Here is a 72,089-nt window from a genome sequence, read left to right as displayed (position 1 = left end):
TCCTAGACCAATAGTTTCAAAACCACTGTGTTACAGAATTACTCTGGATTTCGTTCTCTGCCCGTTTCTGACATAAGTCTGTTTGCTGTAGGTCAGTTTACTGAGCAGTTACACCAAAGCACCTCAGGAAAACCCCTCCCCGTCTAACAGTATCAGATTTTTTTTATTTAAAAACATTTCTACCCCACATTTCCCCCCTAAAAAGAGGCCACCCATGTGTTGGGCTTGACTGGGTTTAGGTCCATCTCACGCAGACTCAGGGCCCAATCCTATCCAATTTTCCAGTGCTGATGTAGTTGTGCCAGCAGGGTGTGCACTGCATTCTGTGGTGGAGGGGCAGTCACTGGGGCCTTCTCAAGGTCCATGTTCCCATGTTCCCTTATTACAGGGCTGCATTGTGGCTACACTGGAGCTAGAAAGTTGGATAGGATTGGGCCCTCACTCTTCAGGTTTTTCAGGGCTACTTTCCATGTTACAAAATACAGCCAGATGTCTGTGTTTCTGCAGTAACCGTGGGCCCAATCTTATCCAACTTTCCAGCACCAGTGTAGCCGTAATGCAGTCCCGAGGTAAGGGAACAAATGTTCCCATACCTTGAGGAAGCCTCTGTGACTGCCTCCCCACCACAGGATGCAGTGCATGCCCCATTGGTACAGCTACACTGGCACTGGAAAATTGGATAGGATTGGTCCCCTAGTTGCAGGTTTTTCAGAAAGTACATATTTGCATGTGTGTACACAAACACCTAGCATCTCAGCCAGTCCACACTCCCAGGACTATGTTTGTGTTTTCCAATTTGCAAATGCCCTTCAAGTGCAACCTTAAAGCTTGATCCCAAGAGCCCCAAACTTGTCTGTCATCACTACCTGTTGCCATTTCTTAGGCTACAATTACTGCAGAGAAAATCAGATATTGGCCCCAACTGAAAACAATATTCCTCTGTTTTAACATATCCACCAAATAGCCATAATTCTTTCCTTTCCTTAAAATTCCTAGTGGGATCTCCTTCAACACAATAATTGGTATTCCATCCACTGTGACTTTTATATAAATTGACATAATAATTGACATAAATTGACAGAGTAACTTGTAATTATTTTTTGTATATCCGCCTGTTCTGTATAGATTTTATCTGCCTCCTTCACTTTTGAAATTATTCTTTCTCCTTCCTTGGTTTATGAGTCAACCATTTTCCTGGTTTATTGATATTCAATAAGATATCAATATTCAAAATATCTTTATTTGGCAAATTTCAATTTAGCTTCCATTTGATTCACTGTCATAATTGACAACTGATTCTGTAAATCTTTTATTTATTGTACTACTTTTAACACCCAGAGTTTTCACCAGTTCTTATACTATCAATATTAATGGTATATGAAAACATGGGGTCCTATCCTTACTGTGACAAATCAAACACCCCACAATCTCAAATTCCTTCCTTATCCATAAAAAAGTCTTATATAATTATTGACAGGTAAACAAATGATTGCAAGTATGATACTGGGGAAGTAAAAATGCAATTATTTTATTAATGTGTATAAACATAACCTTACACATAACCAAACAGAAGCTGATAATCTACTGATAATTTGAATATCCCCAGAAATATTCTCAAATGTTTTCTTTATTTCACCCAACTTCTTTGTACCTGAATTTCCTCAAAATAATTAAACAATTAGGAAATTGTCATCAGTTCAAGCTAACATCATAAGAAATAATATATTAAGGGCACAGTCCTAACCAGGTCCTAACCAGAAGTAAGTCCTATTTTGTTCAGTGGGGCTTACTCTCAGGAAAGTGTAGTTAGGATTGCAGCCTAAGCATGAGATATTGTACCAATCATGCTAAGCATGATATCCTCCTCATATCTTGCTGAACTCAAATTCCGCCTGATGATGCAGTCATATGTAAATTATAAATCATAGACCAAATTAAGTTTGGCACAGGTGAAAGAAAGCCTGTTGGTCTAAAGATACAGACTTCTGTCTCAGTGCCCAAATGTCTGAAGCTGGTCTTGAATGCAGCTCTATAGCTGAAAGATTGCTACATCTGCACACATCCCCCAGTCTCTTCTGAAAACGATGATAGTGTCAGGGGATTTAATTCAACTATAATTACTTATCCACGCTGTATCCAGCTTTTTAATCTAAAAATTGTTAGTCGTGAAGAAAACAACAAGCAAATCAGAAAAACATTTTAAACACAAAAATATAAGGACACAGCACGAGGCAAAGCAGGATAAATGACAGAAGCTGTTTTTCCTCAGAGGACAAAGGGTCATGAGGCTGGATAGGCCCTCTGAGGTGAAAGCGGGAAGGCAAAATCCCCACAAAATCTGAGTTTCTCCTCAGGGCTCTCTTCCAAGTCGTCTAACAGACTTGGACTAACGGGCATTCCAGACCAGGTGTGATCTGCTCTGCTGAGAGGAAGGTTTGCATACCGTCAAGCCCCTGCTGGGCATATGAGTGAGGCCTGAGAGGCCAGCCTCCTGAAGCCTCTGACCCTAGAAGGAGACGTGTTCAAAACAGAAGCTCCTCCATCTTGTTTGAGGGCTAGACCGTGACAACAACAAGTGGAGGAGTGGAGTTGTATATTCCTTTTTCAGAGCTTCCTTTAGTCTGAGCCACCTAAAAAGAGAGGCTAGTAAAAACTTTAAGCCTATTTCTTCTTGATTATTAAATTCTGCCCAGCTCTACAAACACAGAGCTTATAGGTTTACCCTACAAATCCATGACTGGAAAGATTAATATATATAACTATTATATATATAATATATATTATATAATATATAGATATAGCTATACTCTCTGTGTGTGTATATACATATATACATATATACATACACACACACACACACACACACACACACACACACACACAAACACATGCCTGCTTTATGTGCTTTATGCGTGTGTGCGTATGTATGTATATGTATATGTATGTATACATACACACACACAGTATATATACAGGTACATAAAGCCTCAGGCAACTCATTAAATCATTTGCTTTCCTAACCATTTAAGAAGACAATTCTAAAATTCCAACATGACAACTGACAAACACAGTTTACATAATTATTTTGTTTTAGGGAAGATAAACTGTACTGTTTCCAGAAGTGGGCTTTGAGGCTGATCCCCCCCCCCCAAAAAAAATAAGAACACATATTGAAAGATCACACACCAGGTGTAACATCCCACAAAATGAACACCCCACTTTACAGGCTTCCACTTGTCTATTGAATTTCATTGTCCTCTCTTTTTCATCAGATTCTTTCTCAGAGATTTAAGTGAATGCCTTCTGATAAACTTTTCACATCAATCTCTGACTAGTTAACATACTGTAAAATAACAATATGACCTGCTGTGGAATGCACCTAGTCATTTATCAGTGCCTTTCACTAATGCTGATCCTTCTGGTAAATCTCAGCCTTAAACACAACATTCATCCTTATAACAAAGAGTATCTATTCTTGCAAAAGAAAAGGATGTGAAAGGGCCAAATTACAAATTACATGGAGTTCTCTGTAACAATTTCTCTCTCTTTTTAAGCAGACTTGGAGGCAGCAATCAACAGTGGAGGAGACACAAACACAGAGGAACCTGTATCTTTTCTGGGGTGTCCAGGAGGGGAGTGAATCTGAAAGCAGCTGGGCAGTGATTTGAACAGAAAACACAGCTGGCAGGAAGGGAATGAGGACCCATTGCCTGCTGGCCTTTCTTTTGTTCCTGACTACAGCCTCCAAAAATGCCTGCTTTATGTTAAAAAAAAAAAAATGGCAGGGAAAGTTACTTGGAACTGCATGTAACATGTAGTTTGGCCTCTGAACTAGTTGCAGAGTGAGAACCCCTCACACACACACACACACACACACACACACAGAGCTATCAAGCAGGGACATATGTGAGGTAGGTGGGGAGGCACTACCTGCCCTCCCCCCATCCCAGAATGCCTCCCTCCCGCCTCCTCCCTGCTCACCCTTGGTCTTGCGTCGGCCAAGCTCAGCTGATACAAGACTTGGAGCCTCTGTCAGCGAAGAAAATTATTCCAGCCTCCACAGACTGGCGCACCTCCATGGGCCGGCCTAGCCGACTTACGAGGAGCCGCAAACATGCCTTATGGCAAGTGCAGCTCAGGATTGTGCTGTAAGTCTCTTTAGACAAATTCTAGTAAGAACATTTAAATAAAATTAAAGGTCATAAAAAAATTTACTCTTGGGATGGGAAGACTGAAGTTTCATAAATCAAAAAGGAAGGCCTGGCAAAGGTCAACATTCAACTAATTTATTAGTTAGCAACAAGGTTGGAAGCAAACATGTGAAAGGAGTCCAGAAGGAAGTGTTTTATGAGAAAACAGACTCAGAGCCCAATCCTGAGCTCGGTGCTCGAGGTTTACCGCCGGGCCAATGCCCATGCTAGCCCCGGCGCTGGGCTAGCACTGGGTGAGTGCTCATCCGCTGCTCGGTGGTCTCATGGTCCGCCGAGCCATGGCACGGTAAGCGGGGGTGGGCAGGGAGAAGGCGTTCCAGGGAGGGGGGAGGCGTGGGTAGGGCAGAGTGAAGACGGACGGGAGGTGTAACAAGGAGGCGGGACGGAGGGGAGGTGGAGGGCAGGTGGGAGGCGTGCTGAGGGGAGGGAATGGGGAGGCAGGAGGTGGGTCCGGTGGAGCTCAGCTGCACCAGATCCTGACCATTTGTATATGGCTCGGCACCCTACACAAACATCTTTACTGCCGACGTTTTGGTCGGCAGTAAAGTAAGTATCCCCATTGCGGGGCTGCTTCCCTTACCTGGGGGAAGGGGATGAAAGTTCCCTTCTCCTGAGGCACCGCATGCTGCAGGCTGAGGTGCACAGGATGCAGTGGCAGCCATTTTCGGCGCCGCTACAGCTGTGCGCCCCTGGCAGCTCGGGATCAGGCTGCCCGAGGTCTAAGCCATTGGAGGTCATGATTCCTAATAAAAAGCAATTGGAAGCTAGATGTGACGGAAGCTCATGAATTATAAGGTGCAACTACAAGATAGAAATAGCAGATCTACTGAATACCAGGAATATGAACATGCACACCTGATGTTAAAGGCCAGGTGGAACACAGAAGATGTACTGAAATCTTCCATTTGAAGAAGTAATCTTGATGAGGTAAATAGTGGCTTCAACATGAACACACACAAACTAGTATGGAACACAATCTAGAATTCATACAGGCATGACATTTTATTAGACCTGATAAAGATCATGTCTGCATAGAGATGATGAATAAAAAATATATTTTATTCTACAGTGCATAAGGTCTTCAGGGCCCAATCATATCCAACTTTCTAGTCCCAATGCAGCTCCAAGATAAAGGAACATTTGTTCCCTTATCTTGAGGAGGCCTCCATAACTACCCTCCCCGTTTTTGGATGCAGTGCACAACCGATTGGCACATCTGCATTGGTGCTAGAAAGTTGGATAGGATTGGGCCCTCAGTATGATTTCAACTAATATGGATACTTCCTCTTGTCTTTTGCATCACCTGTCTTATTAAATAGGATGAATTAGTTCTCTGAAGTCTTGTATGTCTCAAGTCACATAATCAACACTGCATGACCAGTGGTATCTTACAGTCTAAAAATATGATCTAATAAGAAATACTATACAGCATATCTTACTAGGAAAGAAAGCCAGGTCATCAAAGGACAAGATGGCTGGACACCATCAAGGCTGACATTGATTAGAACATAGAGCAACTGAAAGAAATGGTTCAAGATCGAAAACTTTGGTGCCACTTAGTCCATAGGATCACTGAAGTTGGACCTGACTGAATACGGCTTGAAGACGAAGAGATATCTTACTAGATCATAACTTTAGGGCACAATCCTAACCAGGTCTACTCAGAAGTAAGTTCTATTTTGTTCAATTGGGCTCACTCTCAGGAAAGTGTGGTTAGGATTGCAGCCTTAGAGCCCGATCCTGTGGTCTGCGGCGCGGCTCCACACCAGGCTCCCACCAGAGCTAGCCCAGCGCCAGCTGTAGCTGGGCTGGCGCGTGGTGGGTGCCCGGGTTCCGCAGCTCGGCGGTCTTCAAAATCTTCCAAAATCTCTGGAATGCCACTTTGTCCTGATCAGGCTCTCTTTTTTCCCCCTTTCATAAGGCAACGGTGCAAGTCAAGATGTAGCTTTTTTTAGCTAGGTCTAGGATTTGCATCTCAACATGTCTGTAATTTAAGTTTAACTTGTGCTTTCATCTGATTTTTTAAAAAAACATGTATAAGTTATCTGTTTGTTTTACAGAATACATGAGGCCAGAGACCTTAGGGGATTGGGTGCCTTTAGGAAAAAAATGATAATGTTGTTAATCAAAAGGAAAACTATTTGTTACATTTGCAATGGTCTGCAAAGCATAACCATGATGTCTTAAGGGACTTTGGCATGTTAGTGCAGCTGTGAATAAAGGCAGAAGATTGTGCTGAAATGAATAGTTTCCTTTAAACTGGATTAATGTCTTGGTATTCCTTCCAACATGTACATACCTATTTATTTTTCAGAATTACTTATTACATCTCCCACGCCACCCAATTTGCTCTAGATCATCATTTTCTACAAAAAATAGTGTTGGGGGAGGGGGAGCTTGGATATGGATTTCTATTGTTCTAAAAAAAACCACACAAAATACACACTTACAAATCTCCAAAATAAAGTTCTGGCACAATTTTTCTTGTACATGCTTATTTCTTATTGAAAACAGTAAGAGGCTTTAGCCAAGATTTCACTCTTACTTTTTGCTTTAGGCAGTAGTGTTGCCAACTGTCACGAAGTGTATAAACAGTTCGTAAACTATATGGGTTCTTTTGTTAGGCTGCTGTAAGGACATAATTGTCTTATTTCTCGTCCTTAAAACGCCCCGTGAAAATATATCTTGGATCACAAACCTTGTTCAAGAAGGGCAGCAAATAAAAAAAATTAAGCTTCATTTTATGAAAGCCCACATTAAGTTTTTAAACTAATGTCATCTGACCCCAGTAAGTTTGTTAAGCTTTAATACAATTGATCAAGGTTCAAATTTTAACTGCTGGAGATAGTTGTGCCCACAGCGAAGAGAAAGCAGGGAATAGAGCCATATACTTCAGACTGGAATGAATAAAAGCCACAAGTTTATTGCAGCTGTACTTATATCAAAACAGTTTGGCACCCCCAAGACAGGGCCCGGGCATGCTATTTGCAGAGGGATAACCCAGCTCACAGGCTAGTTATCCTAACCCCCGGTGCTGTAGCTTCCATTTTTTCCCCAGCTGCATGACCATTTTGATGCTTTTAGCTCTTATGGACCTCTCTTTTGAGGATTGAAAATGACCTTTCACACACTTACCTCTTAAAAATCCAGGTTCTGGCCTAATCCAAAGTGACACTCCAGAGTAAATTGCAACAATGAGTAGCAAAAACATCCACACTTGCTACCAGCCAACCAAATTCCACATGGTTCTGTGTCCAGACAATTGGTAGAATATAAAGGTTCTCTTCTTTCAACAGAAGGAGCTTCTACTGGAGGAAGGAATCTTTCCAAAGGAGAAAGATTCCTTCTGTTGAAAGAAGGAAAGATTCAAGTCAATGAAATGAGTTACTCTAGGATTTCCTAATCTCTCTATAGTTAACATTGCAGAGGTGCTGAGAGCTGAGACAGCCATTTCAGTTTTTGACAGCCCAATCCTATCTGGGCCTGCCACTAATAGAACTTGCTTTTGGTCAACAAATGGCCCGGACTACTGATGCTACAGCCGTAGTAATGGCATGCGCAACAAAGCCACCAGTGCGAATGGTTGGTGAACATGCACACATGCCACACAAGTACCCAACCACCATTGGTGCCAGTGATTTGGCAACAGGCTGGGCAATGAACAAGGAGGAGAAGGGTCATAGCTGGCTGAGTATATAGGGGGAAGGCAGAGGTGAATATTGGCAACAGCAGCTGCACCAGTATCCATGCCCCCTTCCAAGCAATTTCCATGAATTCTTATTGCTCCTTTGACAAAGGGTGGGGAAATCAGAATGAGGCCCAATCCTATCCAACTTCCAGTGGTGATTCTGCTGCAATGCAGCTAGGAACATAAGAACAGCCCCACTGGATCAGGCCATAGGCCCATCTAGTCCAGCTTCCTATATCTCACAGCGGCCCAGCACACCAGATAACAAGAGACCTGCATCCTGGTGCCCTCCCTTGCATTGGCATTCTGACATAGCCCATTTCTAAAATCAGGAGGTTGCACATACACATCATGGCTTGTAACCCATAATGGATTTTTCCTCCAGAAACTTGTCCAATCCCCTTTTAAAGGCATCCAGGCCAGATGCCGTCACCACATCCTGTGGCAAGGAGTTCCACAGACTGACCACACGCTAAGTAAAGAAACATTTTCTTTTGTCTGTCCTAACCCTCCCAACACTCAATTTTAGTGGATGTCCTCTGGTTCTGGTGTTATGTGAGAGTGTAAAGAGCATCTCTCTATCCACTTTGTCCTTCCCATGCATAATTTTGTATGTCTCAATCATGTCCCCCCCTCAGGCGTCTCTTTTCTAGGCTGAAGAGGCCCAAACGCCGTAGCCTTTCCTCATTCCTGGCCCCGGCCCAGTAATCATCTTAGTCACTCTCTTTTGCACCTTTTCCATTTCCAATTAGTTGGCAACCTTCAGTCTCGAAAGACTATGGTATCGCGCTCTGAAAGGTGGTTCTGGAACAGCGTCTAGTGTGGCTGAAAAGGCCGATTCGGGAGTGACAATCCCTTCCACACTGGGAGCAAGTGCAGTCTGTCCCTGGCCTGTCTCCCTGGCTATGGGCCTTCCTTCTTTGCCTCTTTGCCTCAGACTGTTGGCCAAGTGTCTCTTCAAACTGGGAAAGGCCATGTTGCACAGCCTGCCTCCAAGCGGGCCGCTCAGAGGTCAGGGTTTCCCACTTGTTGAGGTCCACTCCTAAGGCCTTCAGATCCCTCTTGCAGATGTCCTTGTATCACATTTCCATTTCCACTATGTCCTTTCCACTTCCATTTCCACTATGTCCTTTTTGAGATGTGGGAACCAGAACTGGAACCCCTGGACAGGGGTTAGTAACCCCTGCTAACTGGTTAAGAGGCACTTTTTCAAGTGGGTGCTCCTCTTTTATTTAGAAGGGGGAGAGTAACTGGCCCACCTCACCCCAGCAGTGCCTTTTCTAGTGGCTGTCTGCTGGTGTTGCATCTTTTTAGATTGTGAGCCCTTTTGGGGCAGGGAGCCATTAGATATTTGATTTTCTCTGTAAACCGCTTTGTGAACTTTTTGTTGAAAAGCGGTATATAAATACTGTTGTTGTTGTTGTTGTTGGACACAATACTCCAGATATGGCCTTACCATCGATTTGTACAACAGCATTATAATATTAGCCATTTTGTTCTCAATACCCTTTCTAATGATCCCAAGCATAGAATTGGCCTTCTTCACTGCCGCCGCACATTGGGTCGACACTTTCATCGACCTGTCCACCACCACCCCAAGATCTCTCTCCTGATCTGTCACAGACAGCTCAGAACCCATCAACCTATATGTGAAGTTTTGATTTTTTGCCCCAATGTGCAAGACGTTAACACTTACTGACATTGAAGCGCATCTGCCATTTTGCTGCCCATTCTGCCAGTTTGGAGAGATCCTTCTGGAGCTCCTCACAATCACTTCTGTTCTTCACCACTCGGAAAAGTTTGGTGTTGTCTGCAAACTTAGCCACCTCACTGCTCACCCCTGTCTCCAGGTCATTTATGAAGAGGTTGAAGAGCACCAGTCCCAGGACAGATCCTTGGGGCACACCACTTTTCACCTCTCTCCATTGTGAAAATTGCCCATTGACACCCACTCTCTGTTTCCTGGCCTTCAGCCAGGTCTCAATCCACGAGAGGACCTGCCCTCGAATTCCCTGACTGTGGAGTTTTTTCAGTAGCCTTTGGTGAAGGACCGTGTCAAACTCCTTCTGAAAGTCCAGATATATAATGTCCACAGGTTCTCCCGCATCCACATGCCTGTTGACCTTTTCAAAGAATTCTATAAGGTTCGTGAGGCAAGACTTACCCTTACAGAAGCCATGCTGATTCTCCCTCAGCAAGGCCTGTTCGTCTATGTGTTTTGAGATTCTATCTCTGATGAGACATTCCTCATCAAATGTTCCCTGAAGGGAACAGCAAATGTTCCCTTACCTTGAAGAAGCCTCCATGAGCACCCTCTCATGCACTGCAGGATTGGTACTGGAAAGTTGGATAGGATTGGGCCCTAAACCTATCAGATCATGATGACGTTCCAAAATATTACACCTAAGCAACCTCATTGCTAACAATATTGTTAACAGCAACTGACGAGTATTTCAGTTGTAGACCGCGCCATAAAGGCTTTGTTGGCTGCCTCATCAATCTCAGTGGACAGTTTCCATACACATTTTTTGTACACAAAACACTGTTTATCTTTGCACTACACTTGTGTCCCCATCATGACTTGACATATTGCACTCTCCATGCTAATCTGCTTTTGATTTGCAAGGCAAGTGCCAATAGTTAATTATAAAGCAAGGCTTCTGTGACTCAACCATTTTGCATTTATAGGCTCTTGATGCAGTCCAGAGCAGGAGACTAAACCTTATTTAATTTAACCAACACATATTTGGTTAAAGTACCATCAAAAGAGTGACTGGAATCCCTCCAAGTCAGCTGGGAAAGTCACTTTGAAGAAGGCGTTTATTAGCAACATTCTCCATGGTCACAACAGGTGGCCAAGAAAGGTCTGGGAAAAATCAGCTGCTGCTTATTATAGTCAAAAGTAGTCATTCTCCACAGAGTAAAGTGTCAATAAATAGTGTTGATACCAGGATTTGAAACTGGGGAGCAGGAAACGAAGCAAAATGAGCCTATTTCTAATCATAATGAAGATATCCCATTTGAAATGACCCTTACATTTCAATCATTATAAAAATATTTCTAAACTGGACAAGCAGTGTGCCTACCAACCAGCAGGTGAATCTTTGGAGGTGAAAGCATTGTTTGCTCCTATATTGATGTTTGAGCCTGTTTCACTTTTATCTCATTCCTTCTCCAAGGAGCTCAGGATATCATTTATAACACCACCCTTTATCTTTACAACTCTCTGACTTAGGATGTGCTGACAGTTGGTGACTGAGCCACCATCACCCAGTAAGCTTTGTGGCTCAGCAGGGACATAAATCCAAGACTTGGGGGTGGTGGTAACATCATTGGTAATGAGAAACACCTTATCAGAACTCCTCTTTCCCGGGTTTGTCTTCTATTCTAAAATGTGACAATATATCTTCAGCAGAACCTTTCAATGATTTGTCTGAATAAAGACAAGTCTAAGAAGGGGAAATTCTCTATAAATGATTTAAAAGCTTACTTCTTTCCCCCAGTTCCAAGGGATTCAGCCTCCCTGGTGGCAAGCCCATGTTGAGATAGCAATAATGGTGGCCACCAGGGCCTCTGAGAGGAATTTTATTAGAGGGTACAAAGTTTCTTTTGGGTCCCTTCCCAAAGAGGGAGGGGTGAAACAGAGTAGGGGGTGACAATGGGGATGGACAGAATGGGGGCAAAACAGGCAGGGGAAAAGTGGCAACAACTGGAATAGTCTTTGGAGCCCAGGTCTACCAGTTTTCACAATGTGAAGCTTAGCTGCTTGCCTGGCATTGGCAGCTAGATATGGAAAACCAAACACACTCCTAAGTCTCCCTAAAATCTTTCAAATATAGAAAATCATCACAGGAAATTAGTATCATTCTTTTTGGGTTCACACTAGAATGGAAAATGTCTTGTATGCACCAAGATTTACTTTTGCAGCAGCTGCAGTCCCTGAGCTCCTCTACACTCCTTCATGGTTAGCAGATTCATAAGCCAAACCTGTGGCAGGTCGGTTTCCTCCCACTGTTAAAGAATGTGTGCGTTCCTGGGCCTGATGTGTATGGCTTGTGGCTGTAGTCACCACTATGTGCCCACGGTAACGCCCCTGGCACCCTGCATGGGCAATGAGTCTGGATGAGATTGGAAAATGTAAGAATCCAGGAAATTTCTGGGCCCCCTTCTTTGGCTTCTGGGCTCCCTTTCTGACCCTAGGCCCAGGTACAAATTACCCCCTTTACCTCCCTCTCCTAGGCCCTGGTGGCCACTGAAAGCAACTGGAACTACCAAAGGTGACCATTAAGGTTGATCTGAAAAGAATTCCATCAGCTATTTGTACTGGTCTAATGTGATTTATGCTAAAGTCTCCTTTCTATTCCCAATAATTTGGGCCCCAAAGTGTCCATGGTCATACTTTAAAGGAGAACTTTCTAAACTGAATATTTTATCTATTTAAATTGTATTGGTTTTTCTATTATTTTCTATTGGCTTTTCTATTATTACAACAGGAACAACTCAGTGCAACTCCAATTTTTGTCCCAGAAATTACACATCATCTGTCCATGCTTTTGTACTCCCCCTCACCTTGAAGATGTTTGTACAACCCTTGAACTCTCATTGCAAAGAAACCTGACAATAGAAGACACTAAAAAAAGAGAGAAGAAAAAGAAGTAGTAGGAAGGGGGGGGGGCAAGGTGATATATTTATTGCTATGAAATGCATCAGCCAGGGGCATATAAATCCAGGAATGAAACCCAGATGCCTAAGTATGTTTCACCTGTGTGTCTTATATTAAACAAGACATTTTCTTTTCTTGCCAGACCTAATATCGCCTTGGTCCTCTATGTATCAGGTTGTTGAGGCTTTCCATCCTCACAGAATGAGGTGCTTATCCACCATGACAGTGTTTGGACAGAGGTAATGTCTGTGGCTAAGGTTCAAAATAGATGCAACTAATATTTATTTACAGTTGGGGTTCTCAGACTTTACAGGAGAGCTAGAACCTTAAGGGGAAGGGGGGCGGCAGCAATAGCACTTCCAGAATTGTACCGCCGTGGTGAAAAGGGGTTTTTCCACGTACCTGGGGGTTGTGCTGACCCTCTAGTCTAGAGGGTGCGGGGGCATGGTCCCCTCTGTGGGCCTCCCAGTACCCCAGAATGGCTCCCTGAAGTAATTGCATCCACTTCTGGTTTAGCGATGAAAACCAGGAGTGGGTCGTGATCTTGTCAGGGAGCTGTTCTAAGCTATGAGGAGATCCTCAGAGCCCCCACATCCTCTAAAGGGCTAGCGCAACCCCCAAATACGTGGAAAAACCCCTTTTTGCGGTGATGTAGTAATCCCGGAAGTCAGTCAGCAGCAACTCTGGATTTGCATCAAACCAGAACAAGGTGGCCTTTCAGGTCCATGCAACAAGGCATGAAGATCATGTGAGGATTTCCCTGTTAGAAAAGAGTTATAGCAGTGTTTCTCAAATTGTGGGTCAGGACTGTTATGATATATGCCCCAGGCCTATAGAAATTTACAGGCTGGATAGGGCAAGGCTAGGCCCTGATGTCTTGGCCTGCATACATGCAGTGTAGCATTGCTGCATCATGAGATTGACTGATGCAACAGGGCATAGCAGGGATGATGCAATACCCTGCAATACCATGTCACAAGACTATGAGTTACACTGTCACCAGATCGTAGCCCACTTCCCATTGGTCAGTGCCAGTATATATTGCAGCTTGTGCAAGCTCCTATGTGGGAGATGTTACGTGGAGCGTCTACGGGAAGCTACGTCAGTGGAGTTGGTGATCTGAGATTGTGGAAAGTGCTATCTTTGCTGTTTGCTTTGCTGTGCTGCCTCAGCACTGTAAATATTGTACAATCTTCAGTAAAAGGACATCTGGTGGTGGAGCACTGCTGTGTCTATGCCTCATTATTTCCCGGGAGTATCTGCCTGACCTTGGGTCTCTGGAGCAGCGGTGCCTTCTGTGTACTCAACACTAGATGGGTCACTAGACCCACTAGATGGGTCGCAAGCCAATTTCAGGTGGGTCCCCATTTATTTCAATATTTTATTTTTAATATATCAGACTTGATGCTACCATGGTATGTGACTGCATTTGGGGATGTGTTACAGACCTGTACTTTTAACAAGCTACTATATATATTATTTTAACAATGATAATCAATGGGACTTACTCCTGGGTAAGTGTGGGTAGGATTGTGGGTAGAAAAAATTTTCTTGCTGGATGGTGTCACTTCCAGTCATGACATCACTTCTGGTGGGTCCTAACAGATTCCCATTCTAGAAAGTGGGTCCCGGTCCTAAATGTGTGAGAACCACTGTGTTAGAGGGATAGTCAAAGTCAGAGGCAAATGCATGAAAACAAAGATGGGATGTGGTGTGTGAGGTTTTTTGCTTTAACAATGTTCTTGCACCTCAGAAATATTTCCATCATTTTAGGTTGTTAGGTCACCCACCTCAGGAGTAGCTTGACTTCTGTAAATGTGGATCAGCTGGACTATGGCTCAGGTTGTGTTCACAGATCTGGGGATACAAGAGGGAATCAATCATTTTGTATTGATTTTTTTGTTTTGTGTTCACTTAAAGACAGGAGAATCACCACCCGGACACACCCTTGGCTCCCACCAAGAAAGTATCTAAGTTCTCCCTCCCCCAAAGTTCTTTGCTGAAAGTGCTGGAGGTGAAAAAAAATTCAGACAAGCACTATCATATACTTACCTATGTCATTACTTTCCTGGCCTTTGTGTTTTAACTAACTCCAAACAGACCCTGAAGCACTCTTTCAAGTACAACCAGCAAAACTGAAAAATCTTCCCAAGAGGCCCCAAGGAATTAATATTTTTTTTAAAGTGAATACATACTAATTGTCTTAATTAAATGCAACAACAAAATGCTGTTTATAATGTTGCAAATGCAGTCTTTAATTAGCAGTAACAAGATCAGCAGGCATGCTAATGAAAATGGCATCTAACACAACTATCACCATTTTGGGATGTGCAAATAAATGCCCAGCAGAATAGATGTGTTTCAATTCCCTGGGAAGAAAGAATATGTCTCCATAAAATTGTAACTGTAAGACAGGGGTGCTAATTTCATGCAAAGCTAAAACAAGCTGTATTTTCTTTAATTCTGACATTTAGTTCCAAGACTAAAGAAAGATTTTAAAAACAACCACATTTTTTACATTTTAGATATGGCATGAAACTACCATAGTTTCAGTCTTCAGCTGAGAGCCATTTTAGAGCCCAATCCTGAGCTCCTTAGCACTGGTGGTATGAGTGTACATCTGGCACTGGGTGTCACAAATGTTTACAGCATGTTTACGGCACCCTCCATGTAGGGACCACTGGTGCCAGTCCAGTACCAGACAGATGCCATTTGGAGCAAGGGAAGAGCTCCAGGCTGCGGTAAGGTTTGTTGGGGCAGGGGGGAGGTGTTCCAGGGCAGGGCAGGGTAGGGAAGGGGGAGGGGGAGGCGAGTGGACAAACCAGGGTGGGAGGGTGTGTAAGATTTCCCTGAAATCCCTGTATTATTATTATTTCCCTGCAAGATTTCTGGAAGAAGGAAGACTGGAATTCCAAACCTAACAATACAAAGATGAGCAAATAGTAATCTGGAACAAATTTTCCTAAAATATTTGTAGACACTCATGTGTGTAAAGAAAGAAGAGGTGACCAATGGCATTGGTATATGGTAATTTTATTAATAAATCTATCTGAGATACTTACAAAAGAGAAATTTCACCTGCCATTTCACTTTAGCCTCCACTCTTAAAGATACAGTCGTAATGGAAATGCCCAAGATCCCTAGATGAGATAGGGTGTGGTGTCAACAGTGGCCCCTTGCTCTGGCAGGCAAGCATGGGGTTAAAACCTAAGCTTTGAGCAGTGGATGTGCTGCACAGCTGCAACCACAAGAGGCAGCCAGGTCATGACAGGGGTAAAAGCAGTACCTGAAGTAGTGAGAGTGTGTGGGTGTAGGAGGAAAGCCTGGAGGAAGGAGAGAATGAAACTGATGGATTAATGGACTGGCTGATGGACTAACTGACTAATGGACAGATGGGTGAATGGGCTTCTGAAGGTTACTGGAATAGGGACTGCTGGAGACACTGGAGAATGGTGTATGGCTGCCATACCCAAAACCTGTTAAGGACCAAGGTATTGCTGTGGTGGCTGGAGAAGCTGCTGGCAGGGGAGGGGAATAAGGGGGACCTCTGCAGGTTGAACAGGTGAGCTGCCCTGGTGGTGGGGTCCAGCAGTGTAGAACTAAGGCCATTGTTGGGGATCTAATTAGCTTAAAGTGGGTGTAGGTTCTCTAGGCAAAGCTTGGGCTGGGAATTTAGCAAAACAATAGATTTCAACCTTTGCAGTCACTTAGAAAACTTGTGATCTGTGAGGGGGAAAAGTGATTATACTGCAAGCCAGACTTTTTTCCATAATAATACCACTATCTCCTATTGCTACTGTGGTTCTACACAAATTGCATTTCAAAGCAAGAGAGGGAGGAACAGAAACACAGTTAGTATCAAACTGCTTCTTATATTACTAGCCCATCTGTTTTCAATGGTTTGCTTCTGGCAACTTCATATCATGAAGCCTGAATTATACCATAATTTCAAACAGCCCAATCCTATTCAAGGCCTGCACCAGCAGAATGTGCTTTGTGGCTGACCTGTTGCAGCTGCTGGGGCTAATCCTGGTGAAAGGGGACAAATATCCCCTTACCCAAAGACACCTCCAACAGCTGAAAATCCCTTGCAGGATGTAGCGTAGCCCACACCAGCACTGCTGCATTGCTGCACAGGGATTTACTTGGGATTGTGCTGAAAAATAATAATTTGCTGACACTCAACATGAACTTCCAAACTCTTAGAGAAAATTAAAACAAGTTACTTTCACTGTTGCACGATGTGGCTTCAGTGCAATGCGTCCTGATTTCAGTTACTACTTGGAACAAAAAAATGTTTCTCATATTCTCCAGGCAATCCTTTTTCATGTTGTCATCTTAGCTATTGCAAATGTTCCAACTGATTATGCATAATTGTGTGTTTTTTTATGAGGATACTATTCCAGGATCCAGCTTTAGGTTCTGGATGAAAGCAACATCACTTATGCTATTGGAGTCACTATCTTGTTCTAACGCCAGGTCTTTCTCCAGATTTACAGCTGAGCAAAGGAATGTTGGTTGACATCATAGCAGAACAAGGAACAAAGCTGGTTTTTGGGATCTAAATTCCATTCAAGTTTCTTGAACTATTCATTCTGGAGGAGTAATTCCCTAAGAAAGGGATTATCTGAATATGGTTTGAATGTGAAACTTAAATGCTTCCTTCATGTTTCCCAAAGACTATGACTATACTTCCCTCCCATCTTGCACTAAACACACACAACATTTTTCCTTGCTCTCTCTCCCCCCTCCCCCCAGCTTGTACCTAAGTTCCACAGGGGAAATGTTGCATGCACCTCTTAGCAAGAAAACATGCAGAGAAATGCAGAAGAAATTACCGGTACCTCTAAGACCAAAGAGCCCATCGCTGGTCCTCTCAACAAGGCAACTTGTTTAAACCAATCCCATAATATTAGAGCTTTTGCTCAAAAGGACATATTTTCTATGAAAGACTCAATTGTTTTATGCTAAGCAGTACACAAGGATGAAGTATCTCTACCTTAAAATATCCCTATCCTGTGCTTTGTTCAGAGGATATTTTAGGTAACATCCTCAGAATACAGAGTTTTGATAAGAAAAAGCACAGGCAGGTGCATGCATACTATGATTTTGAAAAATCTTGCAAGCATAGGCTGCAAGCATCACAGAGAGCCATGGTATAGTATCACAAAAATGATGAACAATCAGGAGAGAAGCAGCTACAACAGACCTTAGACATAGAACCTTGCACAATGCAAGAAGGGCCTTCAACTTCAGCAGGAGAAACTGCAGCAACCCATCCCAGGTCTCAGTCTGACTGGGGACAGAGAAGATGTGGATGATGTGGAGACACCAGAAAGAAGATGAAGACAATGAAATGAGCAGCATAAGCCAGAGACGGGGGAGGAAGAAAGATACTAACCTTTCTAGGGGCCAGTGATACCAAGAGAACAGGTCAGAGCAACAACAGGTCTACAGCAACAACCCATCTGTGGATATTTTGGTCATGATGCAGTGTGCTCAAGTCAGAGTGAGGAACATGTGACAAAAGTATTCAAGGAACACCTGCTATGGTCCTAATAGTCTGTGTCTCCTACCACCCTGAGGGCCCAATCCTATCCAACTTTCCAGCATTGGTGCTACCATAAAGTTCCCTTACCTTGAGGAAGCCTCTGTGACTGTCCCTCCACCACAGGATACAGTGCATGCCCCATTGACATGGCTGCACCAGCATTGGAAAATTGGATAGGATTGGGCCCTGAGGCACTGCTTCCTTAGGAAAAGAATGGAATTGTTAATCTACATGTTACAAAAATTCAGTTTTCCCCTTTAAAAAAAAAAAAAAACTTCACCCAATTGTTATGACAGTAAATTTGGGTTCTTTGTTGAATTCTTTGTTGTACTTTTTGGCAGTTGAATTACAAGATTTCTTTAAGCAATTTAAGCATAAATATATTTTCTTTAGAATGTGCTTTTTCTCTCTTTTTGCAATCATGATAAACAAATGTTGTGCAAAAAATTTCAATAATTATAAATGAACAAAATGCTATGGTTCTTCTCATGCTGAGTTATTAATTAAACCATTGATTACTTAGGAAAAATACTATTTTGAATGGCTTTACCGAATTGGTTTCAAATAAAACTAAGAGCCTGGGCTGGCCTGCTAGTGGAAAGAGCGTTTTGCCAGTGCCAACTGCCTTACAGCTGCTGTGAAACACACTCTGGCAGCCCCCTGGACCTACCAAAGCAGATACATTGGTGGTATGACAGGGTGGGGAAGGGTGGAACAAGGCAGCAACAAGACAGAGGACAGGGAGGCAACTCTGGAATATGAAATGTCCTGTAAAACAAGTAATGCTGTTTAAGTGCAAGTACCAAGTGTTGATAACTAATGTAAATAATGTTTGTATAGCTTCAAAAAGGCAGACAAGCGAGCAAAACACCAAAGGAAATGGTGTAGAAATGTAAGTGCTTGAGCAACTGTTGTTGAATCAAGTATTTCACCATGTAACAATCCCAATTATACTAGGACAACAACAGTTCCACTCTTATCAAAATGCATTTCATAAAATAAAAGTGGAAGAAAAAACAATCTTATGCTAGCACTGCCACCTTGTGGTAGCCCATGCCAAAACTACTACAAAAATCCCTTGCTAACTGAAATGACAAATTTAGCTATGAATAAGCTGCAATAAACAGCATTTCTACAATACACAATCAACTTTCAGATAAATCATTCCTTCTAAACAAAAGCAACTGCCTCCAAAATGAAGAAGTTCATTCAACATAGTTTATATTTTTTAAATAAAAATAATATGGAATCCATCACATTTCCCACTTGTATTTTCAACTTTGTGGGGGGGGGGGGGACCCGGAAGTAAAGTATTAATCTATTATAATTACAAAATATTTCCTTATGTATATATAGTCTTAACAATTTAAAGTTCACATTTCATAGTACCTGCCTGTTGGAGCTGCTCTTGAAAGGATATGAAGAATGCCAAGCCCTCCCCACTAGGTTTCTCTGAGGCACAGTGTGCAGGGCACTGGTCAGCAAGTATACATGATCATGGCTTTTCTCCAAAAACCAAACAGGCCATTATCTATTTTTGAACATCAATTATTTCCCCCAAGGGGAAGTGCACCATGCCTGGAAATACTGCAATACCAGGTTGATGCATGGAGAGGACAGAACAAGCTCCTGTTTCATCTCCAAGCTCCAAAAACTTAGTGAATACAAAAGTTCTCAAATAGGGAACATGTCAGATATTATGCTGATAAGAACAGATTTTTTTTAGTTAGAGCACATTTACAAAGAACAACCAAGTAGAAAATACAAGGCCCCTAAACACGGTTATGTACATTGGGAGAATATTGGTGATCACAAGCACAGAGCAATCGAGCATATTATGCAAGTCCATTTCAGGGGGTTACATGTAGTGGGTTTAGAGTCCATAAGTCACTAAGCCCAAGGCTAGAGAGCGGGACATGCCCAGTCTCACTTTGCACACGGCCAGCTGTGCCTGGCCAGGCTTCTTCTGCCGATGACAGCCTCCGGTTCTGGGTCCAGGGGGTCCTCCGTGAGTGGTCTCCGCTGTCATTGCTGGCATGTCTGGCTTCTGGATGGGTTTGTTCTAGGCATGCACTATAGCAGTGGGGCACAAATTAGAGCACAAGGTAGCATACAGGCAATAAGTCATGTTAGGGGTGAAGGGAAAGAGAATAAAGCAGAAAGACGGCATATGTCAGTCCTTCTCCGACAGCATGTGCAGTAGTGTTGCTCAAGTGGCATATAGTTCAAGGCTGGAGGTGAGCAAGGCCCACCCCCTTGCTGCATGGGGCAGGTGGTGAGTCCCTGCTGGTGCCTCCAGGCTGAACACTCTCTTGACTGGCTCAGGGGCTTTGGGGGGGGGTCCACCTGCAACACGGGTTGCCTCAAGAGCTCCTAAACAGCTGGTGGGCTGTTGCTCATCTTTTGTGGGAGAGAGCGGCTTGTGGCTCACCCCTTGCATGGAGTGGGGTGAGCTATGGGTGGCTCCCCGCCACTGGGTCAGGAGTGCGAGCTGTGGGTGGCTTCCCTCCAGTGGGTCAGGAGGATGAGCCATAGTGGCCTCCCTCCACTGTGTCAGGAGGGCAGGCCGGCAGGCCGAGTGCCTAGTGGCCTCTCCCCTCTTGGGTTAGGGGAGCAGACCGGTTGTGGTTCCTCCATCCTCGAGCTTGGGGGATGAATCAGTTCCTCATACTGGTGGTGTTCTGAGATATGTTCAATGGAAATGTCTTGGGACCACCGGATGGTGTCAGACACTATCAGATTGCACATGAGCTTCGCATAGCATTTGCCCACACCACAAGCTCTCAGCACGGGCTCATTCTTGGGGTCACAACCACGAAGGGCCTGGAAGGCATGGACCAGGAAGGCATGGACAGAGATGTCATACCCTCTCTGCCTCAGAGTATCTGCCAGGGGTGTGTACTTCTGGTGCTTGCATTCCCTGGCTTCTGTCATGGTTTCTCTCCTGTTCTCAACGGGGATGGTGACATCAACCATGGTGATCCACTACTTGTCTTCGTCACAGATGTCGGGTCTCAGCTGACTCCCTGTGTCAGCCACTGTTTGGTTCAAGGAGATTGTCCCTTTCAAGGCAGGGATGGGTTGGTGAGGAGTTTATTTGACTGATTATTTGACTAAAAGAAGAGCTCCAGAAGGATCTCTTCCATTGGAAGAATGGGCAGCAAAATGGCACATGTACATCCTTGTAAGTGTGAAGTAATGTACATTGTGGCAAAAAAAGCTTCATATATAAGCTAATGGGTTCTGAACTGCCTGTGATGGATCAGAAGACCTTGGGGTGCTGGTTGACAGCTCAATGAAAGTGCTGACCCAGTGTGCGGCAGTAATAAAGAAGGCCAACTCCATGTTCAGGATCATTTTAAAAAAATTGAGAATGAAAGGGACAACAGTATAATGACATGGTACAAAGACAAAACACTGACCTCCAAAAAGCATACAGGCTGTCGCATTCTGCATAATTGCAGTTTCCAAACTATCTTCAAGGGAAATGTAAAGTGCACATACAGCACTTTACTACAGTCTATTCCTTATGTCACTGTGGCCAGGTCCACAAGATTCAAATACGGTGCACCAGCCAAAGCTAGACAAAGTTGTCCCTGGCCACTGCCACCACCTGGGACTCCAGCTGCTGTGAATCCAGGCAAATCCCCAGAGCTGCAGACCTACTCCTTCAGAGGGAGGGCAACCCCATTCAGAGCAGGAGAATACTGTCTAGCACTTGCATCATGCCTTGTTTTGTTAATGGATGAAAGTTAAATTCACCTACATATCCACTACAGCCATGTAGCTCACAACCTCACACAAGCTCTTGTGGAATTATCTCATATAAAATGGGGTGGCCAGACCTTGACTTGTGACATATAATGTGTGGCATTATATAACATATAATGTGTGGCTCTTGGAAATATGTTGGCTGAGCTCATTTTTGCATCACAATTAACATAAAAGGTAAATAACAGCCCAATCCGGAGCTGTCTGGTGCGTGGGGCTGCCACAGCACCAAAACTGGCTGACAGCATCCTGAGCACAACTGGTTAGCCGCCAGTGGCTTCTTGAAGGAAGGGGACATTTGTTCCCTTCCTCCAGGTAAGGGAAGTAGCCCTGCAATGGGGTTACTCAATTCTGCGGTGGCTCTTTAGCCAGTGCAGAATCAAGGAGTCCCGTGTCAGACTGCACGGCCCAACACGGGGCTCTGAATCCAACGAAGCTGAGCTCAGCTGATCCCACCCCCTCCCTCTCTTGCCATATCTTCCCCCACCCCCCACCCACCCTAGAACACCTCCTCCCCACCTCACCACACACTCCCACATACCTCTCCACAGCCAGGCAATTTGCAAGGAGTGGTGAGCCAGCACACACCGCATAGGATTAGACCTTGAGACATTTTCAAGCTTTATACTATTTAGAGTATAAACTGAGAGTCCACTGGATTAAAATTAGTTTAATATTTGTTATATTTAAGTATTTAAATGTGTTTTAAATATTGTGGCTCTCAAACCTCTCTCTTTTATAAATATAAATATAATTGTATTTTAAAACACCAAAAATTAACAAATAGAAACTAAAAAAGTTGGAAATAAAAATGAAAATAAAAACAGGTATTGAAAGTTATATGGCCAGTGCACAGTTCTAAATCTACATTTCTTTGTTCTTATACAAAATCATGTAACGTATCAGGTATCATATCTTAAATGGTCTATTACAACGCAATCCTATCTTGTGCTGGAGCAGGCAGGCCAGAAGGCCGGCGCTGTATCCAGCGCAAGTTAGGGCCCTAAATTGGTTCAGCCAGAGGTAAGGGGAAACTCTTCCCCTTACCCCTGGGTAAACCACCACAGCCTCTATGAGTTTCCTTGTGCCACTTCCTAAGGTGCTCCGCATTGCTCGGGAATGGGGGTTGGGATCCGGCATAACAGCCAGATCCCGGCCCCGCCTCCCCTTCCCACCCCACCCCTGTGACTGCCCTCCACCTACCCCAGAACACCTCCCTCCCATCTCCTCCCTGCCCTCCCTAGAGCCTTGCATTGGCCAACGCAAGGCTGCCTCTGCAAGTTGGCGCAGAGGCTGGATCCATGCACCAGCCCAGCCGACTCTAGAGAAGGTGCAAAATTGCCTTACAGCACATTTGCAACCCCCCTGGGCTGGCGCAAGAGACTTGTGCTGGCCCAAGGGCACCTCAGGATTGCGCCCTTAGTTATTCTAAATTATATTTTCAAGAATGGAAAAAAAAATTATCTGTATATGTGGCTCTCAAGCACCTGAAGTATATTGTATGTGGTACTTACGTGAAGCAAGTTTCAGCCTAGAAAAGAGACGCTTGAGGGGGGACATGATTGAGACATACAAAATTATGCAGGGGATGGACAGAGTGGATAGGGAGATGCTCTTTACACTCTCACATAATACCAGAACCAGGGGACATCCACTAAAATTGAGTGTTGGGCGGGTTAGGACAGACAAAAGAAAATATTTCTTTATTCAGCGCGTGGTCGGTCTGTGGAACTCCTTGCCACAGGATGTGGTGCTGGCGTCTAGCCTAGACGCCTTTAAAAGGGGATTGGACGAGTTTCTGGAGGAAAAATCCATTATGGGGTACAAGCCATGATGTGTATGCGCAACCTCCTGATTTTAGGAATGGGTTAAGTCAGAATGCCAGATGTAGGGGAGAGCACCAGGATGAGGTCTCTTGTTATCTGGTGTGCTCCCTGGGGCATTTGGTGGGCCGCTGTGAGATACAGGAAGCTGGACTAGATGGGCCTATGGCCTGATCCAGTGGGGCTGTTCTTATGTTCTTATGTTCTTATGGCTATCCCTGGTATATACACTTGATTTTAAAAGCCATTGCTTGCAGGCTGATTCAAGTTTAAACCCAGCCCCTTTTGTCATTTAGGAAAAGATCCACACACACCCCGTACAAATGATGCCACAGTACAATTCCTTAACCCAGGACAGAAGCACCATCCTCTCCACCTATCTTCCCCATGGCTTGGGGCGTGTTTTTGGGTGATATTTTTTTTCCAAAATTTCTTCATTAAAATAGCAAATCATGTGTTTTTATTCTAAGGGCACATTTTATTAATTTATAATTATAATTGTTTTAAAAATGTATTAGGTAGGTGATGTACTGTCAGCAAATGCATCCACAGTAACATTTCTAAGTGGAAAAGTCATCTATTTTAATTTCTGGAAAGTACGACTTAAACACTAAAATGTGGTGTTTTGCGTCTTTATTCAGATATTTTCACACCCAAAAGGCAGTGTTTTGTTGTTTTTTTTGGAGTTTTTGGGTGGGGTGAACCCTATATCCATGCTATATCACTCAGAAAACCAGGGACGTGCAGTCAGTGGTGAGGCAGAGCTTCCCCGCCAGAGTACTTTAAAAGTGCCACAGCTGTGGGAGCTGCCCAAGCACTCACAACCCAGATGTGGGATGGGTGGTGAGGCAGAGCCTCTGCATCAGGGAGGTGTGGTGTGTGGGGAGACAGATGAGGCAGAACCTGCCCACCTAGAATGTGCAGTGGGTGGGGGGCAGGTGAGGCAGAGCCTCCCCACCAGAGTCCTTTGAAAAGCGCTGCCGCAGTGTGAGGCACCCAAACACCCACAACCCATGCGCTCTGTGCTCCCTCCTTCCTTGCTCTGTTAGGTGCCTCACACTAGCACCGCTTTTCAGGTGGGGAGGCTCACCTGCCCCCCCACCCACTGCACACCCCAGGTGGGGAGGCTCTGCCTCACCTGCCTCCCCACCCACCCTATGTCCCTGATGGGGAGACTCTACCTCCCTACCCACTGCACATCCCAGGTGGGGAGGCTCTACCTCGCCTGCCTCCCCACTCAGCGCATCCCTGAATGAGACCCACTACTGAAGCCTAGCTTCGGCACATGCGCAGTGGCGTGGCGGGATTCAGACACTAAGCTCCAGGCAGAAACACTTACGAGTCTTCCCTCCCCCCTGTGGCGCATGCGCAAATGAGGACCTTGCTCCCGGTGCGCCTGCGCAGTGAAGACCTGGGCTGAGAGACGACGTGAGCGGTTTGCGCTCTCGCGAGACTTGAAGGAGCTGGGCTGAGGTTTGAACCGGGTGGCGGGAAGGCTGAGGGGCTTTGTTCTCCGCCAGGCGCCTCCCCCGCCTCCCGATGGCGAAGCAGCAGAGCCGGGAGCAGGGCATCACCCTGCGGGGCAGCGCCGAGATCGTGGCCGAGTTCTTCCGTGAGTGGCGGGGCGGGGGTCTGAAGAGGCGCCGGGCCCGAGCAGGCGGCGCTTCGCGGTTCTGCTCCCCTCCAGGCCGCTACAGCACCCGCGACGCAGGGGCAGGTCCCGCCCCGGAGAAGCTGCCGTGCCGGCCGTGGGAACGCAGAGGCGGTGGGGAGGCAGGACCCGGTCCACGGAGGAGCGCCGCAGCTGCCTGCAGAGGAGGCTCTCCTGCCCCTGAGAACGCCTGCAGCTCCTCCGGGTGCGCGGGCGGGCAGCTGCGGCGCTTCTCCCCCACGGCCAGCGGCGGTCCGACCTCACCTGCACCCGCCTCGCCCCCACACCTGTACCTGCACCCGCCTTGCCCCCTGCACCCACACCCGCCTTGCACCCACACCTGTACCTGCACCCGCCTCGCCTCCTGCACCCACACCCGCCTTACCCCCCACACCTGTACCTGCACCCGCCTCACCCCCACACCTGTACCCGCCTCGCCCCCTGCACCCACACCCACCTCACACCTGCACCTGCCTTGCCTCCTGCACCCTCACCTGCCTCACCCCCACACCTGTGCCTGCACTCGCCTCACCCACCACATTTTCTCCCGCACCTGTGTCACCCACACCCGCCTCGCCTCCCACACCTCACAGTGATGTTGCTTATGTAGGCTGAGCACCCCAGCAGCATCCAGCGAAAGGCATCCTGCTTCTTCCTGGTGGACCTTCTCATTCTGAAGTAGTTGTTGTTGTCGTCATTAATATTTATATACTACTTTTTAGCCAAAAAAAAAAAGTAATACACAAAGAGGTTTGCGCGGCAAAACAAATCAATAAATGGCTCCCTGTTCCCCAAGGGCTTGCAGTCTAAAAGGAGAACAAGAGACACCATGCCAGCGTGAGGAGGGACAGTTGCTCTTGCCCTGCTAAATATGAGAACGCACCCCTTGGAAAGGTGCCTCTGCCAATTTAGGCTGCAGTGCTAGACACTTGTAGGAAGCCCCATGGAACTCAATGGCATTTCTGAGTAGATCTGCATAAGATCTCACTGTTAAGCGTTCCACATTTTGGAAGCTGTTTTTAGATACTGGACACAGTAGTTAAGAAGGGAACTTCCATGTTCTGGGAGGGTGTATATTTTGATTATGGTATGTTTGGGTTAAGGCAGCATTTCTCATTGTTTGTCTCTCTCTGTACCACTACACATAGTCTACCTATTGGAAGTCAGGAAGGTGCGGTAAGTGGGGAGGCAGAGCCTTCCCACTGGAGTCCTTTGCAGCGGTGGCACTTTGTGAAGGACTCCAGTGGGGAGGCTCTGCCTCCCCACCCACCGCACATCCCAATTGGAAATGCCACCAGAAGTAACTGGTGATGATGCCATCATCAGTAACTTCCAGGTTGCGTGGCCAGATGCGATAAACACCAGTAAGAGGCTCAGATTTTCTGATGTCCCAACTTAAGGCAGCTGTTTTGGCACTTCTGCACAGGTGCAGTCTGGGCTTGTGCAATAGCACTGTTCAAATTTCTGGACAAATGTCCATAATGGAACGAAGAAGTAAGTTCAAGACTTGTATACTTTTACCACAGTTGTGATGTTCCAAGAAGGAAGTAGCTGTACTCCTAAAATAAAACTACTTGTGTGATTATTAAAGGCATTGAAATTGTGATGTGTTCAGTTTAGTACTTCAGATTCAGATATTCTGAAATAGTGTTTCTCCTTAAAATAAGCATTGTAATACAACATAATGCCTATGTAACAATGTCTATCACTTGTTGATGATTACAAGAAATGTATTATGGGCTGCTATTACCGTCTTGCTTATTGAGTGGTTCTAGGAGCTGGCCTACACCCTCCCCCTTAAATGCATGTTGTGCCTGTGTAGTCATTTGTAGACTTGAATTGTCAGTTATGAAAATATGCACATGCTGTGCTTATAACCAAAAATAACTGATGAAAATAACAAAAGATTGGTAGGATGAAGTATTCGTCTGTGTTGTAATTAGCCTTTGATTTTTCTCTTTTAGTGTATGGCATTAACAGTATCTTGTATCAACGTGGGATCTATCCTGTTGAAACTTTTACGCATGTTCAGAAATATGGACTTACTATGCTTGTAACTGCAGACTCTGAACTGAAAAACTATTTGAACAATGTAGTGGGACAGCTTAAAGGTATTTGAGATTGAACTGTAATCAGTTGATTGTGGGAAAATGGCTTGCCTCAACTACTACATTTCATTTATATTAATTCAATTTGCCATTTAAATGTTCAATGATGGATCTTTTATAGTATGATATCACATTAACGTGTTACCAGGAATGACCAACCTGGTGGTTCATGAACTGAATTGAGCCTTGAGAACAATTCTTATTGTCCCAGTTCTAATTTAACTACCTAGTTTCACTTGGGAAAGAAAACTATCAAAAGGTTCAACATTGAAATATTGCATCTGTTTCCTACAACACCAAAGACAGGTCTACCCAATGTCCCAACTATGCCTGAAGGCATATGCATAGTTCAAAAAATACATTTGTCATTGGTGAATGCTGTTTCCCAATCAGGAAAGAGAAGGGTCTGTGCAAATGCAAATAGTGGCTTAGCTAATAAACCAAGCAAAGCCAAAAAAGTGACTCCTAGTTCATATGTGCCATACTACAAGTTTGTTAGAAGGGACCTATTGATATAGCACATGCAGGAGTCCTCTTATGAGGCAAAAAAAGCACAGCATTAAGAAAGCAAAACTTGATAATACCTGATGTATAAAATCAAGCCGCTTCATTTATGCACAGGGAAGCTGTTTGGAAGTTCTCTTACTTTAGAGTTCTAGAATTTTGCATAGGATTAACTTGTACATTCAACTAAATTATGTAAATAACTAGATTAAGACTCTGGAAAGCCAATCAAATGTTGGTTTGGATGACTGAATTGACAGTTAACATGGTAAAGATCCCCACCTCAACTTTGGAACTTTTAGAAAACTCTTTTTCTCTTTTTTTTAAGAATGGCTCTATGAATGCCTAGTTCAGCGGTTAGTAGTGGTGATTTCCAGTAAAGAGACAAGTGAAGTTCTTGAAAGATGGCAGTTTGACATTGAATGTGACAAAAGTGCAAAGAATGAAACGTAAGTGCAATCAAAGCTTCAGCTAAGGGCATTTTTGTAAATAAATGTACAAAAAAAATGACTCATCTGCTGGTTGTCTCAGGCAAACAGCTCAGTCATTGTTCACAGGCTTCACTTTAGATTAGTATTAACTAGCTTTAGCCTTCATGCATTCATTTTAACTTACTGAAATTTAGAAACTGTTATACGGTGTGATAGTTCTTCAGAACACCTAACATAAATGAATTAAAAAACGAAACAACCCCACATTCATCCATCATCTCAACTCTTTAAAACAAGTTATGATCACCTAAAATAATAAGACCATTCAGAACAGCATAACATAACATAGGAGTAGTTTAAACTTGTGTTCCCAAAAGAAACCCCCAGGAAAAAGATCTGATCTACATGATGTAAGCAGTTCAAAGGTGAAAAGTAACAATGGCCAAATACAGGTGTGCGCCACTTAATGAGGGGATATGTTCTCCGATCCCCGTTATGCGATTACTTCATTAAGTGAACATTCAGTCCAATCTATTGCCTTTGTTGTGTAAACAAATACTCCCTGACAGACACTAGCTGGCTGCACAGGCTACTGGCGATAGATTGCCTCTTCTTTGCATTAAGAGCCTCTCTGTTGTGTAAACAGACACTCTACTGCAGGCTATGGGAGATGCGATTGCCTCATTAAGAGCATCTTTATTGTGCTTTGACCACTGTCATATGCAATCTGTCGTTACGCGAACGGTTATTAAGCACACATTCCTGTATATAAACTATATAATGAAGAGACAGCTGCTATCTGATAGTGTGTATAGTGATTGAGCTCTGGCATGTATTGTGTTAATAATTGCTCAGAAAGTTACCCTTCAATTATAAAATGTTTTGCTAAAATAATCAAATGTTAACAGTCATGTGGGACCCTTAAGATTAACACTTGTCCTATGAACTTGCATAGACTTGAGCCTGTGTCAGCCAGATGCAATCAGTGTATACTCCATTTGCCTTGTACTTCCCTTCTATGCTGACATGTTTTTCTTGATATTCTAGTGCACCAAGAGAAAAGTCGCAGAAAGCTATTCAGGATGAAATTAAATCAGTTATCAGACAAATAACAGCCACAGTGACATTTCTTCCTTTGTTAGAAACTACTTGTAAGTATCTTGTCAATTCTAATTATTTGTAAAGGGTTGAAATAGTACTACGACCTAAATCGTGGTGAACATCTTTATTCTTCAAGCAAACACATAGATCCATAAACCAGTATATGTCATCCCATCTCAATATCATAGAGCTGGAAAAAAATTTTTTTAAGGAAACGAAATTACCGGTATCAGTAGTTGAGGCTTATACATGAAATTAATTAGCAATAGTTTCAGGACAGTGAAGATTTTCTCACTCACCTCATTGCAGAGAGAAGATGGCATGTCCTGAAACAAGTTTTATTTAAATACATAATTGCTGATTCAAGCTTAAGCCTAAAGGCAGCACATGAGGCACAAGCGTAATCTCTGGTATAAAGTGACATATGTATTCGGTTTGCCCCACTTTTCTCCCTGAATAGGCAGTTAAAGTGGCTTTTAAATATCCAAGCTGTTTTTCTTGGTTGCAATGACTGGTTCTTACTGACATTAAAAGTAAAGTGTTTATTCAACTTCTGGTTACCTGACATTCTAGACCAGGGCTGCCCAAACCCTGGCCCCTGGACCAGTTGTTGCCCACGGGGGCCCCCAATCTGGCCCCCCAGGGAGCCCCCCATCTCCAATGGGCACTTGACCCGCTGGAGACCTGCCAGAGCCCTCGCCTCTTGCGGGAGAATTCTGCAGAAGCCCTGTCCATCCAGCACACACACCGGTTGGGGAGGCCAGGGCTGAGGCCGCACATGGAGGGGGTGATTAATCGGGCCACTTGAATGTGCTGCTTTCTCTCCCCCCTTCGCGTGTGAGATCCTTATTGTGGATTAATTTACTCCTGGGGGTGTGTGTGGGTCAGTGAGTGGCTCCTGCAAGTCAGAAACATCCCCCTTCCCATTTCTCTCTGTTGCTTGTGAGATCCTTATTCTGGGTTAACTTCTGTGTCCTGCTGTATTTGGGTGTGTGCCTTCTGCAATCCACAAATGGTGGAACTCTGTTGTTTCTGAGATACTTAGTTCTGTGCATTTTTGTAAAGTGCTGGGCGGGAGTTGGTGAAAAACTTTTCCTCATGTGTTTCTACCTTGCTGTGATGAGTTTCTGCCTAGAAATATTTTTCCTCATGTGTCCCTGCCTTGCTAAGATGTGTCTGTGCCTAGAAATGTTTGTATTATAAATAAGCTTAGTAGAATTCATTCTTTCATATAAGTTTAATCTTTAATGTATTCATTTATGTAAATACAGTCAAGTTTGAAATATAAATTTTTTCCCCGGCCCCTGACACAGTGTCAGAGAGCTGATGTGGTCCTCCTGCCAAAATGTTTGGACACCCCTGTTCTAGACTGTACTGTAGATAGTCCTAGAAAGTGTGGTGAAGGCTGCAATCCTATGAACCATTTCTTGGAAGTAAGCCCCATTGAGCTGAGTTGGACTTGCTCATAGTTAAGCATGCATGGAATTGGGCTAACAAAGTCCCCAGTTTAGAACATGTCTTGACCATAGTGAAATTATGTAAAGTACTTTTAACAGGGTATTAACATAAATACTAAGTATATACTAATTATCCTTGATAATAAATTGGTACTTGTATATGTAAGAAGTATAGAACTTACAAATGCCACTACAGGAAATAATTGAGACTGAAATGCAGTAACATGTATGTTTGTTTTCTTCATATAGGTGCATTTGATTTACTAATTTTCACAGACAAAGACTCAACAGTTCCAGACCAATGGGAAGAGTCAGGCCCACAGTTCATTTCTAATTCTGAAGAAGTCCGTCTTCGTTCTTTCACAACTACTATCCACAAAGTCAACAGTGTTGTGGCCTACAAGAAGGACTCTCTTCCTTGACTGGGCAAATAACACCGCTGTTCTTGTCATCTTAGTTTCCCTAGTCAACAGTCATTATATTCTCTCATAATCAATAACAGCAAAAATGCACATATATTCCACAGTTTGCAATCAGGGTGTCACCCCTTTATACAGTGAAGACAATTTTATCCTAACCTAAATTGCAAGATATGCTATGAAAACACCTAATTCTTCAACCAGGATTATAGAATGACATTTCATCTGTTTAAAACACCATTCTGATTTTGGAATACCAGGTGTATTATCTTGACTTGAAGCATGATATTGAAAAGATGCTTTGCTAAGAATCCTGAAAGTGTAGCTTTTGACATGCAACTGAATTTTTTCTTTCGGGTTTTTATATAATATAGAAGCTCTAATATGAATGTCATGTCTTTTTAAATGTTTGTATTTTCTTGTAGAATAAAGATTTAAAGTTCATAAGTATAGTATATTAAAATTCAGTTTTTAATTGTGTTGAATTTTTAGTGAAGTGCTGCTAATAAATATCTGCACATTTCTACCTGTCAAAACTGATATGTAAAACGTTGACAAGAATGTGTCTTGTGTAGATTAAAAAAGGTCGTAGTACTATTTCAACCCTTTACAAATAATTAGAATTGACAAGATACTTACAAGTAGTTTCTAACAAAGGAAGAAATGTCACTGTGGCTGTTATTTGTCTGATAACTGTTCCTGCTCTACCCTCAGTCTTTCCCTAAAAACCTGATATTTAATTTTGCTCTTTGACTTTCAGATGCTCATTTACACTTTCAGTGCTGCATAGCTTAAGTTCCCTTGCATGCTTACAAGAACTAATGCAGCTTACTGCTGTTGATTAGATACCTAGTACTATACATAAATTCTGTAATTGGGCTACTTTTAATTATTGCTGCCAGCCTGTTAGAAGCTGTTCTTTGATATAAGAATATATGCATAAGTAACCTCTACAGTGGCAAAAAAAAACCCAAATCCAGTGTCTTATAATACAGATATTGTTATTGCCATTGGAGTACAGGTAACTTCCCTTCTCTCTTTACTTTTAAGTAGCCCAACTAGGACTGAAGTTATGTCTAAACCTGTATCTACTGCTACATGTATAGTGAATTAGTGTTGCTAGCATTGGGTATGGCCTTGGCATGCATTTTAAACTCTTAGTTATGAAGCCTAAGGCTTATTTTATCATTAAGCATGAGAAGGCAAACTACTCTTTGAGAATGGTGGTCACTACGTGGAAAACTATAATTCATGAACTTTTAAAGTTCAACTATATTAACTTCTACAGATCAAGTGACTATACAGGTCCAGCCTATTTATACATGGATTTGACTCAACAGGAATGGCCCCTGCAAATGAGAAGGAATGTGCTGATCCCTGGAGAAGGGAAAAAATGCATCCCCTTAAAATCAGTTTCAAAAACTGAACAGTCCTTTAACAATAGCCTCCTTAATGAGAGGGGGGGGGCAGCTGGCTGACAATCCATCAATCCTCTCTTCAGGCAACCCCTCCCTTTCCCCTGAGCACACTGGCTGCAAAAGTGCAGCTTTTAGTGTTCTGTATTGTGCTTTAAATACCATTAACTATAGAAATACATTTCAAATTGGTATCTTAAGAGTCTCATTGTTGAGCCTAGACAATTGTTACTTAAAGTGGGAGGGGGTGGAGGAAGACAACTCTGGTTTATACCCATAGCCTAGGCAGAAAGCAAAGGCTCTAGTTATTCCTGTCCTGCTAGACAGTTGCAATACATTCTTACAGGTATACCACTATACAAAAGGATTACTACAGCCCAGGGGTGTCCAAACTTTTTGGCAGGAGGGCCACATCATCTCTCTGACACTGTGTTGGGGATTGGGGAAAAAATAATTTACATTTCAAATTTGAATAAATTTAGATAAATGAATATATGAGAGATGGAAATTATATGAATGAATGAAGGTCTTGCAATAGCTCAAGGCCTATAAAAGGCCTTGCCTTTTACAAAGCAAGGCTGGCCTTTCCTTTGCTGCTGCATCACACATGTGAAACAGCAGGCAGTGGAGGGAGCCCTTGTCCCACAGCTCACAGGAGGTTGAAAGCTGGCTGTCACGCTGAGAGCAGTTGCGTGAGGCCAGCACAGGCTCCAGCAAGTCTATGGAGGACCAGAGGCTCATTGGAGACTCGGGGCTCCCTGAGGGCCAGATTGGGATCCCTCAAGGGCCACAAGTGGCCCCAGGGCTGGAATATGGGCACCCCTGCTACAGCCCATCAATACATATATGGTACACTATAAAGCTTTTTGCCATTTGTGAGTTATATTTTACTAAATAGTTAGCAACTTTCCTCCCTACAATAAAGAAAAAAATACTATCCAGCAGCACTCAAAAAATCATCCAGACTAATAGTGAAACTGAAAAGACTTAAATGGCATGTTTAATTAGAACATACCAGGAAAGAAAGCAAACAGCTAAACTGTTTATCATTATCCCACACTATATAGCCTTGATTTAATTATACTAAGACTGAGTCAGGTTTTTTATTTACACTTAATTCCACATAAGGATGTATTTTATGAAAGCCCCTTTCCCTCATTCTTCAAATTAAAAACTAATGGTCACCTTCTCATAAGTGAATCGCACTCACACTAACAAGAGCCTCCTTTTCTCTGATGAATAGCTTAAAATGTGTTACAGGCAGACATTCATTGCAAAGCAAAGCCTTAGAAGTATCTATCTACACGCTTGGATCCAGGTCTGTGCTTGTAAATACACATAAAACCCACAACAAGCAATTTTATTTTTTTTATTTCAATCTCCTTACATACAAATATAGAAGTGGGCTGCCCTCTGAAGAGATTAAATGTTGGTTAAACCCCAGTTAGCTTAACATTCAAAGGAGAGAAGAGAGAAACCAGATGCATGCATGCCATTCCTGCCCAAGGATTTCACTGTTCAGGTGATGTTACAATTCTTACTACTGCTCTGTTTCCTTAATATACACATTTGGAGTCAATCAACTGAGATGCCTAAAGTATCTCCACTTTAGTTACAAAAGCAATCACTGAAACTCCACACAAGCAATATCCCTCCTAAGGGGGTTGTGCCACTGTAGCAGCAGTTTCCAGACACTCAGCAATGACATCCTACATCATTGCCAGACTTCTGGGAACATTCAAGCTGCTAGTCTTTGAGTTGCATAGCCATGTAGCTTACAGAAAACTGCACACAAGTAGCACTGGTTTGGAAAGTATTTGTGTTGTCTTTGTAGGTCACGAAGGACAAGTATGCACATTTGAGGCATCACAAATTTCAGGTGTTGGGTGTCCATAGTTTCCATTCCATGAAAACAATTTGACCATAGTATTTAAGTCTCCTCTTGGATACCTTCCAATTCATTTAAGGAGATCTATTTGCTCTATCAGCAGTGTTTCTCATCTCACAAAGATAGAGAAGTTAATGTCATACTGCATGGCCCCAGGTGTCTTCTGAAGGTGTACATCATGGAGTACAAATAACCTTCCTGAACATCTTCAAAATGTTCACAAAGTCCTTTCTGAAAGAGAGTAATAAATATATATTTAAACACTTTATTAAGAATTCCTAGAATTTTGTTTTGTGCCTAATGAAGAACTCTGGGTACACCAAAAAAAACAACAAAAAAACACAGAAGACATCTTAAGACAGTGCAATCCCAAATATACTGGATAGCGTCCCAGTTTATGTGATGCAGTGTCATGAGCATAAACCACCTCCCCCACTATACCCCTCCCTTTCTAATCCCCCACTGCTGAGGGTCAGGAAGCCTTAGAAACAGAATAAAATGCAATACAAAGGGCAACTACCCCCATCTTCCAGTTATTTCTTTCCTTGCACCACATCCTATGCTGCTGCTGAGGACTCCAACCCTCAGATGCAGTTATATGGGAAGCTCAGGGAACTTTGGGAGGGAGGGAAGAGGAAGGAGACTTCCACACACACATTTCATGACAAAAATTAAAATTTGGTCACAGTGTTAAATAAAGTAACACAAGTTCAATACAACTGCAATGTGGTGCCTTTGCTAGGGGGTGTGAGGGTAAAGAAAATGCTAGATGCAGGAAGGTGGCAGCAAGATGCAAGTATTTTGTGGTCTTGTGTATGCTTCCTGAGGCATCTGGTGAGCCACTGTGAGATATAGAAAACTAGACCAGATAGGCCCTGGGTCTGATCCAGCAGGGATGTTCTTACCATAAACTGTAAATCCTACTCTCTGCTTGGAATTAAGATTACTTTAAAACAGGATCCCCAAGCTTTCTGCTGCCAGAGCTACTTCACTGTCTTGCTCTTATGGGAGACAGGAACAGGACAATTATAGAAAATAGATACATTCTGTACATAATGCAGAATTTTCACAATAGGCGAAAAATATGTGCAATATTTGCTCTGGAGCAAATTCTCAGCAAAAGCAAAACACAATAGTTCATCCAGTAGGAGAAAGTGAATGAAAGAGAGAAGGGGGGGACAATCACACATAATTATGTCACTAGGCTGGTTAAAATGTGTTGATGGGCTGGTCACCCATGAGCCACAGTTTGGGGACTCATACTTTGAATTAATGTGACTTATGTCATGAAAGCAAAACTTATCGGCAATGTACATCTAAAGTTTATTACCACTGTTTGAGGGAGGCTTTATGGATTTATATAAAATATGCTCCATCGCAAAGTAAATATGTATCTCTGCTGTAGATACAATATGAGATGAGTAAACCAGAAAAGAACCGGTCTGAAACATGAAGATACTTGATTCATCTAGTCCAGGATTGTCTACACTGACAACAGCAGTGCTTCTCAGAGGACTCTTTGGTCCACTACTTGAAATTCTTTCAACTGGAGATGCCAGAGAATGAACCCAACATGATCTTCATGTGCTCTACACACTGAACCATGGCTGCTTCTTATGCTTTAATTAGATGACTGTTCCCTCATCACCTTACAATTCCACAGTCTCATGAAAGAACGAATACAGTCAGGTCGCATCTTATGTGAGGGTTAAATCTGGAGTAAACATGTAAGGGGAAAACTGCATATTGTTGAAACTACCTTAAATCCAAAAATACAACTGTCTCTTTAAGAGGTAAAAATCACACTACAAAAGGCACATGGGAACTGAGACAACTAAGCAAACAGCAGATTTGCTCCCCCATCTCATAATCATTCCGAGGGACATACACAGTGAATGGAATGACAGCCCTATTTAAACTATTTTCTTTTGTTTTTTGTGGTTGTTGCCAAATGTATATACTTGCATTTGCACAAATACAATATACATATAATACAAGTTGACTGTATTCCTTAAGAATCTACTTTTGTAGACTTTGGCAAGCCTTCAGAAGAAATCCATCAGCACGGGACAGCATAAATTAAAACGGGGCCCATTTCTGAGTTCCACAAACACTAATAATACACACAACACACACCCAGGTCTAGTTCAAATGACGTATGAGCTCATTGATCCCATTGCCTCGAAATCCAGGATCACCAATCTCCTTACGGAAGCCCACTTTATTACGTGCAGCATGGCGCGCCACTGACAGGTGGAATGGCCACAAGAAGTTATTGATTTCATTAAAGTGCTTCCCAGTTGAATAGATTTCATGAATAAGGTCTTCCAGACAGATGATACCATAATTTCCTAAGGAAGAAAAAGCACTGTGAAGTTCAATGGTGTCAGTCATCTTTGTCATTACTGTTTACTAGATCATATAATGCGTTCCCAAAGTGTCCTCCACTCCCCAACCTCCAATTTCACCAGGTCTTACCCAGGTGCTCTTCTATCAGAACATTGTCAGTCAAAGCAAGCTTTTTCTTATTGATCTTTGCATGGCCTCGTTTCAGGATCAACTCTCGAACAGATTTCAAATTGGGATAGCTGCATAAATACAAAATTGGTAGCGATATAACTAGAGAATTAAAAATGTAACATACAGAACTGGCAGCTTACTCTGTTAAATAATAGGAAATTGTATTGCAAAATTTTAATTCCCCTACATATGCATGAACTTCAAGGAAAGTCACCAACAGCAGAGACAAAACAGTTAAGATGAGAGGAAGAGTAAAATGTGGAGTAGTGACAGCAAACTGAGACTCAGATAAATCTGATGAAAATTGTTGACGTAATTTTAAGACATGGGTAGTCACATGGGTGAAACTGCATGTAATGGTACCCTAGTCTATACTGGCTAAGCTGAAACTACACCCAGCAAAAGCTGGCCTGTTTTGGCTAGACTTCAGGTTGATTTACGTACGGTCCTCATACAGCAGCAACAAGAATGCTTGGTAGATGGATTCTCCCTCACTGGAGCTCTTCAAGCAGAGGCTCAACTAGCACCTGCTGGAGATGCTCTAGGACAGTGTTTCTCAAACTGTGGGTTGGGACCCACTAGGTGGGTCGCGAGTCAATTTTAGGTGGGTCCCCATTCATTTCAATATTTTATTTTTATTAGACTTGATGCTACCACGGTATGCGACTGCATTTGGGGAAATGTTACAGATCTGTACTTTTAACAGGCTACTATAAATATGCTTTTAACAATGATAGTAGATGGGACTTACTCCCAGGTAAGCATGGGTAGGATTGCAGACTAGAATTGTTACAAATTTTCCTGCTTGATGATGTCACTTCTGATCATGACATTGCTTCTGGTGGGTTCTGACAGATTCTCATTCTAAAAAGGGTCCTGGTGCTAAACGTTTGAGAACCACTGTTCTAGGAGGGTTTCCTGCTACAAGTGGGGGATGGACTAGATGATCTTGTATGGATCCTTCCAACTCTGCAATTTTATGATTCTAATGTAAGGAAATACCCAATCAAAAAAAAAAAAATCACACACAGAAGGAAGAAAGAGTAAGCAGAGTTTCATATTTTCATGCTTAGAAGCTAAAATTTCAAACTAGGTAGCAAAAGTAAAAAAAATATAATCAGAACTCCAACATTTGGTGTCTTGGAGTAAATGGAGGTCTTGCCCTAATGAGGGGAATAAAAAGGAACATAAACTGTGGCAAAAGAAATGTAAGAAGGTGATACGGGAGGCCAAGCGAGACTATGAGGATGGCCATAGTCATGGCCAGCAACATTAAGGGGAATAATAAAAGCTTCTTCAAATATGTTAGAAGCAGGAAACCTGAAAGAGAAGCGGTTGGCCCTCTGGATGGTGAGGGAGGGAAAGGGGAGATAAAAGGAGACTTAGAGATGGAAGAGAAATTAAATGAGTTCTTTGCATCTGTCTTCACGGCAAAAGACCTCAGGCAGATACCGCTGCCCAAACGGCCCCTCCTGACTGAGGAATTAAGTCAGAGGTTAAAAGAGAAGATGTTTCAGACCTCATTGATAAATTAAAGATCAATAAGTCACCGGGCCCTGATGGCATCTACCCAAGAGTTATTAAGGAATTGAAGAATGAAGTTGCTGATCTCTTGACTAAAATATGCAACTTGTCCCTCAAAATGGCCACAGTGCCAGAAGATTGGAGGATAGCAAATGTCACATCAATCTTTAAAAAGGCAAAGAGGGGGGACCCGGGAAACTATAGGCCAGTTAGCCTAACGTCTATACTGGGTAAGATGGTGGAATGCCTCATCAAAGATAGGATCTCAAAACACATAGACGAACAGGCCTTGCTGAGGGAGAATCAGCATGGCTTCTGTAAGGGTAAGTCTTGCCTCACGAACCTTATAGAATTCTTTGAAAAGGTCAACAGGCATGTGGATGCGGGAGAACCTGTAGACATTATATATGTGGACTTTCAGAAGGCCTTCGACATGGTCCCTCACCAAAGGCTACTGAAAAAACTCCACAGTCAGGGAATTAGAGGACAGGTCTTCTCATGGATGGAGAACTGGTTGAAGGCCAGGAAACAGAGAGTGGGTGTCAATGGGCAATTTTCACAATGGAGAGAAGTGAAAAGCGATGTGCCCCAAGGATCTGTTCTGGGACCGGTGCTCTTCAACCTTAGTCAGATAGAGGTTAAAAGAGAAGATGTTAAGTCAGATAGAGGTTAAAAGAGAAGATGTTTCAGACCTCATTGATAAATTAAAGATCAATAAGTCACCGGGCCCTGATGGCATACACCCAAGGGTTATTAAGGAATTGAAGAATGAAGTTGCAGATCTCTTGACTAAGGTATGCAACTTGTCCCTCAAAACGGCCACAGTGCCAGAAGATTGGAGGATAGCAAATGTCACGCCTATTTTTAAAAAGGGAAAGAGGGGGGACCCGGGAAACTATAGGCCGGTCAGCCTAACATCCATACCGGGTAAGATGGTGGAATGCCTCATCAAAGATAGGATCTCAAAACACATAGACGAACAGGCCTTGCTGAGGGAGAGTCAGCATGGCTTCTGTAAGGGTAAGTCTTGCCTCACAAACCTTATAGAATTCTTTGAAAAAGTCAACAGGCATGTGGATGCGGGAGAACCCGTGGACATTATATATCTGGACTTTCAGAAGGCGTTTGACACGGTCCCTCACCAAAGGCTACTGAAAAAACTCCACAGTCAGGGAATTAGAGGACAGGTCCTCTCGTGGATTGAGAACTGGTTGGAGACCAGGAAGCAGAGAGTGGGTGTCAATGGGCAATTTTCACAATGGAGAGAGGTGAAAAGCGGTGTGCCCCAAGGATCTGTCCTGGGACCGGTGCTTTTCAACCTCTTCATAAATGACCTGGAGACAGGGTTGAGCAGTGAAGTGGCTAAGTTTGCAGACGACACCAAACTTTTCCGAGTGGTAAAGACCAGAAGTGATTGTGAGGAGCTCCAGAAGGATCTCTCCAGACTGGCAGAATGGGCAGCAAAATGGCAGATGCGCTTCAATGTCAGTAAGTGTAAAGTCATGCACATTGGGGCAAAAAATCAAAACTTTAGATATAGGCTGATGGGTTCTGAGCTGTCTGTGACAGATCAGGAGAGAGATCTTGGGGTGGTGGTGGACAGGTCGATGAAAGTGTCGACCCAATGTGCGGCGGCAGTGAAGAAGGCCAATTCTATGCTTGGGATCATTAGGAAGGGTATTGAGAACAAAACGGTTAGTATTATAATGCCGTTGTACAAATCGATGGTAAGGCCACACCTGGAGTATTGTGTCCAGTTCTGGTCGCCGCATCTCAAAAAAGACATAGTGGAAATGGAAAAGGTGCAAAAGAGAGCGACTAAGATGATTACGGGGCTGGGGCACCTTCCTTATGAGGAAAGGCTACGGCGTTTGGGCCTCTTCAGCCTAGAAAAGAGACGCTTGAGGGGGGACATGATTGAGACATACAAAATTATGCAGGGGATGGACAGAGTGGATAGGGAGATGCTCTTTACACTCTCACGTAATACCAGAACCAGGGGACATCCACTAAAATTGAGTGTTGGGCGGGTTAGGACAGACAAAAGAAAATATTTCTTTACTCAGCGCGTGGTCGGTCTGTGGAACTCCTTGCCACAGGATGTGGTGCTGGCGTCTAGCCTAGACGCCTTTAAAAGGGGATTGGACGAGTTTCTGGAGGAAAAATCCATTATGGGGTACAAGCCATGATGTGTATGCGCAACCTCCTGATTTTAGGAATGGGTTAAGTCAGAATGCCAGATGTAGGGGAGAGCACCAGGATGAGGTCTCTTGTTATCTGGTGTGCTCCCTGGGGCATTTGGTGGGCCGCTGTGAGATACAGGAAGCTGGACTAGATGGGCCTATGGCCTGATCCAGTGGGGCTGTTCTTATGTTCTTATGTAACCTCTTCATAAATGAACTGGAGACAGGGGTGAGCAGTGAGGTGGCTACATTTGCAGACGACACCAAACTTTTCCGAGTGGTGAAGAACAGAAGTGATCGTAAGGAGCTCCAGAAGGATCTCTCCAGACTGGCAGAATGGGCAGCAAAATGGCAGATGCGCTTCAATGTCGGTAAGTGTAAAGTCATGCACATTGGGGCAAAAAATCAAAACTTCACATATAGGCTGATGGGTTCTGAGCTGTCTGTGACAGATCAGGAGAGAGATCTTGGGGTGGTGGTGGACAGGTCGATGAAAGTGTCGACCCAATGTGCGGCGGCAGTGAAGAAGACCAATTCTATGCTTGGGATCATTAGAAAGGGTATTGAGAACGGCTAATATTATAATGCCGTTGTACAAATCGATGGTAAGGCCACACCTGGAGTATTGTGTCCAGTTCTGGTCGCCGCATCTCAAAAAGGACATAGTGGAAATGGAAAAGGTGCAAAAGAGAGTGACTAAGATGATTACTGGGCTGGGGCACCTTCCTTATGAGGAAAGGCTATGCCGTTTGGGCCTCTTCAGCCTAGAAAAGAGGGGGGACATGATTGAGACATACAAAATTATGCAGGGGATGGACAGAGTGGATAGAGAGATGCTCTTTACACTCCCACATAACACCAGGGAACATCCGCTAAAATTGAGTGTTGGGACAGTTAGGACAAAAGAAAATATTTCTTTACTCAGCGTGTGGTCAGTCTGTGGAACTCCTTGCCACAGGATGTGGTGATGGCGTCTGGCCTGGACGCCTTTAAAAGGGGATTGGACAAGTTTCTGGAGGAAAAATCCATTACGGGTTACAAACCATGATGTGCATGTACAACCTCCTGATTTTAGAAATGGGCTATGTCAGAACGCCAGATGCAAGGGAGGGCACCAGAATGAGGTATCTTGTTATCTGGTGTGCTCCCTGGGGCATTTGGTGGGCCGCTGTGAGATACAGGAAGCTGGACCGGGCCTATGGCCTGATCCAGTGGGGCTCTTCTTATGTTCTTATTTAATTAATGCTCCTTAGCCAACCTTTTATCCACCCCTCTGAAATAACAGGTTTTTCCACTCAACACACACAACAATTCAAAGGCATACTAACCCCCATGCCACATAAGGCTCCACAATTCGCAGCATTCTTAGTGATGTTGGTGACAATTTCAGAAATGTGCCACTGTAAATCTTTCTCAACCGCAGCCTGTTTATGACATGCCGCACTCTCATACTGATTCCTTTAATTCTAAACCAAAAAGAAAAACAAACCTATTAGTAGCCAACTTCTCACGTTGACAAGAAAAGCTTCACTAAAACAAACAAAACACTTGTGCACTTTTTCGGAAACTGTATCCCTACAAAGATATAACCAGTTTAGTCCAGCAGCTAGACGGTTCAACCCACTGCTTTGACATGGATCCCTTAGAATGCCATAACGCAATGGTTATCTTTCAGCTTCAGTTCAGATGAATTGATGACCTGAATGTCAGAACTGGAAGCAAACAAGGCACTGAAAAGCACACTCTTATGTACTTCACACTGGTGTATCATATCACAGCTCACAAATTTTACTCAGTGCCCAGTTCAACCTTCAGGACTACCATAATTTTATCAACAGCACCATTTGCTAAGAAGACTCTTATGGGCAAATGTTTTCCATGCGATCAGCACAAATCACGAGCAAACAAGAATCAATAGCTGGGTGAGAAACAAAGCCCACAGCACAGTTCCTTACTCTGCAATTCGTACAACAAACACCAGCGTGTGTCCCTCAGGCATGAGCAGCACCCCAGGTTTGTGTTCCATGCGACGTAGGCGGGAATCATCTCTACGCTTCCGATGGGAGTCCCGCAGAAACGTCTCAAGTCGTTTGAATCTAATCTGCTTTCCTTTCTGGTGCTAAAATAAGTCAGTTTCATTTTAGGGATTAAAAAAAACAAAACAATCATATCGCTATTTGCATACACATTACACAGTTCTGGATGTACTGCTTGCATAGCTTTATGGTGTTGTGTTAGCACTAAATATTTGTATGGCATCTGTGATAAGCTGGCTGAGAAACATAACTCAAATGAGATACTGTTTTTGTCCAAGGTAATTTACAATCTACATTATTGGGTGGGTGAGAAAAGCAGATGCATCAGAGACGGGCTACAAACAGAGTAGTTGTGTTAGGGTGGAAAAGCAAGTGAAGTCACACAGAATGGTACAGGTGGAGTCTGTTTATCCACGGATTATACATCTGCAGATCGGACTCAATGCAGGTGCCCTGGACCTGCACTGAGCCAGACTTGGCTCCATCTGAAGGGGACCGGAGCTGTGCCCCAGTACCATCTAGAGAGCTTTCTGAAGCCCAGAGAGGCAGCGTACATCCGGATGCTACCACTCTAGGCTTTAGAATAGCTTGGAGAGGGGAAAAAAATGCCACTTCAGGTTTCCAGGGGCTGAACCTTATTCTAACCCCCAAGTATCCAGGTCATTCAATTTATATTTGTCACATAAATTTGTGTCTTGGTTGCATCTGTTTTGCTCGAGGGGCTTCACATTTCAGTTGATCAGGGTTCCTTCAGACTTAATAGTGTACTAAGTCAATAATAACTAAAGCTGCAATCCTACACCCACTTACCTGGGAGAGAGTCCCACTGAACTCAGTGCAAACCATCTCATGTGTAGGAGATGTTTTGTATGTATGTGTACGTGTAGGCATGCACAGGATTGTATTGTAAGTACAGAATATCCTGCCCCACTTTCACATACCTTTCTCTTGTCTAGCAATGCCTGCTTTGCCTGGGTGGCCTTGATCGCTTGATAGGCCTTTCTTTTCTTCAGCAGATTTTCTGGCACCAAAGGGATCTTCTTTCGGGGTCTAAACACACAGTTCATATAAGTTAGACAAAGATTTAAAACATACAAGGATATTTTTAAAGGAAAAGAGATTTTTCCACACATTTATACACAGTCTTTTACAGGGGGACACTAAAAAGCTGTCCAAGCTGCAATTATTACATAGAGCAGCGATTTCCAACCATTGTCCCATGGCACAATGGTGTGCTGCAGGAGTTTGGGGGAGAATCATTTGATAGTAGGGTGACTGAGGGATGTGAGTCCCTGCTTGTCAGTGTGGTGTGCCTTGTCAATTGTCAAAAAACTGATGGTGTGCCTTGACAATTTTAGAGTTTTGTCAGTATGCCAAGAGATGAAAAAGATTGAAAATCGCACACATAGCAACTCATTTTTACAGAATAAGTGGATACTTGTTTTCCTTGCATTGCACTTCCTGGACTAAAAAGTATACTCCATCTTTATCCAGCGTAAACCAACACCATGGCTCTTCTGGAATTTCAACACAGAAAACACACACTTACCACCTCACCAGTACAAACCACTTACCAATACCAACCCCAGACAGCTTGATGTTCTCTGAGATTGGGGTCTCCCTGCCACACCCACCACACTGGCAGCGCAACTGTGCAACATATCTTACAACCCAATCCTATGCATATCTACTTAGAAGTAAGCTCCATTACAGTCAACAGGTCTTACTCCCAGGTAAGTATGGATAGGACTGCATCCTTAGAGCCCAATCCTGTGTGTGTCTATTCAGACAGAAGTCCCAGTATAGTCAAGGGGGCTTACTCCCAGGAAAGTGTGGAGAGGGTGGCAGCCGGAGAGCCCAGTTCTGTGCCTGTCTACCCAGAAGAGAGTCCCACTCTAGTCAAGGGGGCTTACTCCCAGGAAAGTGTGGAGAGGGTGGCAGCCTGAGAGCCCAGTCCTGTGCCTGTCTACCCAGAAGGGAGTCCCACTCTAGTCAACGGGGCTTACTCCCAGGAAAGTGTGGAGAGGGTGGCAGCCTGAGAGCCCAGTCCTGTGCCTGTCTACCCAGAAGGGAGTCCCACTCTAGTCAACGGGGCTTACTCCCAGGAAAGTGTGGAGAGGGTGGCAGCCTGAGAGCCCAGTCCTGTGCCTGTCTACCCAGAAGGGAGTCCCACTCTAGTCAACGGGGCTTACTCCCAGGAAAGTGTGGAGAGGGTGGCAACCTGAGAGCCCAGTCCTGTGCCTGTCTACTCAGAAGGGGATCCTACTCTAGTCAACGGGGCCTACTCAGAAGTAAGTGTGGCCGGGACTGCAGCCTCAGGTTCTCGCCCACCCGCTCAGTGAAGGCGCAGGGGCCTCCTCGAAGGGGCTCCCTGACACCCCCGTCCTCAGGGTCCACCAGCAAGCCCAGCGCCCATCCACGACCTACAAAACCTCTGCCCACGAGCCCCTCCCGCACACGCACCAGGGGCCCGGCGGAGCCCGCCCTGGCCGAGGATGGACGCGGATTCTCCCCCCCCCTTCGCGCCCCCCCCCCCAAGACTCACTCAGGCTCCGCCATGTCTACTAGATCCGGCCACCTGCAGGAGCAAACCGGAAGGAAAAGCCTCGCTTCCAAGGCGCATGCGCCAGCTGGCCCCTCTCTATAGTAATCGCGTGCCTTGCGTTGCGCCTCTACAGTCAGGACGGTCTGGCCAGGACCACCTCTATGGTTAGCAGCATTACGGCTGAAGGAGGTTGAGGGTTTCCTTGTCAGACTTTCTAAGTGTATTTAACGAGGGCAGAACAGACTGCGAGCTCACAGCGCAGGACTGGGCAGCAGACAGAGGCTGCCATCATGTCCACACTTACCTGGGAGTAAGCCCCATTGACTAGAATGGGACTTACTTCTGAGTAGACAGGGCTAGTCTTGGGCTCAGACCCTCTTACAGCTGCATCCTGGGCAGCATGTCTACTCAGAAACAAGTCCCACTCAGGCTGCAGTCCTGTCCACACTTTCCTGGGAGTAAGCCCCATTGACTACAGTGGGGCTTCCTTCTGAGTAGGCAGGCATAGGATTGGGCTCTGAGGCTCCCATCCTCTCCACACTTTCCTGGGAGTAAGCCCCATTGACTAGAATGGCATGTACTTCTGAGTAGATGTGCCTGGAATTGGGCTCTCAGGCTGCCATTCTATTCACACTTTCCTGGGAGTAAGCCCCCTTGATTATAGTGGGGCTTCCTTCTGAGTAGGCAGGCATAGGATTGGGCTCTGAGGCTACAATCCTATTCACACTTACCTGGGAGTAAGCCCCATTGACTCTAATGGGACTTTCTTCTGAGTAGACAGACATAGGATTGGGCTCTCAGGCTGCCATCCTTTCTACACTTCTCTGGGAGTAAGCCCCATTGACTAGAATGGGACTTTTTTCTGACAGGCATAGGATTGGATTCTAAGTTTAGTGGAACTTGCTTTCCAGAAAATGCATAAGAGCACAGCCCCTACTCAGAATACAGACCCCTTATTCTCAATAGAACTTACTTGCAGGTAAAAGTGCATGGGATTGCTGCCTCTGTGGTCTTCATCTACACACCAAAGGACAGAGCCAGCAGGAGTGCTTTCAGTTTTGCTGAAACCACATGTTGAGTACACTTGCACAATATCACTCTCAACTCTTTTTGAAAAGGAGATCCAGAGTCCTTATTAAAAGACCTAATTCAGTTATGAAAGTAGGGAGCAAAAGACTTAATTCAGCTATACAGGGTGCTTATGTTTTGGTGCATATGTCATTATTAGGGCAGTTTAATAAATCAGACACAGGATTGTATTGTTTGCTCAAGCTTGACCATTGATTTTAAGCTCTGCAAAGGGTAATACTGTATGTACAATATTCCTTTCCCTAGCAGGGCTCTGAACAAACACCTGCAGCAGGGTTTCTCTAGGCCAGGAGCCCAAGAGAGGGAGGTGGGTATCTGGAAGTGGGGTTGCTTTTAAGAGGATACTGAACACAGGGTGACCAGATGTCCTCTTTTTCCAGGACATGTCCTCTTTTTTAGCCTTGTGTTATGGAAAATAATTTAAATATCCTCCTTTCCCTGTGAGTGGGCCCCTGCAGGAAGCACATAGCCTTCTTGTATTTAAAAAATTATGTATGATTACTTATATCTAATATAGTTTTAAATTTTATAATAATTTAGTGTTTAGATTTAAGCACATGAAATCAATATATGAATGATTTTAGCTTTTATTTTGTCATGTCCTACATTTTTCTTGGATGTCCTAAATTTTAGGGTTATGGCATCTGGTCACCCTGACTGCACAGTGTTTACTATGTCCCTTAAAAGGAGAATGTAAATTTCAAAATTGCAGTATGTTTATTGGGGCCAAACTATGGGATAAATTAAGCATGATGTTAACCAACCCTTGCTCCCATGTACCTTTAAATAGGGGAGCCAGGGTGGCATAGTAGTTTGGGAGGTGGACTTAGGCCTGGAAGACCCAGGTTCAAATCCCCCCTCAGCCATGAAGCTTCCTGGGTGACCTTGGGCTAGTCACTTTCTCTCAGCCTCACCTACCTCACAGGGTTGTTGTGAGGGGAGCAGTTGTATACCCTGTCCTGAGCTCTTTGGAGGAAGGGTGGGTGAAAAATAAATAGCAACTGGGGAGCAAAGCTTGTTCTTCTAGGTCAGTGTTTCTCACACTACGGGTCAAGACCCAACAGGTGGGTTGCAAGCCAATGTGGGTTCCTATTCATTTCAATATTGTATTTTTAATATATTAGACTTGATGCTACCATAGATTGTGACTGCATTGGGGAAATGTTACAGACCTGTACTTTAACAATCTACTATGTATATTATTTCTTGAACAATGACAGTCAGTGAGACTTTCTCCTGGGTAAGTGTGGTAGGACTGCAGCCTAGGATTGTTAAAAACTTCCCTGCTTGATGATGTCACTTCCGGACATGACATCACTTTAATTAATTAACAGTATTTGAAAAGCGGTATATAAATACTGTTAATTAATCACTTCTGATGCGTCCCAACAGATTCTCATTCTGAAAAGTGGGTCCTGGTGCTAAATGTGTGAGAACCACTGTGCTAGGTTTTAAGATTTTATCTTTGATAAGGCTTTCCTCCATCTTACCTAGAACAGATGTTAGGCTGACAGGCCTGTAGTTTTCCAGGCCTCCTCTCCTTCCTGTTTTTAATAATTGGAATGACATTAGCTACTCTCCAATTCTCTGGCACAGAGAACATTTTAAGGGACAAGTTACATATTTTAGTCAGAAGATCAGCATCTTCATTTTTTAGTTGCTTAAGAAATCTTATACCATCTGAGCCTGGTGGATGGTGGATACCATCTGAGCCTGGTGACTTATTGATATCTAATTTGTCAGTAAGATCTGAAATGACTTCTAACCTCCATCCAACTAAATTCTTTAGTCAGGAGGGGCTGTTCAGGCAAATTAGCACTAGCACATACACATGCGCATTAATTAGAGGAAATGAGATTGAAATCACACTGCTGTACTAACCACTCAGTTGAGCTCTGTTCTCATAGTTCTCAATGTTATGAAAAAGAAAATTAAAGATGGCTCTCCCTTCAAGTTTGTATCCAAATTTTGAATTTCAGAGTGAAGCCACTATGGCTTTATTCCAGTGTTCTTCGTTTTGTGGGTTGTGATCCTAATGGGGTAGTGAAGCCATTTTGGGGGGGGGGGGGGCAAGGTTGCAGCAACCTTTTAAAGCCTGTGCAAGAGAGAGCTTGGACCTAATCCAACAGTGGTACTGCTTTATCAAAACTGTGTTCTTGATATGATCCTGCACTGAGCTATCTTGCCCCACAGCTCCTAAAGCCAGCCCTGTTCAGGTTACTACCTCCCGGGATTATTATGAAGACACAAGAGGTAGGGGAAAATGGGGCAGGCAGGGCAAGGGTGGGTGGATTGGGCTGTGGGAGGGGGCCAGAATTGACAGTCACACACTTTATTTATTGGTGTTGTGACACGAAAAAAATGTTGAAGACCAAGGGCTTAATTAATTGATTGATTGATTGATTGATTAATTAACAGTATTTATATACCACTTTTCAACTAAAAGTTCACAAAGCGGTTTACAGAGAAAAATCAAATAACTAAATGGCTCCCTGTCCCAAAAGGGCTCACAATCTAAAAGATGCAAAAAGAACACCAGCAGACAGCCACTAGAAAAGACAGTGGTGGGGTGAGGCGGGCCAATTACTCTCCCCTTGCTAAAAAGAGGAGCACCCACTTGAAAAAGTGCCTCTTACCCAATTAGCAGGGGTTAATTCTAGCTGTAAGACCCACTTGCAAGCAAATCTAGAATGGATCAATTGAAAGAAATGTTGCTATCTTTTAAAATCTGGATTTCCCCCCAGTACTCATGGGGCTTGACTACACTACTTAAATTAGAAAGGCCGGATATAACTTCTGTGATCAAAATGTTTTGAACATGTTCATTTCTAAAACAATTTTCTCTCAAGTTATTTTACTGCAACAGGAAATCTTATGTGTTCCAGAGTCCCATACTGATCAGGAGGAACATACAGCTCATGGGTATACTATAAGGGACTTGAGGTAGCCAGGCTCAGAGCTCCTTGGAAGAAGAGATGGGATGAAGGTGACAGGGCAAGTGAGCCGGAAGTGATGCAGTTCCTGCCTCCCCTTCCTTGGCATCCTTCCTGCCTACCTATGCTTGCCCTTCAGTGACCACCTTCTGCTGCCACTCTTTTACAATGTCAGTAGAGTTTTAAAGGCTTTAAGAGGAGCGTGGCGGCAACATTATTATCATCCAGGGCCAGCCTGTTTGTTTGGCCCAGTGAAGCATCTGTTTCAGGTGGCAGATGGGAGGGGGAGCTGCGTCTTGTACGCACTTCCAAATTTTGATCCAGTAGCACAGCTACAAGAGGGCAGTGTGGTAAGTACTGCAGGTGCCACAACACGACATGAAAGCAGCTTCTCTCACTCACTGTCGGAGCCATTCCAGGCATTGAAATGCAATGTGCAGGAGACACCGAATGGGTATTACATTTCGCTGCCCAGAATGGTTCTAATGGCAAGTGGGAAGGGCTGCTTACATGGCATGTTGTGGTGCCCCTCCTTGCTACACCACTGTGCTTATCTCTTCTGCCACACCTGGTCTTACCCAGCTCAGCCCCCACAGGTTCTGGTCCATCCCCTCCTCTTACTCTTTTCAAAGCTGGAATTGTGTTGAAGGGAGGGCAGTAAAGGTATCCAGTTGATGGTTCTCCCCACTTTGCTACCTGACATTTTTTGGGTAGGAATGTGTGTGACAGGGGTTTCCTCAACTCCAGTGTCTGTATTGTGGAATGTCCTTTCCAAGGAGACCCCCCAGCCCAAGCCTATGCATGTCTACTCAGAAGTAAGTTCCACTGTGTTCAATAAGACTTACTCCCAGGTAAGTGTGCATAGGATTGCAGCCTTATTCATCTACCTTCCAGTTTGCCTTTCAGTGAGCAGCTAAAACTTGATTTAAAACGATGGTACATTAATAAAGCCTGAGGATGTGGACAGACTCCTTTGGAGTGTGAGGCCATCTGCCTACCTGCTTGACCCTTGCCCAGCTTGGCTAATAAGAGCTGCCTGGGGGCGGCTGGCTGAGTGGACAGGGAGGGTGGTCAACTCTTCTTTGATGGAGGGGACGCTACCGCTTGCCTTGAAGTGGGCGGTGGTTCGGCCCCTCCTGAAGAAGCCCTCCCTGGATTCTACTGTATTAGACAACTATCGGACAGTCTGCAACATCCATTTTTTCTGGGCAAGGTGATTGAGCGGGTGGTGGCGTCTCAACTCCAGAGGGTCTTGGATGAAGCGGATTATCTGGATACTTTTCAATCTGGTTTCAGGCCAGGCTTTGGGACGGAAACCACCTTGGTCCCCTTGGTGGATGACCTACACCAGGGACTGGACAGGGGGAGTGCATCCCTGTTGGTCCTGCTGGACCTCTCAGTGGCTTTCGATACCATCGACCATGGTATCCTTCTGGGCCGACTGACCAGGTTGGGAGTTGGAAGCACTGTTTTGCGGTGGTTCCACTCCTACTTGGAGGATCAGTCCCAGATGGTGGTGCTGGGGGATGCCTGCTCGACACCCTGGCCCTTGAGGTGCGGGGAGCCATAGGGTTCAATTCTGTCCCCCATGCTATTTAACATCTGCATGAAACCACTGGGAGAGGTCATCTGGGGATTTGGAGTGGGGTGCAATCTATACGCTGATGACACCCAGCTCTATCTTTCCTTTCCTCCAGATTTCCAGATTTGGTGGTTGAGGTCCTGGAGCGCTGTCTGGAGGCATTGAGGATCTGGATGAGGGCTAACAAGCTGAAATTAAATCCGGATAAGACAGAGGTTCTCCTGGTTCGGAAATCCTTGATGCAGGTACTGGAGTATCGGCTTGCGCTGAACGGGGTTGTGCTCCCCCTGAAGGAGCAGGTCCACAGCTTGGGGGTCCACCTGGGCTCACAGCTGCTCTTGGATTCCCAGGTGGTGGCTGTGGCTAGGGGAGCGTTTGCTCGACGTGCAGACCTGGCCATGGTGATCCATGCCACAGTGACATCGAGGTTAGACTATTGTAACGTGCTCTATGTGGGGCTACCCTTGAAGGTTTTTCGGAAACTGCAATTAGTGCAGAATGCGGCGGCCCATGTAGTTATTGGAGGTAGGCGGTGTGACTCTGTTGGACCGCTTCTCCAGCAGCTTCACTGGCTGCCCATTCGTTTCCAGGCCCAATTCAAGGTGCTGGTTTTGACCTTTAAAGCCCTATACTGCTCTGGGCCAGGGTATCTTAGAGATCACCTACTCCCATACAATCCAGCTCATCCTCTTAGGTAATCGGAGAAGGCCTTTTTACAAGTGCCACCACCCAGGGAGGTACGTGGGGTGACGGCAAGAAATAGGGCCTTCTCAGTAGTGGCACCGACACTATGGAATTCCCTCTCCCTTGACTTACGAACTGCTCCCTCTCTTGAAAGTTTCCAGCAAGGCCTGAAGATTCTTCTGTTTAGACAAACCTTCTGAGTTTTGGCCTTTTTAAAAACATTTTTTTAAACACCTTTTATACCTTTTAACACCTGGTTACAGGCCATGGGTCCTTTTTATAAATTGCTGCTGGTTGCTCTTTTAAACTTTTTATCTGATTGCTGTTTTTATGATGTCTGTTTGTTCGTATGTTTTTACTTTGTTTTAAATTATGTTTTTAATGTGTGTTTTTAATTATTGTTGTAAGCTGCCTTGGGTTCCTTCGAGGAGAAAGGCGGGATATAAATAAAGTAAATAAATAAATACAGCAAAATCCAAACAAAACAAATACATTTTGCTTGTTTTTAAACTTTATAATTGTGAGGCACCCTGAGCATTTTTAATGGAATGAGAAATATGAATACTTTAATGATAAATATTGCAGGTATCAGTCACAAAGTATTATACAGCTATCTCTGTCTTGCTTGTACTGTTAGGTTCTTCCTGATCTTTTAATTATGCCCACAACTTTTTAATTAGGGAGATTTTTTAAAGTGAAAAATGGGGTGGAGTGTTGCCCTCCTCAGTTTCTTTTCTTAACAGATAGAGATGTGTTTGTCAAGTTCAATATCTCACTCTGTAGGCTGTAAATTAAAGCTGATTTCTATTCTTAAATTGCTCCCGGCAATGCCTCCTCCCCCAGTATCATTAAGTATAATTTGGAACTCCAGGCTCATATTAATCTCATGCTGTGAGATTAAGTGCTTGTGCTCAGGAACTGTAAACCTTATAGGCCAGGAGCTCAACACAAGTTGGAGTGAATCAACAGGTTTGATCCTAAATGGAGTGAGCAGAACAGCTGATGTGCAAACAATCTTTTCCTCCCCCTTCTCCCTACTGCAGTTCTTGAAAGAAACCCCCCCCCCTTCCTGAGGGTCAGAAAATAACATGGGATCTTGTGATACAAGGGCTGCAGTGAGATGGCAAATTGTCCCAAATTGGGCTCAACTGAGGACTCATCTAATGTGGTTGTTAGTGCAGAGTGGAGTTTTTGTGCACCAAGTGATCCCCTCCACAAAAGTCCCCCTTGGGGAGAGAGAGGTGTTATAGTCCCATGTCACATGCCCCATGTTCTGAGAATGTGGGTGCCACATTTGGACTTCTATGATGGCGTAGATGTGAATTGACTGGCTGCCATTATGCTGTCCTATGCTTTGTGGTGTGTGTGTGTGGGGCGGGGGGGGGAAGGTGGGTGTTGTGTGGTTTTTTTGGTGCTTGTGTTTTGCCAAATCCCAATCCACTGGACCTTGTAAACCAGTCCAATCAATCAGAGTTGCCAATAAGCCAAGTTACAGTCCAAAGTCAGGTTCCAGGTAGGTTAGTCCAATCTGGCAGGGTATCCAAATCAAAGTCCAAAGCCAAAATCCAGTCACAATCCACAGTCTGATTCCCAATTCAATAAGCCAAGTTAGTCTCCTCTCCAACCTGCACTCCTTCTATCACCCACCAAACCCTTTCTGCCTCAGGTGCTCCCTGTATACCTGAGGATCTCCTTATGCTCTAGTGGCTGCAGCTGTGCAGCACACCTCTAGCTACCACCTGGGCCTTAATCCTGCATTCACTTAGAGCAAGGGGCACTGTGGACACCACACCCTATCTCCTCGGTAATATCTTCCACAATTCCAATACAGCTTGTAATATGTGTATAGCCTCTATGGGACTCCTCTAATCTATGCCTAGTCTGTGGTTGGCATAGTGATATTCCACAGAAAGGGATGTGTCTGCCCTGTGGTGCAGGGATAGGATCTGGCGCTGCTGTTTCTGTGGCACTCCAACTGTGCAACACCCACAACACACCCAAGAAACTCCCACAGAACACCCCAAGCCTCAACTAAATTACACTGGAGGCCTGCATCAGGTTTGCATCAGTGCAGGGTTTCAGGCACCCTGCACTGGCGTTAGGTCTGCGTCCATTGGTTGAAGCTGCCTTCCACCAGTGGAGCTCTTGTAGCACTGGCAGATCACATTTTGTACCAGTGTTTCCCATGGATAGGACTTCCATTTCTGCCCAATGCATATACACAACAGGGACCAAATGTGTACTACCTGTGAGCTGGGCAAAAATGGGTTAATGTCGATTTACATCAGCGTATCTGGAATAAGAAAGGCACCATAATGTCTTAATCCTAAGAAGCAAGTTCTGTAATAAAATATAAATATTGACAATATGACCCATGCATGAACCAAGATAGTTTAAACATCTGTGTATATACAGTATTTGTGCTCCTTCCAACAAATGTGTGGTGGTATTCTTTGAAGGAAAATCTTGGCCGAGGAATAAATATCATATTATTAAGAATAATACTTTCAGTCTGTGTAGCATTTTCTTAATTTTAAATTATTTTACAGTGTGCTACACAAGTGATCCCATCCCTTTTGTTTTGTGGGACAAGCATTTAAATACCAATTCTCATAGGAATCATTCAACCATTGATGGTACTTGGCCAATGTACATAAGTTTATGCAGCTGTCATCAACATCGTCGTTTTGAACGTATTCTGCTAATGCATGGGCAATGCCTAATCCCCTAAAACTCATGCCATTGGTTTCATGGGCATTGGGATGTGACCACACTGTAAAGATGTCCAGAAGACCCAAAGAAATACAATAGTGTAACCATAAATATTAAAATTAAAAAATTAGCATGTGCAGTTGAGAGGAGCCCTGATGTTAGCAATCTGGATATATTGTACCCAAATGCAGGGTGAACAGAAGCGCACAGACTCGCCATGCCTCTCAGCTCTCCCTGGGTCAAGCACTGTCTACACAGGCAAGCATTAAAGAGTTTCTCCCTGTGATTTGGAGTGCTGAGTTCCAAATTATGGGTAAAAATTCTGGTTCGGTGGTTGTTTTTGCAGGCAAATGCTATATTGGGGAGAATACGGAGTGGACCTGAGAAGTGTGCTGGTATGGGGTGTGTGCTTGGCCAACTCATTTTCTTTTGTCCTGTAGCTAGGTGCCATGTACCCATATTTCTAATGACCTGATAGGATGAGGAATTGGGCCAATGCATTGCCACAATACTGCTGAGAGTGGTACATAATTGCACTATGTAGAACTGGTGACTCTGATCCAAACAACCCTTATCTCAACATGCTACACTTGCTGTGCATGAGTGGGCCACAAACACAATGCTCACCAAATGGTTTGTCTGCTCTCATTCACTTGAATTACTTCCAGTCCACCTGGTTCTTTTAGGATCAGCCAAGGGTATGAACCTATCTTCTACTACAGCAGATCCTTGATCCATCTGACTTGGTATTGTCTACAGACTTGCAGTGGCTCTACTGACAGCAGCTCTCCAGCATTTCAGACAAGGACCTTTCCCACTCTTGGAGCCTGAAGACTTCAGGGAAACTTGAGACTCTCTGCCTGCAAAGCAGGTTCCCTTTCCTAGGTAATACAATCAGAACTATAGTTGCCACTGAAATGTTGATTTCACTGTCATCAAAATCCAAAGTAAATTTGAGGGTAGAACATCAGAGGAATTTTGAGGGAAGCCAAAATAATATCAACTAAGCAAGAAACCTCTTTGAAGGGATTCTGTCCATCACAAGATTATGACTACATTTCACCTCATTTCAGCCAGATTTGTGTTAAGACTCAACTGAAAGTCATACTGAAATGAATGGGGGTGGAGAATCTGACATAAAGCTTAAGAGGATGGGAATGTTAAGCTGGAAAAAAGTGACCTAAGGGGGACATGATATTTATTTATAAAATCACTAACAGTACGAAAGAGTAAATAAAGAGAAGTCACTTCTGTCATAACACCAGAGCTTGGGATCACCCTGTAATTTAGCAGCCGATTCAAGATGACCCAAATAAAGTTTTATTCAGTGCATAGTAAATTTATAGAATTAATTTCTGTAAGACCCAGTGAAGGCCACTAACTTAAATGGTTTTTTAACAATTACCCAAATCCACAATGTTAGCCATGACAAACCCAAACTGCCATATTCAAAGACTGTTCGTTCTGATTACCTGATAGGAACTAACAATGGGGGGTGACCATTATCATGCCCTGATTTTGACTTTCCAGATGAATCTGGCTTGCTCTATTGGAGACAGGATGCTGGACTAAACAAACTTTTGGTCTGATCCAACAAAGCAATTCCAAGTTCCTACCCATACGTTTTCTTTTGCGCGTCTCCAAAAATGGTCATACTTTCTAGTTTCTTATGATTAATATACAGAACAATTCTTTGGATAGCTTAAAGGGTTTTTTTTTCCCCCTCTTGCCAGAAACCATTCTGAAGTTACAGCTGGCTGAACCGATCATCCTGCAGCTGCAGTGTTATATAAGCTCAACACCATAAATTCTACACTGCTTTAATAAACACAGATTTGGACCTGTCATTCAGTAGAGACTATTGAGGGTGACTGAATTTCTTTTGGGGGGAAAACCAGACACTCCTTCCTTGCATTCAGTACTTTAACCAGAAAATCCCCCTTTTTTTCCCTTATAGCTCAAATCAAGTGAAACTGAATGGTGGTAACCTTGCAAGGTAAACTTGCTTGCAACCCTCTCCCCACATTCCCTCTTACAAGTATAAACACTGGAAGAATTTTGTTGGTGGTGTTTACATGACTATATACCAGCAGTTCCCAAAGATGCCCTGGGGTATTGCAAGGCACTTGCCAGGATGTCGGGGGGGGGGGCTGCCCACTGCCTGGTAGGGAGACCACAGCGTGAGCCTCCAAACAGTGGCAGAGGCTCAGCACAGCAGGCAGAGCTGCAGAATGCAAAAAATGCATGCTGGGAAAAAAACCTCCAGCCCACCCTGACCTCTTACTGCTATTTTTGAGGCTTGCAATGCCCTCCAAACCCAGAAGTGGCAGTGACATCACTGCATGACACTGTCAATCCTGGCCTTGTGCCGCCCAGGGCCAGGACTGCAGGGTGCTGTCCTCTTCCCACCGCCCAGGGGCCTTCAGAAGATTCCAGAGGGCTTTTAAACCCCACTTTTGCTTTTCAGTCAAAAACCAAAAGTGAGTCTTTAAGGCCTTCTGGAGGCCTCTGAAGACCCCGGACGGGGGCAGGGTGAGGGACGCAGCAGGGGGGTGAGAAAGGTGGCGCTGTGGTGCCCTAGGCTATTTGCCCCCTTGCTCCCCTAGGAACCTCACTGCCACATGACATGTTTCGGATCATTGCCACTTCCTCCTAGATTCTGAGGCGTCACAAGCCGGGTAAATTTGAGAAGCACTGCTGTATACCTTATTTATGGGTATTTAAAATAAGAACTTTCAACAAAAAAATTGAAAGATGACTTCTTCTTCCAAAAGGGCTCACAATCTATAAAAAGGAATGGGGAGGGGGCACCAGCAAAAGCCATTGGGAGAGATGCTGTTCTGGAATGAATTGGAGCAGTTGTTTTCTACCTGCTAATTGTAAGAAAGCTGCCACTTTAAAAGGTGCCTCTACCCAGTTATTAGCAGAGGATCAAAGAACTTAATTGATGGGTGGGTTTATAAATGGCACCCATAGTATTCAGTACCACCATTTGTAGTCTGTTGTAATGTCTGTAAGACCTAGGATGGTGAATTCCCTTTTTAGGTCATCTTCAGAAGGAGTCTTCAGTACACCTCAGCCTAAGTGCTTGTCCGATCATGCAGAAAATCTTGTGATCAGGTCATTACAGCAAGAGCTCTGCAGTCCAAGCAGAAAACCAGTCTAACCTTATGCAAGTCAGACTCGCATTGAAAGAGGAAATCAGTTTAATGATGGTCAAAACAGATTATAATGCACAGAAAGAGACAAAAATCTTGCACTAGAAAGCATAAACTCACCATTATTTGAGGTGAGGACTGAGGACGTTTTTTAAAAATCATTTTCCTTGACTTTTGGACTCTTCCTCTTTGTCAGCATTTTGTCAGCCACTTAACAAAGGAAATGAACAATGAGAACATGCTGGTACTTGGCATTTTAGGATAGGGAATCTATTAGGTGTGCTTACTACACCTCTTACAAAAGTTTGCAATGGAGGAGTAAGCCCTATTGAACACAATGGAATTTACTTCTGAGTAGACACATGCATAAGCGTGTATTGTAAGACTGTTAGCTTTTACAAGTCCAGAGACATAATTGTACAAAAGGGTAACATACAGACAAGTCCCTCTCCTGCTATGTTCCAGTACATGAAAACATTCCCTTTACCTTGTATTCCTTTCTTAGGGGTTGCAGAGTTGCACCAGTTCGTTGCCACACTGAATCTGCTCCTAACACTTACAGGGGGAACGGGTGAAAGTGCTGACATGCATACAAATTGCATGCACTTCAGGGTTTTTTTGTGCACTCACAGTATTTTGAATAGCAGGGTCTACAGTTGCACAAGAAAAAGTTAAGGGGTACAGAGTATCCATGTGGAGATCTTCAAACAAAGGCTTGACAGACACCTGCCATAAATGCTCTAGGACAGCGGTTCCCAAACTGGGGGTCAGGACCCACTGGTGGGTCACAGCCTGATTTTGGTGGGTCCCCAAAGGGTGATGAAAAGATGAGATAACTAATTGCCTCAAGATCTGAGGTTGTTCAAAAATCAGAGACTGTTGCTGCTAATTACCCTGCAAAGAGCTCAGCTTCTGAAGTTTGCAAGCATGAGTAAATACAGGATGATAAATGTTTGAGGGTCTTTTTTCTGGTTTTTATAAATAAATAAATAAATAAATATTATTTTGTTCTATATCTCCTTTTTAAAAGTCTGGTAAACCTAGGTGAGTCCCGATACAGTGTCATTTTTAAAAGTGAGTCCCGGTGCTAAAAGGTTTGGGAACCACCGCTCTAGGAGGATTTCCTTCTATAGGCAGGGAGTTGGACTAGATAACCTCGTGGGTACCTTCCAACTCTATGATTCTATTATTATACCTTTCCCCAAATAAATAGATAGAGAGGTTTTGGAGGTAGCTGCCATGTCTGTCTTTATTTTGCTGAGAAAATGGGGAGATTTGGGGCACAAACCAGTCAGCCATTATTCAGTAATAAAAATTCTGATCAAAGAAAAAAATAGCACAAGCCTACAACATTTTACAAAAGGTTTATATTAGAAGAAACTTCATCTCCTGATGATTGTTTTCATGTTATAAAGGGAGACATGGACCACCCAGCCTACCTCTCAATTAATTCCCTGGTATGTGTTTGTATATATAGCAGTCAGTAGGTCTCCTTCCAAATCTCATAAACTCGCCTCTTGTAAGAACCAAAAGTGGGTATAATTTGAGTTCACAAGGTGTTTTTCCTCCTAGAATATTCCACATCACAATTTGACAAAATAAACCAAGTTTAGTCTCTGAAGACAGAGAATTAGCTACGTGAGGGTTTTGTTTAGGGACAATGGATTACCAAACACAAGAGGAGGTTCTTGTAAACACTTGTGGTTGCACAATGAAAATGAAGAGTCTTCATAACGGTATGTTGTACACGTAGTTGTAGTTGGCAACCTTCAGTCTCGAAAGACTATGGTATCATGCTCTGAATGGTGGTTCTGGCACAGCATCTAGTGTGGCTGAAAAGGCCGATTCAGGAGTGACAATCCCTTCCACACTGGGAGCAAGTGTAGTGTGTCCCTGGTCTGTCTCCCTGGCTATGGGCCTTCCTTCTTTGCCTCTTTGCCTCAGTCTGTTGGGCAAGTGTCTCTTCAAACTGGGAAAGGCCATGCTGCACAGCCTGCCTCCAAGCGGGCCGCTCAGAGGCCAGGGTTTCCCAACTGTTGAGGTCCACTCCTAAGGCCTTCAGATCCCTCTTGCAGATGTCCCTGTATCGCAGCTGTGGTCTACCTGTAGGGCGCTTTCCCTGAGTTCTCCATAGAGGAGATCCTTTGGGATCCGGCCATCATCCATTCTCACAACATGACCAAACCAACGCAGGCATCTCTGTTTCAGCAGTGCAAACATGCTAGGGATTCCAGCTCATTCCAGGACTGTGTTGTTTGGAACTTTGTCCTGCCAGGTGATGCTGAGGATGCGTCGGAGGCAGCGCATATGGAAAGCGTTCAGCCAGTGTAAAGAACATGCAGGTCTTTTTCTCTGTCAGATTTCGGGATCTCAAATCCAGCCAACAGCCTGTTCGAACAGTTATGCAGACACAAATTCTCAAAAATACATTCAGATATAAATTGATTCATACACACAAGTACACACACAGTATAGCCCCTGCTCCCACTTTGTATATATCACCCCTCCTCAGGCAGAATATGTTTTTCACACAGACATTAGTGTTACCATGTTGTTCCTTGTTATTCTGTGAGGATAGAGATGTTGCCTCCCAGGTCCCACTTTCAGAAACACCATATACTGTGCCTTTCAGTGTTCCAGATCATGGGGAGAAAAGCACCCCATACAGCAGACTAATGCTGTATTAAGGAGGGGGGAACATGTCATGAACCTGCCACAAACTACAGGGATGACACTGAGAAGGGGAGTATACCCGAGTCAGAAGACCAAGCCCCAGACTTTGTCCCAGACTTTAGCCACAACCTGGAACCTGGGTCTGAGCTCACTTGAGACAAAGGAGCCTGAGATGCCAGAATGGGAGACCCCAGAGCCAGCACACTCTCAGTCAGAGGTTCTCAGGCAACCAGCCTCACTTCCATGAGCCTGCACCTCAGCACCAGCAATGGGCCAGGAAGAGGTCAATTAAATGGAGGTCAGAAGGCTGCCCCTTTAAGATCTCTCCTCTGCCCTGGTTAGAGAGGTGTAGTAGACTCATCCTAAGAGGAGCAGTCTTGGGCCAAATTTCTCCTCTGGCTTTTGCTGAGCAAATTGTTGCTTATTCAGAGTTTTCCTGTGTCAATGCAGCCTGTGTCTCCTCATGGGTATCCATTTGTGAGAAAGAATCAGGATTGGATCGGCTAGGCTAGGCTAGGATGAGCCAGGACTTAATGATGCACTCCCTTGTGCTCATCATGCCAATGGTTGTGCCTGCACTGTTTGTGATTTTAACTTTGTGTATCCCACTTCTCTTGGTCCCATTACCTGATGACCAGTTCTTAAGATGAGAAAGTCATGATCATGGGATGTTTCCCATTAATATTTATGTGTTATTAAGGAGGAAGTATCCCCATATGATCAAAATTACAACCATTTTTCAGGAGGTTAGTAACTTGCAATTTTACCACATGATGCACTTTTCACAAGATTACTACGTGAGTATTCAGGGGACAAGCAAATTAATAATACATAAAATATTAGAAGCGAGGCTGATTTTTGCAATGTCTGGGGAAAGGCACCATCTCCCCCATGAAAGTATGGCCTTAATAAAATCTAGAATCTTCTAGCTATGCATAAATGCCCCATAAAGGCTGCACACAACTTTGGATAAGAACCATTACCTTTATTGGGTCTGATTAACTATGAACGAGGAAGTTCCAAACAAGTTACGGCAGGTTTTAGATTCCTAATGCAAAAAATCATTAGAAATATATATCTATGTATTCTACATACACAATCATTGTGTACATCTATGATCTGTGCTGTCCCAGAAGGAGGAATCTTTCAACATATGGCAATAGTAAACACTTAGAAAACAAAAGAGAAAAAGCCCGTTGGTTGTTGAATTGACACAAACAGTTCAATTTTCATACATTTTACAGTGGAAATTATGAAATATGAAATATGTCAGGTATGTTTATTAAAAAACAGCTGTATAGAGAGCTGTATATTTCAGAATTTCTAGGTGGCTACAAGTGACAAAGTTTAAACTCTTGACTTGCATATGTGTATCTTATACAGATAGTTGGTCTAACAAAATTCACAGCCGAGCCATTTTGGATGGCATTCACAATACATGAAAACCTTAATTTAGTATTCAGTAAAAATCGCTAACCCAAACTCAAAGTTCTTGGGCAATGCACAATATTGTGTTTCCTAGATTATTTCATATAGTACTTCAATAACGAAAACATTTGTTAAGAATCTCATCATGTTAATAATAACTTGTAATAATTATGTTAAGGAAATGTAGACATATTGAAAATAATGCATCTACACAGGGGCAGTGTCCCAAGTTGATCCAGAACCCAAGGCAGCACCATATAGTGCCATCCACTGACCCAAAATTACACCAGCCACTCTCCAGCAGCACGTGTCACCATTCCGTTCCAGCAAATTCGCAGACACCAGCACACCGTTGCATCAGTGTGCACCATCCTTGTCCTCCTTCACCACCTGGAATGACTGGGCAGGTGATGGGGTGGCTGGACAAACAAAGGGAGATGATACACAGGGAAGAGGGCATTTTCATCTGTTTTTAACCTCCCCTAGCCTGCTGTAGGAAGCAAATACTTCAGCCAGTCTCATGACTGGACCAGCACTGCATTTAACAAAAATTGATTGATTGATTCTCTAAGCCAGCAATTTTCAACAAATGGTCCACTGGTGTGCCACAGGCATTTGGGGTCATTCATTTGTAGGACCATAGTGGGATATGAGCCTCCCACCAGCGGCATGAGCATAACAGGGTTGTGAGCATAAATAGAATGCTAGAGGCAGGGAGATGGTAGTGAGATGCACGTATCTTGTGGTCTTGTGTATGCTCCCTGAGGCAGCTGGTGGGCCGCTGTAAGATACAGGAAGCTGAACTAGATGGGCCCTGGGCCTGATCCAGCAGGGCTCTTCTTATGTTTATGATGTGCCTTGTCAATTGTCAAAAAACATAATTTGCGCCCTGAAAATTGTAGTAGTTCATCAGTCTGCCATGAGATGAAAAAGATGGAAAATTGCTGCTCTAGACATTTATATCCTTTGCCCCGACCTGAACTTGGTTGAGGAACAGAGCACTATTATCAGGAGTAGTCTTTTAGCTAGTAGTTGATACACTGCTTCTGGGTCTCTGTTTAATACAGACCCCAAGTGCTAGATTCTTCTTATGTTGAAGGGTAAAAGTGGTGGAAACCTCAGGAAAAATGTTTTCCTGGACTCCTAGGAGGAAAAAACGAAATAAAAACAGAGATGAACATACAGTAAGAGACTAAGAGCTGGGTTATACACATTGGCTAAATTCATTACGGGGTACAAGCCATGATGTGTATGCACAACCTCCTGATTTTAGAAATGGGCTATGTTAGAATGCCAGATGCAAGGGAGGGCACCAGGATGAGGTCTCTTATTATCTGGTGTGCTCCCTGGTGCATTTGGTGGGCTGCTGTGAGATACAGGAAGCTGGACTAGATGGGCCTATAGCCTGATCCAGTGGGGCTCTTCTTATGTTCTTATTGTGTTTGCCAGAAGGGTACCACTGAAAGCAGCTGTGTGGCATTCTCCCCCTTTCCAGTTTGGCACATAACAGCATTCACCATGTGGGTTGGGGCTATAACACCAATGCTCATGTTGGGAGGTTGCTGATCCACAGCAGTGGTGTTGCTAGGGAGGTGTGGGGGGTGCGGGCCACACCGGGTGATGCACACTGGGGGGTGACGTGCACTGGGGGGTGAAACACTAAAATCGCGGTGGTTAGGAGTAACCCCATCATATTATATACCGCTGGATGGCCAAAAAACTGGAGAACAAAAAATGCATGGATCCCTACGGAAAGTGAAAGTGAGCCGTATTGTGCGTTTGCTTGTGAGTAGATGAACTTGCCTCAGTCCATCGGAAAGGGTAGACTGAGGAATCCAATGACACCAGAATGGTTCTGATCCAATGAATGCAGCCCCAAAAAACACCTGAGAAGGAAGTCCCTCCCTCCAAGCAGACAAATGTATTGAGCCCTATGGAAAGAGAAACTAAGCCTCACAGTCACATTTACTAGTGAGTAAGCAAACGTGCCTTGGCTGGTGGTCAGGCCAGGCAAAGGGGAGTGTGACACCACCAGAATGGTCCTGATCTGATGGAACTGGAGCTCAACAAATACTCCAAAAGGCAGCCCCCCCCCCACTAAAAAGGATCAAAACAGAGGCTTCAGCTGATAAGGTGAACTTTTTTGAGACTTGCAAAGCCAGGTGGATCCTGACAGTGATCTGGTTGAAACAGAAGTCCTTAAATTGAACTGGGCACTGGGCAGGGCCCAAACCTTACTGATATTAGAGGGGGGTGTTATTGCAGGTAGGCTACAGTGGAAATTCACTTGGTGGACCAGGGCTGGCTTCTGCTTATTTAATTATTTGTTTTACTTTAATTATTATACTTATTTATTTTAATTTGCCTGATGATGTCACTTCCACCATGACATCACTTCTGGTGGGTCTTGGACAGATTGACATTCTAAAAAGTGGGTTCCAATGCTAAAAGTTTGAGAACTGCTGCAATAAGGTAGGTATTAGTAAGTTGACACCCGGGGTGTGTGTGTGTGTGTGTGTGTGTGTGTGTGACACCACTAGTGACCAAAATCACAGTTTGGAGGAATAATACCATCATGTTATATATCAATCAATGCGTAATTTCATGCAGAATGTGTTCTAACAAAAGGTACAGCCAAAAACCAGTGGGGGCAGAGGGCTAGTACATCACCACACCCACTATCTGGGGCCCTGCTCACTGCATGGGGGGGGTGACGCGCTGGCATCCCGCACCGGGTGATGCGAACCCTAGTGACGCCACTGAGCCACAGATGCTAGTGTTCTTTCTGTACTGCAATGAGAAAGGGGGAGAACTTGACTGAAGGATGCCATGCTCAGTGGCATCCCCACGGCAAACACAATTAGTGAGCTTAAAGCGAGGAATGGACATGGGCCAGATGTAACACTGATGACATGGAAAGGACAATTGTTTTATTCTTATGGTGCAGTGGTGTATCTTTAGACATTCTTTATAACTTGAGGTATTTATAAGCAGTTATTAAAATTTTTGACCATCCAATGCTTCTTTTGGGGTACCTGCTCAGTAGTGCCCATGTATACTGTTTAACATTTCATTGGGAAAGGGATGCTTTTTAAATTATGAAACTGAAATAATGCAGCCCAGTTCTATTAAAGCTATATGCTGGGAGCTCCAGTTTCTACCTTGCACATGGGCCCCAAAGTCAGAGGACTATCCCTTTCTAATATGAATCAGAAAGGGAAATGATTTTTGCTTTAATTGACAAAAGTTAGAAGTCTGTCCCTGGCTAATATAATTTGAAAGGGAAATGGCTTCATCTATAATTGACAAAGGCTGCAATTCATTGCAGTTATGTAAACATGGGACTTAAGCACACATAATTGTGTGCTGGCCTTCAGCCAGGCATATTTTATTTCTGTTCCAGGCATTTTCAGTATCTGTGCAAATGCATTTTAAGGAGCAAAGATTGATTTTCAGTTTGTTTTTATGGGGATATCACTGTAGAAGCAACTCTGTTTAAACTAGAAATCTTGGCATTTCATGGTATTAAAAGAGTAGCACTGTAATTAAGATACATGTTTTATTAAACATCTGACATAACAGTTTATGATCTATAACAAAAATCTTGTTCCTATCCCCTTTAACTGGCTACTTTAAAGCCAGTTCTTAAACATTTCCTTACATTTTTTCATTCGTGCAAAATTGCAAGATCACGAGAACAGGGCTGTCCAGATACCATAAGGATGGGACAACAGACAACAGACAGCAGCTGAGGAAGCTGCTTGAACCATTCACTAAAGAGGCTATGCCGTGTCTCCAAAACTAGACGTGATAGGAAAAATCGGATGCCATTTTTTGAATCAAATATACTCAGGAATTGGTGTAATGTTTAAGGAAGCAAAATGTGTGTTGGCCTGTGTTATTTTAGCACACTCTCAATAGATACTCAAACAGACTATTAGTTTTAAGGGCAAAGAAGTAATTGCACTTTCTCCATATATTGGTAAAAGTACTTTTATATTCTATTGCTGAAAATTAAGTGAGTAATACTGTTGCCATGATACAGATGGTTGTTTATCAGCTCTTCAAATGTTGTGTGAGAAAATCATTATTGCCCATGATACATGCATCCCATTTTTTCTGTTTCTTTGGTGCAATAAGATTTGAATGTTTAATGTTTCAAAGCCTGTGAGATCAAAGGCCATTGTAGGACAGAACAAATGGAGTGTACAACAAAGGCAGTGATGATTGCTCCATCATATTTCTTTTGAATTTTTGAAAACTCATAATCTATACACAGCCTACAATCAGGTTGATTTGGGTTGAAACTATTCTGAATGATCAAGTGATGTAGAGCAAAGATGCTTCTCGTCTTTAAAAATCTTTTTAAAAGATCATTAGCGATTATTATAAAAGTTAACTGTTCTTTCTATTTGTTGTTTACATGCAAACACATTTCTTTTTTCTGTTATTTTTATTACTTGTTCTCATGAGATAATTTATTCATTGCTTCAAGTGATAGTATTCTATCCATTTTGATCCACTCTAGTCAAATAAACTCATACATGATGGGATAGGCACATATATTTATAGCTTCAAGATACATGAAAGGATTCTTGTACCATGGTGACACCATGGCAAATGTAACATATGTGTGCAGCCACACTTGCGTGTTGTTCTGTCACAGGACAAACATCTTTGGGTATGAATATTTATGGAAACCTTATCTGCTTGGAAGAATAATCAAAGCATCTATGTGCTTTTTATCAGAACAAACGTTTGTGAATATTTTTCCGTGGCTTTCTTCCAGATCTCATTAAAATTAATCTCAATCTGGCCAATTATAAAAGTAAAACTTTGGGAATTAATAGTTAGAATCTTTCTGCCATGTTTCCAGCACACTGTGGCACACAATCACTTGACGTTCCTGAAAAAAGACCATATGGATTATTATACCAGTAAAACTCAGTTTTACTCAGGCTCAGTTACAGTAGCACTGATTTTCCATTTTTTTTTTTTTTGGTCTTCTAATCAAGCAGCATTCCAAACATGCTTTTAGCTTGTTTATATTATTTTTTCTTTTGTCAGGATTAATGTGCAAACTCTGCAGTGACTGTTTTTGAGACTTTCTCTTTGTAAAAAGGAGCAAATAGAAGTTTCTTGCTACCATAAATGGCCGCCTACGGCTGCAATCCTAACCACACTTTCCTGAGAGTAAACCCCATTGAACAAACTAGGACTTACTTCTGAGTAGACCTGGTTAGGATAGTGCCCTACCTCTTTTAAGGAATATGAATCATTTGCACTTTGTAGTGCTTTAAGGTTGTAGTGGAAATGCGCAAGATCCCTCAAGGAGATAGGGTGTGGTGTCAACAGTGGCCACCTGTTTTGGCAGGCAAGCATGGGGTTAACACAAGGGCTTTAGATGGCAATTAGAGTGCTGCACAGCTGCAGTCACTTGGAGGCAGAAAGGCCGTCAGGGATAAAAGCAGCACCTGCAGGAAGGAAAAGAGGTATGGGCAGTAGAAGGAGGAAAGCTTGAGGAAGGAAGGAGCCAGGATTAATGGACTGAGGAACTAATGCCTGATGGACTGCTGATGTACTAACAGATTAAAGGACAGATGGGTGAATGGACTTCTGAGGACTACTAGAGACACTGAGATTGGTGTGTGGCTGCCACACCCAAGACCTGCTGAGGATCAAGGTGCTGCTGTAGTGTCGGGAGGAGCTGCTGGCAGGAGAGGGAAGGAAGGAGGACCTCTGCAGGTTGAATAGGCGAGCTACCCTGGTGGTGGGGTCCAGCAGTGCAGAACTAGGGTCACTGTTGAAGAAAGAAGGGAAGCTCATCAGCTTAAAGTGGGCATAATTCTCTAAGTGAAGCTTGGACCTGGAATCTGGCAAAACAAAGTCAGTGTTGTCCCTGTATTGAAGAGCAAGTGTGGAGGAGAGAAGAGTGGTAAACCAGCTGCTCTAGCCTGCCATTCTCTTCTCCTCCATTCTTCCTCTCACACTTTGTTTTCTTCTTTTTGAATGCAGAGAATGTGAGGAGGAGCAGTGGATGCAACAGTGTGCTGCTCAGCTGGGGGGGGGATGTTTGGCCCTGTCAAAGGGGAAAAAAAAGATCTTTACACTCCATTTCTGCAGATTGCTTTCAGTGGGTTTAATTATCCCTTCATTAGACAACTACCAGATGCAAAACAGCTATGCTCCAGCCATGATGTTATTCATTTATACACACTTTCCCATGTGGGATTGCACCACAGGAAAAAAGGGTAGGAATAAATGTCACCTGGAAAATGGCTCATAATGATGGCTTTGCTATAAGACAAGGTTTGAGTTCTTGTTTTGCAAAATTAAATGAAGAAGCATTTCAAATTTTTTGAGTGCTATGAAATTACATAGTTATTAAGTTCCAATTCTATCCTGTCCCTGCTGATGCACCTATGTCGCTGGAGTGCATACTTCCTCCAGGGGGGTGGCAGTCCTGGAAGTCTCCTCTGAGTAACAGAACTTCCCCCCCCCTACCTAGGAGTAAGCCTCTGGTGCCAGTATGATCTACTCTGACGTACGCCAGTGAGTGGACCCAGGAAGACAGATTGAAGCCTGATAGGATATCAGCACTACTCCTTCCAGCACTCATCCTGCCCCCCCATTCCACCCCATCTTCTCCCTATTTGTCCCCTCCCCTCACTGTTCTGCCTCCCCACCCCCACCTCCCTCTTGGCCTGACTTACTGCTGCTGGGGATGTGAAGAGTCCCCCTGTTTGCTGTGGCTGCTGGGCTGTTGCAAATAGCGTAAATAATCTTATGCTGCTGGAATTCTAGTCCTGGTGGTGTAAGGCCCATATAGGATTGGGGTGCCCGTCAAAGGAACCAGTTTGATCAAAGTAAGCCATTCGTTAGGAAAACAGTTCAGCATTTTGTTACTCATGATATAAAACCACTTTTTTCAGGGTTAAACTATGCTGTATTTTTCCACTTCTTCGGTTCCTCCTTCTTTGGTTAAACCTCCTTAACAAAGCATTTTGGTTCCACTTTTGTAAGCTCAACACCTATTAGTAAGATGTGACACATTTCCCTGGGAGATTTCCTGCTTTCTCACTGCAAAGGCATTAAACAAGTCTAATGTGCAAATTTGCTTTCTCCTGAGTTTAACCTATTTTAGTGAATAAAGGATTTTTGTTTATTTTGCCTGTCCTGCACATTTACCTTTTTCTACTGCAGATCTTTATCCTTTTTTTACAGTGCTGTTGTCTGTGTTTAAAAATATCTCTGCGCCATCTTGGAAACATTAGTCAGCTAGCTATAAACTGAATTCAAAATTACCATGGCACCATATTTTATTCTTGTTATTTTCTTCAAATGTTATGTTAAAGACTACAGGGTTTTGTTTTTTTAAAATTTACATTAAAGGGAAAACTTTTACAATTCAACTGACAAAATGTGGGTGCTTTTGGCCTGCCCATCTCTAAACTAGAAAAAACTTCTTGTTTCTTTTACTTTATCATCTCCAAGTCAAGGACAAAATACACACATACAGCTGGAATCTCAAGGCTCTACTGTGGTAGTCAGACAGCATCCTATTTAGCATAAGGACAGCCCTGCTGCTGGATCAAACTATAAATCCATCAAATCTGGCATGGTGCTTCCCAGTGTAGCCAAACAGATGTCACTGGGAAGTCAAAAAGGAGACATGACACCAACAGGTCTTTCCTACTATTGCTTTTCTTTCTATCCAACTAGTATTCAGTTGTCCTCCATGAACCAGGCTGATCATCTTCTAATGGCCATAACTACATCCTGTGTCAGCAAATTCCATAAGTTAATGATGCACTGTGTGAAGTATTTTCTTCTGTCTTTTTGAATCTACTTCTCATCAGTTTCATTGGGTGATTACAAGAGAAGGAGTAAAGTGTTTCCATGGTCTCGACAGCATGCATAATTTTAGAAGAGCCCAATCCTATATACAGGTCCAGCCTATTTATACACGGATTTGACTCAACACGATTGGCCCCTGCAAATGAGAAGGAATGTGCTGATCCCTGGAGAAGGGGGAAAATGCATCCCTTTAAAATCAGTTTTAAAAACTGAACAGTCCTTTAACAACAGCCTCCTTAATGAGAGAGAGAGAGAGAGAGAGAGAGGGCAGCAGGCTAACAATCCATCAATCCTTCTCTCTCCTTCGGACCCCTCCCTTCATTTTGCTGTTGGTGAAGGGAGGGGCTGAGTGAAGTGCTGATGGATTGTCTTCTTAATGACTCTTATCTTAGAGTCAAAAGGTCAGCAAGGCTGTTTTTCAATCACTGGAGCAAAGAAACTTTGTTTTTTAAATTGATTTGCTATAGTGGGTTTTTTTTAATCCATGTGAGTGCTTGGAATGCAATTAGTCTCAATCTGTACTCAGAAGTCCCATTATAGTCAAACGGTTACTCACAGCTAAGTCTGGATAGGATTGTAGACTAAGGGCCAAATCCTATCCAATTTTCCAGTGTAGGTGCAGCTGTGCCAATGGGGTGTGCACTACATCCTGTGATGGGGCAGCAGTCTTGGATGCCTCCTCAAAGTATGAGAACATTTGTTCCCTTAGTTCTGGGCTGCATTGCAGCCGCACCAGTGCTGAAAGTTGGATAGGATTGGGCCCTAAGTCTCCAACACGTCCTTGATGAATTATTTTTAAGATGTTCCTCAAATTGAGACAAATTGCTTTCAACTTAGCACACTCTTTGAGAAGTTAATTATGAACAGATATTTCAAGAGTCTTTAAAAGACAGGAGAATTTGGTTCAATGATAACTGTTCAGAAGACAGTCATAAAACAGGCTTCCTGTTTAGAAGAACTCTGTGTCAAGAACTCTTAACAACAAATACTGCTGAGCTGCCAAAAAGCACAACATGAAAAGAGTTCAAAGAACATAAGAGACATTCCTTTACAATCCAGACCAAAGCAAGCTTCAAAAATAAGAATCTCCTGGGATAAATTCTGGTTTTAATCTCCAATCCTGCAGAGGGCCTGCAGCTGTTCCCTTAGGGTTCTATACACTCTTTCCTGGGAGGAAGTCCTATTAAACACATTAGGACTTCTGTAGACAGGCATAGGATTGTGCTGTTGGTGTCTTTGTCTGAACTGACTCAGGTTGCAATTCCACTTACTTCGAGTAAGCCATGTTTAAACTCAATGAAAACTTGCTACTGAGTAAACATGCAGAAGAGCAGACTACAAGCTGCACACAGTTCTCCAACTGAGCTACTGCTGTGCTACATTTTAATCTCAAGTTTGGAAAAAAAACATGCAGGTGTTAATTTTCTTATCTGTCTTCCTGCCTGATTAAAGGAAGTATGATGCTAGTCGAGTGGATTCTTGCCTGCAGAATTCACACACCCATCTGCTTCACAGTAAGATGGTCCTTTTGTGGTCACCTTGTTGTGTTGAAAATTAGAGTTCGAGCTGGTAATTGTTCTCAAGGACACACAAACTGTGACAAGCCCACTATACTGTCACAAGATTTTTCTTGATTTTGATGAGTAAACAGATAGATAATGGCACATTGAGGCCATTCACAAGGCCAAATTCCATCTGGCTCTCCATGGCAAGATAAACACAAAACAATGTATCTTGCTGTGGGACATGTGGTTTTATTCATTCATTCATTCATTCTCTAGTTTTCTGCCAAGACTGGTTCCAAAAGACTTACAGTTAAAAGCCACAAAATTGTACAAACATATTAAGAGTACATGGAGTTTTTATGAACATTAGAAGTAAATGCAAGGATGGCAACTGGCACACAAGGCCCTGGAGCACCAGTACAAGGAAGGGGTCCACTATGTGTGTGAAGTATGTCATGCCAGGAGATCCATATTTCCCTCCTTCTCCTCCCAGACTTGTTCTACTTTCCATCTGCCAACTTAGCAGTACAGGTGGACTGGCAGATCCTCATTGGACAGCAGGGAGAAGAGGAAGTGCCTTTGTGAACATTATGCACACATTCTTCCTTCTTCTTTTCCCATCATCCAATGGGATATGGACATTCCTCCCAATGCAGCTATGTTGCTGCTCAGAAGATACATCCTCATCAGATCTGCTCTCTCTTGCTGTTGTCAAGCAGAGGAAGTAACAGTGCTTCCCCCCCCTTCCCCATTTATCAGTAGCGTACTTTGTCCCAGCTACAAAGGTTTCTGCTGGTTGGGAAAATTGTCCCCACCCCATTGGCCAATGAGGAAGGGATGGTAGAAGAAGTGATTGCACTTCCTCTGCTCTTTTCTTCTTGTTAGCCAAAAGATGAGGCATCCATCAGTGGGTCCCTCTGGGCTCATAGGCCTCCAGTACATGTCTTGATTGGTCCACCTGCTGGTGCCAATCCTGCAT

The 72,089-nt window shown here is 43.7% G+C and overlaps 2 protein-coding genes and 1 non-coding gene across 3 annotated transcripts; 1 reads left to right on the top strand and 2 right to left on the bottom strand.

Annotated features, from left to right (window-relative positions):
• Positions 1-19,675: 19,675 nt before the first annotated feature.
• On the bottom strand, positions 19,676-19,860 carry LOC136656461 (U2 spliceosomal RNA). The gene has a single exon (XR_010794708.1). It is a non-coding gene; the product is annotated as a U2 spliceosomal RNA (small nuclear RNA).
• A 5,330-nt stretch (positions 19,861-25,190) lies between these two features.
• On the top strand, positions 25,191-31,728 carry MAD2L1 (mitotic arrest deficient 2 like 1). Its single transcript, XM_066632597.1, has 5 exons — positions 25,191-25,319; positions 27,323-27,469; positions 28,299-28,419; positions 29,449-29,552; positions 31,209-31,728. Exons 1-5 carry the CDS (start codon positions 25,247-25,249, stop codon positions 31,379-31,381), a joined length of 618 nt encoding a protein of 205 aa, XP_066488694.1. The 5' UTR covers positions 25,191-25,246; the 3' UTR covers positions 31,382-31,728.
• Positions 31,729-34,148: 2,420 nt separating this feature from the next.
• RPL7L1 (ribosomal protein L7 like 1) lies at positions 34,149-45,553 on the bottom strand. Its single transcript, XM_066632155.1, has 7 exons — positions 45,490-45,553; positions 43,886-43,994; positions 42,864-43,027; positions 42,237-42,374; positions 37,160-37,269; positions 36,818-37,032; positions 34,149-34,912 (listed from the first exon to the last, which is right to left on the bottom strand). Exons 1-6 carry the CDS (start codon positions 45,501-45,503, stop codon positions 36,824-36,826), a joined length of 744 nt encoding a protein of 247 aa, XP_066488252.1. The 5' UTR covers positions 45,504-45,553; the 3' UTR covers positions 34,149-34,912; positions 36,818-36,823.
• Between the last annotated feature and the right edge of the window lie 26,536 nt (positions 45,554-72,089).

Source organism: Tiliqua scincoides, chromosome 6 (assembly GCF_035046505.1).
Source record: "Tiliqua scincoides isolate rTilSci1 chromosome 6, rTilSci1.hap2, whole genome shotgun sequence".
In the NCBI taxonomy this organism is placed as follows: Eukaryota; Metazoa; Chordata; class Lepidosauria; order Squamata; family Scincidae; genus Tiliqua; species Tiliqua scincoides.
Note: the sequence above shows the minus strand (reverse complement) of the source record. Positions and strands in the feature narration are given on the sequence as shown.

Bases quoted from the DNA above. Each gene is read 5' to 3' on its own strand.
- MAD2L1 (XM_066632597.1), top strand. From the start codon at position 25,247: ATGGCGAAGCAGCAGAGCCGGGAGCAGGGCATCACCCTGCGGGGCAGC. The intron at 28,420-29,448 runs GTAAGTGCAATC...TTGATATTCTAG, and splicing joins AAAAGTGCAAAGAATGAAAC to TGCACCAAGAGAAAAGTCGC. The intron at 29,553-31,208 runs GTAAGTATCTTG...TTCTTCATATAG, and splicing joins TCCTTTGTTAGAAACTACTT to GTGCATTTGATTTACTAATT.
- RPL7L1 (XM_066632155.1), bottom strand. The intron at 43,028-43,885 runs GTATGTGAAAGT...GACTTATTTTAG, and splicing joins CATTGCTAGACAAGAGAAAG to CACCAGAAAGGAAAGCAGAT. The intron at 37,033-37,159 runs GTAAGACCTGGT...TTTCTTCCTTAG, and splicing joins TCTGATAGAAGAGCACCTGG to GAAATTATGGTATCATCTGT.